At 42.3% G+C, this 72,089-nt stretch overlaps 4 protein-coding genes across 4 annotated transcripts in view; 2 read left to right on the top strand and 2 right to left on the bottom strand.

Annotated features, from left to right (window-relative positions):
* HEPACAM2 (HEPACAM family member 2) overlaps window positions 1-27,474 on the bottom strand; it is a 75,067-nt gene extending 47,593 nt beyond the window's left edge. The window contains exon 1 of the mRNA XM_072154322.1: window positions 27,093-27,474. Coding sequence (XP_072010423.1) covers window positions 27,093-27,153 — 61 coding nt within the window. The 5' untranslated portion in view covers window positions 27,154-27,474. The remainder of the gene's footprint in view (window positions 1-27,092) is intronic.
* Window positions 27,475-42,572: 15,098 nt separating this feature from the next.
* LOC140134288 (uncharacterized) lies at window positions 42,573-46,959 on the top strand. The gene is made up of 5 exons (XM_072154876.1): window positions 42,573-42,832; window positions 44,728-44,845; window positions 44,923-45,057; window positions 45,201-45,300; window positions 45,785-46,959. The coding sequence occupies exons 2-5, from the start codon at window positions 44,768-44,770 to the stop codon at window positions 46,903-46,905; spliced, it is 1,434 nt and encodes a 477-aa protein (XP_072010977.1). The 5' UTR covers window positions 42,573-42,832; window positions 44,728-44,767; the 3' UTR covers window positions 46,906-46,959.
* Window positions 46,960-52,449: 5,490 nt separating this feature from the next.
* Window positions 52,450-53,993, top strand: LOC140134166 (uncharacterized). The gene is made up of 4 exons (XM_072154801.1): window positions 52,450-52,581; window positions 52,659-52,793; window positions 52,931-53,030; window positions 53,581-53,993. The coding sequence occupies exons 1-4, from the start codon at window positions 52,504-52,506 to the stop codon at window positions 53,991-53,993; spliced, it is 726 nt and encodes a 241-aa protein (XP_072010902.1). The 5' UTR covers window positions 52,450-52,503.
* A 2,716-nt stretch (window positions 53,994-56,709) lies between these two features.
* Window positions 56,710-67,373, bottom strand: LOC140133746 (protein lifeguard 1-like). The gene is made up of 10 exons (XM_072154318.1): window positions 67,316-67,373; window positions 64,151-64,452; window positions 62,882-62,960; window positions 61,848-61,901; window positions 61,524-61,614; window positions 61,080-61,117; window positions 59,002-59,089; window positions 58,322-58,411; window positions 58,020-58,067; window positions 56,710-56,993 (listed from the first exon to the last, which is right to left on the bottom strand). Exons 2-10 carry the CDS (start codon window positions 64,431-64,433, stop codon window positions 56,844-56,846), a joined length of 921 nt encoding a protein of 306 aa, XP_072010419.1. The 5' UTR covers window positions 64,434-64,452; window positions 67,316-67,373; the 3' UTR covers window positions 56,710-56,843.
* Between the last annotated feature and the right edge of the window lie 4,716 nt (window positions 67,374-72,089).

Raw genomic sequence — 72,089 nt, 5'->3', positions numbered from 1 at the left:
GAGGTTCCCTGTAACCTCTCCTCTACCGGTGGACAGATTTTTTGGCTTCTTGGGTGGAAAGTGCCAAAAAAACCCTTATCCCGGCCCTGACACTGGACACTGGTGACATCACAGCTTCCTATAGTCCTATACAGAACACATCATTTGGGCAGCACAAGTCTCATCTCATGTATCCAGGTCCATCACAAGCCTCACACTGATAAATCAGGACCTGGTGGTCATGACATGGGTAGCGGGTCCTGGCGCCTGCTCCAGGTTTCCATTGACCCGTAATACAGACAGGTCCTTTTATGATAATATGTCACCATCTGATTCATTTATTGTAGTTCCTCTTCTGTAAATCATCGGAAAAATCCACAATTTATTAAAGGGAGTTTCCACCTTGACACAACGTGTCCACAAATTATCTTCTACTAAGTCCATGACGTTACAACATCTGCTAGTTACACCGAGTTACTTCCATGTCTAAAGTTCTTGGATGTGGACCAAGAAGAACTGAAAAGATGGTGGTTCTGATAGATTACTAACTATTTTTCAGGAAGGAGCCCATATCTTTCTAAGAAGTGAGCTGTGACACAGCCAATGTAATCCTGCTGCTACTAACAACATACACAAAGGTCTGATGACACATCTCACCAGGGACAATACATAACACTGGCTGTAGAGTGCAGAGAGCACAGCAGTGTGAGGAGCCTTCACCCAGTGCACTTGGAGGAGCTACAATCCTGGAATATAAATCCATATATCACAGTCCTGCTGCTACTAACAACATACACAAAGGTCTGATTACACATCTCACCAGGGACAATACACAACACTGGCTGTAGAGTGCACAGAGCACAGCAGTGTAAGGACCCTTCCCCCAGTGCACTTGGAGGAGATACAATCCTGGAATATAAATGCATATATCACAGTCCTGCTGCTACTAAGAACATACACAAAGGTCTGATGACACATCTCACCAGGGACAATACACAACACTGGCTGTAGAGTGCACAGAGCACAGCAGTGTAAGGACCCTTCCCCCAGTGCACTTGGAGGAGCTACAATCCTGGAATATAAACCCATATATCACAGTCCTGCTTCTACTAACAACATACACAAAGGGCTGATTACACATCTCACCAGGGTCAATACACAACACTGGCTGTAGAAGGCAGAGAGCACAGCAGTGTGAGGACACCCTACAGTGCACTTGGAGAAGCTACAATCCTGGAATATAATTCCATATATCACAGTCCTGCTGCTACTAACAACATACACAAAGGTCTGATGACACGTCTCACCAGGGACAATACCAAACACTAGCTGCAGTCTAGATGGGCACATGTGCTGACAGGTTCAGAGTCTTGGATGCTCTGTGAGTGTTATAAAAGAGTCTTAAAGGACAGGTGCAGCACTAGAGAAAACCCTAATTCATACATGACAAGGGATTTGGTATAGGCAGGAGTTTACTACTGAAATAGTAGTAAGGGCTCTGGAGGCGATTAGCAGAGCCTCTCTGTGTTGTGGCTTCCAGGCTGTTACAGGCTGGGGGAAAAGTTACCCTGCACAGTGTAAGAGCCTGTAAACCTACATCACAGAGTGACTCTGGTAACACCCCCAGAGCCCTTCTGGCTCATTAGAATAATTTTAAAAGTTACATAATTAACAGTTTATACGGTTGAAAAAATACACATGTCCATCAAGTTCAACCATGGAAGGGAAGGGATTGGATGAGGAAGGGATTTAGGGGAAACATTTCTATATAACAAAACCATCAATGTTATTTAGGTGTAAAAAGGCATCTAGACCCTTCTTGAAGCTCTCTGCTGTCCCTGCTATGACCAGCGCCTGAGCTCAGCTATTCCACAGATTTACAGTTCTCATAGTAAAAAATCCCTGTAGCCTCCGGTGATTAAACCTTGTTTTCTCCAGACGGAGACAGTGCCCCCTCGTCTTTTGATTTGCTTTAACTTGGAACAACTTTGCTCCAAATTTCTGTACGGACCATTCATATATTTATATAAATTAATCATGTCCCCTCGTAGTCGTCTCTTTTCCAGACTAAATAAATCAAGTTGTTTTAATCTTTCCTCATAACTGAGACCCTCCATACCTCTTATCATTTTTGGGGCTCTTTATTGAACCCTCTCCAGCTCCAGGACCTCCTTTTCATGGACCGATGCCCAGAACTGGACAGCATATTCCAGGTGAGGCCGAACCAATGCCTTGTACAGTGGTAATATTACATCCCTATCCCGAGAGTCCAGACCTGTACTGATACATGACAAGTTCCTGCTGGCTTTAGAGGCAGCTGACTGACATTGTGCTGTCATTTAATCACCCAGGTCCTTCTCAACGAGAGATTCTCCCAGATTTACTCCACAAAGTAATATGTTGCCTATGGATTATTAGATGGAAGGAGGCGGCAATCACGGTGCCTGGATCTATGAGTAAGTTTCCCTGGTTTATCATAATGGAATTTAGATTTCCTTATACCCCCAGGGGCAGATTTAGTTTTCTGCAGTCCCAAGCAAAGTTATGTTTAGATGCCTCTTATTGCTAGCTTCACTCTGTATTGGCATCCTAAGGAAGTCTTTGTTAGGCCACCATCCCTATAAATGGGTCTCCTCTTGCTATGGCCTACTTTATAAACAGCCCTCGATTAACCTTTGGATTACCAGCAGCACATCGCATCCTCATGTGACATTGCCAGTATTATCTGCAAAGCTGCCAACTAAAGTAAATACACGAAAAAAAGGAAGTGTTCTGGTCAGAGACTGAGTAATAGAGAACACTTCCCTGTCTGATGGATAACTATCTACTTCCAGATAACTCCCTGGAAGCTACCATCACACCCGGCATGATCCCTATGCAAAAACCCCACCGGGCCTAACTGTGTATGGGGGCAGTGTATATAGACCAGGACTATAGAGGAGGATGTCTAGAGATCACATTGAAAAGTTGAGTGATACTCTAGAAAAGCTGGGTTCCCTGATCAGGCCTACATAGTCCACTACAACAGGATTAGCAGACAGAAGTTTAGTATTGGCCCCAACTCCAGGTCATTACATCTATGCTAACGTTACCCCCTTAAGGACCAGGCCCTTTTTCGATTTAGCGTTTTTATTTTTCACTCCCCACCTTCAAAAATCTATATTTTTTATTTTTCCATGTACAGAGCTGTGTGATGGCTTATTTTTTTGCATAACAAATTGCACTTCGTAGTGATGGTATTTAATATTCCATGCCGTGTACTGGGAAGCGGGAAAAAAATTCTAAATGCAGTGAAAATGATGAAAAAACACATTTGCGCCACTTCTTGTGGGCTTGGTTTTTACAGCTTTCACTGTGCGCCCCAAATGACAGGTCTATTTCATTCATTGGGTCAGTACGATCACGGGGATACCAAATTTGTATAGGCTTTAAAATGTTTTCATACATTTACAAAAATTAAAACCTCCTGTACAGAAAAAAAATTCTTCATTTTGCCGTGTTCTTGCGCTAATAACTTTTTCATACTTTAGTGTACGGAGCTGTGAGTGGTGTCATTTTCTGCGACTTCTGATGACGTTTTCAATGCTTCTATTTTTTGGACTGTGCGACCTTTTGATCACTTTTTATAGAATTTGTTCTATTTTTCAAAATGGCAAAAAAATGCCATTTGCGACTTCAGTGCTATTTTCCGTTATGAGGTTAAACGCAGTGAAAAACGATTATTATATTTTGATAGATCGGGCATTTTCGGAAGCGGCGATACCTAATTTGTTTATGATTTTTACTGTTTATTTATATTTATATCAGTTCTAGGCAAAGGAGGTGATTTGAATTTTTATGTTTTTTTAATATAGTTTTTTTTTTTTTACTTTTTTTTATTTTATTTTTTTACTATTTTTCAGACTCCCTAGGGTACTTTAACCCTAGGTTGTCTGATTGATCCTACCATATACTGCCATACTACAGTATGGCAATATATGAGGATTTTGCATACCATCTATTACAATGTGCAGATCGCACATTGTAATAGATAGCCTCGAACATGATAGCCTTGGATCTTTGTGTGATCCGAGGCTGTCATGACAACGGATTGCCGCTCCCCGGGAGCGACGATCAAAGCTAAGATGGGGGCGCCCACAAGCGATCAAAGGGTTAACACCCGCGATCGGTGCAAGCACCGATCGTGGGTGTTGGCGTGGGTGAAGCAAACGCCCGGTGAGTATGTAGAGGGGTCAGCCCGTGAGCCCTCTTCATACTCCCCCATGCGCAGCAAGACGTAAGGGTACGTCTTATTGCACTATGGGGTTAAAGGACAGTGATGATCCTGGTTAGAATTGCAACAAAAATTATGTAATCTACTAATATGAGATTGCCGGTCTTAAAGGGAACCTACCACCACAATTCTACCTATAAAGGTAGAACGGGTGGTACGGGACATGAGGATAGCCCTTTTTAGAGCTAATCCTCACATCCCCTAATATGTAAATTTTGTGGCTACTGGGGGTGGAGTAGCCGGAGCTGAGGCTACACGTTGCAGCTACTCCACGCCCCAGTAGCCTCTTTGCTCCTCTTACCCTGAGATCTTTGGCGTGCAGCTCCTCATAGCTGTGCGCACTCATCCAAGAAGCTGGCATTCTGCGCAGAACGCAGGCCTGCGACTTTGTGGCCACTGCTCCGAAGCCAGAGCTACTGTGCATACGCAGAACTCCGGCTTCTCGGACGAGGGCGCGCAGTTACGAGGAGCTGTGTGACGAAGATCTCAGGGTAGGAGGGGCAAAGAGGCTACTGGAGCGTGGAGTAGCCGCGACGTGTAGCCTCAGCTCCGGCTACTCCGCGCCCCAGTAGCCGCAAAATTTACATATTAGGGCAATAAAAATGTATTAAAGATAGTGGGGATGTGAGGATTAGCTCTAAAAAGGGCTATCCTCACGTCCCATACATGCACCTACCACCCGTTCTACCTTTATAGGTAGAATTGTGGTGGTAGGTTCCCTTTAAGTGGAGCCCATAGGACACAGGAATCTCTCCTCTAGGTAACTGTAGAATTTTAAATCTGCTAGAGACCTCTCTATAATGGAGTAATTGCCGTAATAAAATGGTTCCATTATCATATTCTAAGGATAGAAGAACATCTGTGATTTTATTGAGAATGCTGCCATTTTTGTAGGCAAAAAATAAAGAAAGTCTCAAAGACAAAATCTTGGCCTAATCCACAATAAATGTAGGTGGCTTTTGAACATAATCCAGAGATTTGGGGAAGAGTCTGGCACTGGGTTTTTATTTATGGAGTTCCCATCCTAAATGTTATCCAGTGTCATGTAAATTCATTTTGAAGAATTATTTACAATTTGTGCTTATTTTTTTTTCCAGATCCTATGTACAAAACTATAACTACTATAATACTGCCCCCTATGTACAAGAATATAACTACTATAATACTGCTCCTATGTACAAGAATATAACTACTATAATACTGCCCCTTATGTACAAGAATATAACTACTATAATACTGCCCCCTATGTACAAGAATATAACTACTATAATACTGCTCCTATGTACAAGAATATAACTACTATAATACTGCCCCTTATGTACAAGAATATAACTACTATAATACTGCTCCTATGAACAAGAATATAACTACTATAATACTGCTCCTATGAACAAGAATATAACTACTATAATACTGCCCCCCTATGTACATGAATATAACTACTATAATACTGCCCCCCTATGTACAGGAATATAACTACTATAATACTGCCCCCTATGTACAGGAATATAACTACTATAATACTGCCCCCTATGTACAAGAATATAACTACTATAATACTGCTCCTATGTATAAGAATATAACTACTATAATACTGCCTCCTATGTACAAGAATATAACTACTATAATACTGCCCCCTATGTACAAGAATATAACTACTATAATACTGCTCCTATGTACAAGAATATAACTTCTATAATACTGCCCCCTATGTACAAGAATATAACTACTATAATACTGCCCCCTATGTACAGGAATATAACTACTATAACACTGCCCCCTATGTACAAGAATATAACTACTATAATACTGTCCCCTATGTACAAGAATATAACTACTATAATACTGCCCCCTATGTACAGGAATATAACTACTATAATACTGCCCCCTATGTACAAGAATATAACTACTATAATACTGCCCCCTATGTACAAGAATATAACTACTATAATACTGCTCCTATGTACAAGAATATAACTACTATAATACTGCCCCTTATGTACAAGAATATAACTACTATAATACTGCCCCCTATGTACAAGAATATAACTACTATAATACTGCCCCCTATGTACAAGAATATAACTACTATAATACTGCTCCTATGTACAAGAATATAACTACTATAATACTGCCCCTTATGTACAAGAATATAACTACTATAATACTGCCCCCTATGTACAAGAATATAACTACTATAATACTGCTCCTATGTACAAGAATATAACTACTATAATACTGCCCCTTATGTACAAGAATATAACTACTATAATACTGCCCCCCTATGTACAAGAATATAACTACTATAATACTGCCCCCTATGTACAGGAATATAACTACTATAATACTGCCCCCTATGTACAGGAATATAACTTCTATAATACTGCCCCCTATGTACAAGAATATAACTACTATAATACTGCCTCCTATGTACAAGAATATAACTACTATAATACTGCCCCCTATGTACAAGAATATAACTACTATAATACTGCCCCCTATGTACAAGAATATAACTACTATAATACTGCTCCTATGTACAAGAATATAACTACTATAATACTGCCCCTTATGTACAAGAATATAACTACTATAATACTGCCCCCCTATGTACAAGAATATAACTACTATAATACTGCCCCCTATGTACAGGAATATAACTACTATAATACTGCCCCCTATGTACAGGAATATAACTTCTATAATACTGCCCCCTATGTACAAGAATATAACTACTATAATACTGCCTCCTATGTACAAGAATATAACTACTATAATACTGCCCCCTATGTACAAGAATATAACTTCTATAATACTGCCCCCTATGTACAAGAATATAACTACTATAATACTGCCCCCTATGTACAAGAATATAACTACTATAATACTGCCCCCTATGTACTAGAATATATCTACTATAATACTGCCCCCAATGTACAAGAATATAACTACTATAATACTGCCCCCTATGTACAAGAATATAACTACTATAATACTGCCCCCTATGTACAAGAATATAACTACTATAATACTGCCCCCTATGTACAGGATTCAGCTACAAAAATACTAACATGAGAACACAATAAAGGTAATAACTTGCTAATTGTAAATGACTGTGTCCTTCTGTCCTTGTAATTACAAACAATTTTCAGTTTCTCAGTAGTAATTCTTTTCTTGTCACCTGTCCATGAACTTACTCCTCTGGTGCCAGGAGCAGGAGGTTCCTTGTGACTTCAGCAAACACAGAAACGTTTCCTGGAGGGATGGCTTATGTGTGTAAATACGAAAAAGTGAATATGACATTATGAATAAATAAACAAAATACACAGTTACTAAGGCATCCACATGGTGATACTACGAGGAGGCATCGAAATACAATTTGTTAAAATGTTATGAAAAATTCATCATTGGACATTTTTCAAGATCAGCGTTTTTTCGCCCTGATCTTGTTAGCCCCTTACCTCAGTGTAACATGCGACCTATATATGACGAGTCACACATGTGGCCACATATTAGGCACATGTATTGCTACACTTGATTCTAGAAGGGGATTGGTGCATATTAGGTAAAAACTGCTGAAAATAACATAAATATTAATGGATTCCATCGAGTTTTCACCACTTCTATCTACTTCCTGCTCCCGTTTCAACATACAGGAAGTGCCTGTAAAGGCCCAGCCGGCCAATCACTGGCTTTGGCAACCTTTTAATGTGTGGAAATCTCTGGATTTATAGTTCCCTTTTGCATCTGGTAATTTGGAGTTCCAGTGATGGCCTAAGTCTAGTCCGTAGATCATATTCACTAGAATGTTGGCTAAGATCCAGGAATATAAAAATTTGAATGGACATGTAAATTTTTGTAACAAATTTTGGTTCATCCAAAGTATCTTACAAAATCTTAGTTGTGAATTTGGGGGGGAGGGGGGTTCATAAGGCTTTCAAGATGAGTGACCCTAAGTTTCCAGATAATGAGGTGATGACTTGGCTGTGTCAATCATGTAATACCTCATTCTCCCTGCGGAGGTGCTATAGGGAAAGTGAATAGATGCCAGCAGCCCCTCCTACAGATTACAAATCATTGTTTCTGGTCTTGGTAATTGGTGACACTGTGATCCATTGACTTTGCAAGTTGCTTTCCAGCAATGAGAGATTATTATAATGATAAACCTAGTGATAAACTTTGAGCAATCAAACAACTTTCTAAGCGATAAGTAAAATATCACTTATGACTGAATCATTAGGACAACATGTTCCTCATTAGCACTTTCTAGCCTGCGCTAATTAAGAAGACAAGTGTGTCCACAGAACGTAACATCGCCCTTACTCTTCATCTGCTGTTGGGGGTTTATGACATAAACATGGCTGCTGAGCGACAGAGAGAACCTCATCATCCCAGGAGCGTCAGAGGAGGTATTTATGGGATCTTTATTGTTCCTATGTCAAATGTTGTGATAAAGTTCATATATTATCTAAGGGCACATCATACAGTCATGTTAAAGTATAATGTCACTGGTGGGAGGAACACTAAGAATCTCTACTATAATACGCCCCCATGTACAAGAATATAACTACTATAATACCCCCCCCCCATGTACAGGAATATAACTACTATAATACTGCCCCCTATGTACAAGAATATAACTACTATAATACTGCCCCCTATGTACAAGAATATAACTACTATAATACTGCCCCCTATGTACAGGAATATAACTACTATAATACTGCCCCCTTGCTGAGAGGTTGTGTGCAGTGTGAGCTCCTGAGGTCTCCTCATGTCTGGAGCTAGCCCAGGGCGGGGCCACCCTGGGTGGGGAACTTCCCCATGCAAGGCCCAGGCTCCAAGGCCTTCTCTGGGAAATAACTCCCAGACACCAAAACTAATGGATGAGAATCCTAAAATCTCCGGTTCAGTAAGTCATGTCAGCGGCTCCAGTTCTGCCAGAAGCAGTGAAGTAAAGAATGAAGATGTTGTGAAGAAAGAAGCAGCAGTAAGTTCCAGTTTGGTGAAGTCACCTACCAGTGTGAATGTGCAGCAGAAGCCAGTGAGTGGGAACACAATGTCGGGTCATCCAGGACAGAGGAGCGAGCAGGTTGTGCAGGAGCAGAGGAAGCCTCCAGCCCCGGCCTCACCTGTGCCGTGTACACCGCCATCATCCAGGCAGAGGAGGACATCTCTGGAGAAGCAGACCTTGCTGGAGAACCTGCACCAGCCTGTACTGATCCGCTCTGAGCGCACAAGGTATGGGAGTGGAGGCAGCAAGGCCGAGACCAAACTAGCAGGGAGGCCTCAGGCTGCCACAAGTGCTGCTACTGGACAGTGTCACCCCCCAGCAGTAAGAGCCGCAGCGCGTCAGAACCCAACAGTGGCGCAGAGACCCGGACCCAACAGAGTGCCATCACCTACCACCTGTAAGAAACCTGCAGCAACTCCATGTGCAGCGGCTGAGCGTGCACCTGCAGCAACTCCCTATGCAGCGGCTGAGCGTGCACCTGAGCTCCTCCTGGCTGATCAGATTCCAGCACTGGTAAAGAGACTGGGAAACCTGAAGGAACAAAAACTGCTGCTACAAAAAAACATTGACTGTGCCTACAAGCTCAAGGCAGCAAACCCGGAGAGACATGAGCTGTTAGACAAGAAGCTGACCACCCTGGCCAAGCAGCTCGCTGACAATGTCGCCCAGACTGAGGCTGTCCTGGAGCAGATGGGTCCCCTGGCAGAGACCTACAGGAACCAGGAGCGCTTCCAGGCCCAGAGACATCATGGAGGGGCATCTAATCCGGCAACTGAGACCAAGGGGAAACCTATACTCCAGCCTGCGACTTTCCCATACCAGCAAGGGGATCTCTACAAGAAAGATAAAGCCATGAAACAGCAACCACCCACAGAACAGAGGCACCACAAGTCCCAGTAACCTGCAATCAGCAGAAGGATCACAGCCGTCCCTCTGAAGTTACCAGAGCAGAGCAAACACCACATGTCCCAGCATTCGGCGTGCAACGTGGACATCTGCCTGATGTTAGCGGAGAACAAGCACCACAAGTCCCAGCATTCAGCGTGCAACGTGGACATCTGCCTGATGGTAGCGGAGAACAAGCACCACAAGTCCCAGTTGACGGCTCACTGCAGCAGGACTGTGCACCTGATCCTGAAGGTAACACTGTGGCATCTGAGCAGGATCATCAGGACTCTGCTGGGACTGATTGTACTGACATTGATGGGACTTCAGTGGGTGATACTGCTCATACACCAGTGCCTAATGCTGTTTCTAATATCTGTGACACTGCTGCCCCCAATGTTGGTGATAATGCTGATGCATCTGTATCTCCTCCTGATAATACCATTGTGTGTGATAATGTTCCAGCAGGGGAAGCGCAGTCTGTGTGGGATGTTGCCATAGAGCAGGTAGAGCAGTGTATGGAGGCTGATGGTGGGGAGGGGGTAGTACAGTCTGATGCTCAGGACTTCCCCCCTCTAGTTGCTGAGGTAGCAGACCCTCAGAGTGCAGGAGCCCAGCAGCCCCCGCAGCGCCCCCAGACACAGCAGGGTACGGGCCCTCACCAGTCTTCTTCTGGCAACGCCTGGAGCCGGGGTGCACCATCTTTTTCATCCGGCTCTCATTACACCGGTCAGGCATTTAAGAGGAGGAATGTGGTGAGATTTAGGCACAAAGGGGCCAAGGAGGACCTACCTGACAGGCGGTTTGTGGTCAGGTCGCTATTGTGTGAACAAATGGGTTTCTCGCCAAGTGACATTTTGGCAGTAATTAACCTCCCCGATCGCCAGGGATATGATGTGAGCTTTAAGCTGATGGGCAACCTGGACCGCTTTTGGGCCATCTTCCCCAGGTTTAGAGATGCAGAGGGGTGGAATAATTTCAGCTTCATCCCCATCTCTAAACTTGGTACAGTCACTGTCACAGTCATCTTCTGGAATGAGTCTGTCCCCCAGCAGGATATTGTCATCTGGCTCAAGAGGCACTGTGACCTCATGTCAGAGCTCACCAAGACCCGGGATGAGGACGGGATCTGGACAGGAGGGTGGAAGGTCCTGGTGAAATTAAGACAATATAACAACATAACCCAGCATCTGCCCAACTCCTTCTTCATTGGCCGGGAGAAGGGGGTATGTTTCTATCCAGGTCAGCCCCGTAGATGCTTCAAATGCGGTAGAGTCGGTCACATCGCCAGTAATTGCTCTGTGGTCAAGTGCAGCCTGTGTGGGGATATCGGCCATGTGAGTGCGGACTGCCAGAACATCAGGTGTAACCTGTGCGGTGAGATCGGGCATGCCCACAGGGATTGTCCCAATGCCTGGCACAACATATGTAAGAGCTTCCCTGATGAAGACCTATTGGCAGGGGCAGATGACCTGGGGGAGGAGGAGGCTTTGTTATTAGGGTCAGATCAGGCTACGCCAGAACCTCAGCAGGTCCTAGAATCAAGTGATGCTATGCCATCACCAGACCAGCCTCAGACCCAAACCACAGAGGGAGATATGGAAGTTGTCCAGCAGGTTGCACCACCCTCAGTGCTCATTCCCTCTCCAGCCACAACATCTGCTAATAAGAGGAGGAAAAAAGATAGGTCCACCCGGAAGCCTGAGGGTGAGTGGACCACAGTTCACAAGTCATCTAAGATCAGAGTGGACAGTGGAACAGACATGACCATGACAGTGAATAGATTCAGTGTCCTCTCAGAGTCAGACGCAGAGGAGGAGCTAGAGAAGGAACTGCAGAGGATGGTGGCAGAGTATGATGAGGATCCCGATGGTGACCCCCCCTCAAAACGGAGACCCCATAGGGTGGGGCCAGAGTCTGAATCAGACATGGAGACGGGTGGTGAAGAGGAGGGATCTGATCCAGATTTATGATGATGGGGACACTCTCTCTGCTTCTTGTTATGGCTCTAATGGCGAACTTTAATCTGAAAATAATATCTAGCAATGTCAACAGCATTAGGGCAAGAAGGACAAGACATGCGGTGTATGAACATCTACATTATCTCGATGCCGATGTCTTTTTCCTACAGGAGACTCATCTTAATAGTCTTAGTTTGTTAAAAGAAGCAGAGAGAGAATGGCGCTCCGGGCCGTCCATCTGGTCACTGTCTGTGGAGCCGTGTGCCGGGGTCTCCATACTGTTTAATACCCACGATGTCACCATTCACAGACTAACCGAGGTGTCGATGGGAAGATGTTTGGTGCTGGAGGTTACTATCCGAGGTAGAAGGCTCCGGCTTATCAATATCTATGGTCCACAGACAGTGACTGACAGAGTCAATCTATTTAATGATGTGAAGCCATATTTATTTACATCTCTCCCAGTCATCATGGCGGGTGATTTCAACGCCACTAGGACAGTGAGTGACAGACCCACTGGTAGGCCTCTTGCTAGGGACTCTAAGGTCTTAAATGATATTATAGCACAGTCAGGTTTGTCTGATGTCTTTGTGCAGGGTGGTAGGAAACCCAAATTTACCTACTCCTGTGCTGGGAGGCATAGCAGAATAGACCTAGCGCTGGTGACTCCCTCGGAGGTCATTGGGGATAGAAGTGAGAAGTCTGTCCCATACTCGGATCACCTGGCCCTTTACTTCTACTTAGGTAATACAGAACGGCCAGATATAGGAAGAGGCTTGTGGAGACTAAATTCTACCCTATTAGAAGATGTGTTTGTCCAGGAGCAAGTCCACTCTCTTATACAGGGTGAATCGGAGAGAGTGTATTTCTATAACCACATATCCGACTGGTGGGAGGACGTCAAGGAGGAGATCCGGTCCCTCTTGAAGAGACTGTCAGTGAAGAAGGGTAAGAATAAGTACAGCCAGTATCTCAAGCTGCGGAAAGAATTGGAGTCACTCTATTCGGCGGGTGGGGATGACAAACAAAAGATTGACCGACTGAAATCTGAAATAAAGCAGTATCAGTACAGCCGCTACACGTCCCTGGTTGTGGAGCGTGACTATGGAAACTTAGTTACGCCAGATCCATATGAGAGTTGCCGGGAACGTGTGGCTAAGAAATCGATCACAGGTCTCACTGACTCCCAGGGAGTTTTGCAGGAATCTCGGGAGGGTATCCTGGGGGTGGTGAGATCCTACTATGCTGAGTTATTTCAGAAGAAGGTTTTGGATAAAGACAAAATGGCTCAATTCTTGGAGGCAACTCCAGGCCCTGACACTAGAGATTTGGACTTTTCTCCTTTGACAGCAGAAATAACAGAGGAGGAGGTTAAAGAGGCCATTGATAAGTTACATCTGAAGAAGGCACCAGGTCCTGACGGTATTACAGCAGAATTCTATAAGAAGTTCAGGGACCTCTTAGCCCCGATCCTTGTGGATGTGTTTACCAATTGTCTAAAAAATCACCTGATGCCTCCATCCATGAGAGTGTCCTCCCTTATTCTGCTGTCTAAAGGTAAGGAGCCTAGTGACATCAAGAACTGGAGGCCGATCGCCCTCTTGAATGTTGATAGGAAAATTCTGGCAAAAATCCTCTTCTCTAGATTAGTCTGTTTGTCCCCGGCACTGTTGGCAGGCTCTCAGTACGGCACAGTAAAAGGGCGGAACATCTCTGGAGCAGTCATCTCGATTAGAGAGATGTTTGAGAGATGTAAAGCTCTGAGGTGTGGGAGATATGTTGTAGGTCTGGACCAGGCTAAAGCCTTTGACAGGGTTGATCACGATTATCTATGGGCAACTTTGTCAAAGTACGGTATTCCGGGACAATTTATAGATTGGCTGAGAACTTTGTATAGAGAGGCTGAGAGCTTTCCTCTGATCAATGGTTGGCAGGGGGACACTTTCGGGGTAGAGGCTGGGGTGCGACAAGGTTGTCCTCTGAGTCCACTGCTGTATGTGTTTGCTATCGACCCGTTCCTGAGATCACTGCAGCGGTGTGATTTTCAGGGGGTGCCTGTCCCCCATTGCTTGCCTTTGAAGGTAGTCGCCTACGCGGATGATGTGACTGTGGTGATATCTGAACCTCGTGAGGTGGAGATGCTGTCCACAGCCATCAGAAGTTACTCAGAGGCCTCCGGGTCTCTGGTCAACCTTGAGAAGAGTCAAGCTTTCTGGACATTGGATGCTGCTCCTGGCTTTGATCTGCCACAATTCGCCAAGGCCTCCACCCATATTAAGATCCTTGGGGTTAAATTCGGGAGGGAAGATAATTCCAAACTAAATTGGGAAGAGAAGTTGGATACCGGAAATGTAAAGGTTCAGCGATGGAAGAACTGGAGGCTGACTTATAGAGAAAGGGTTACTCTGCTGAAGACTTACCTGGTCCCTGTCTTCCTCTACGTCTCTGTCGTCTTTCCTTTGCCAGAATGTTTCTCCGCTAGGCTCTTTAGCCTGTTCTTCCAGCTTTTATGGGGGAACAGGTTGAACCCAGTAAAAAGAGGGATCACCTACCTGCAGAGGAGAGAGGGTGGACTGGATATGTTAAATCCAAGGGTTTTCTTTGACTCCATGTTTCTGAAAGTCAATTTTGGTTGCCTGGACTCAAACAATGGTCTCCTGTGGGTAAGTAGTGTCAGGGACTGGATATTGCCTTTTGCAGAGTCTTGGGTGCGAGGCGGCAGTCTCAAGAGGGGCCGGTGGACTCCTGGCTTCCTCCCCCAGTATCTGGTATATGGTCTGAAGTGTGTCAGGATGTGGAAGCTGGAGAAGTCCTACATTGTCAGTAACACCAGGAGGGACCTCTATACTAGGATATGTCGGGCTTTCTACCACTCACCACTCGCTCTCAGAGACTGTGTGACCACCACCTTACAGAAGAGTCTCAGGTTCCTCAATGGGAAGCGACTTCCCCCCAAGTTGTTTGATATTTCTTGGTTGTCACTACATGGGAAGTTATTTGTGAGAGGGAACCTAAAGTTTGTGAGTGTGGCAGATAGGAAGTGTCCCCTGGGGTGTCAGCAGGAGGAGACGATGGAGCATTTCATCTCTGAGTGCTGGGGAGGGAGGAAGATCTGGAAGGAAGTATCTGACCTGCTGAACATCCCGAGGCTGCAATTCCTCCAGTACCCGGACATCATCTATGGCGTCCCATCTCCAGACGGTATAATAGATCCGGGAACCATGTATCTCATAATAACAGTGATAAAGTATTACCAATGGCATGCCAGAACCCGGGTGTCCCTGCATAGTGAGGACTATAACTACACGGCTGTGGTATCCCAAATATTGTCTGAGCTCCGGTGGATAAAATCACTGGAAATCAGGAAAGACCAGAGAAATAGGGAATTATGGAGGAATATATCTAGTGTTTAATTTCTGTATTTATTGATTTAGTTTTCTTCTTTTTCCTTTCCAGCAGCAGCAGCTATGGACTCTAAGTTACATTTACTCTGAGTTTATATTTGTTTGATTCCTAATTGTGTATACAGAAGAATGTATTTATGATTTTGTTTAATTGTATTTTGTTGGTTTTTACAATAAAAATTGCCCCCTATGTACAAGAATATAACTACTATAATACTGCCCCCTATATACAAGAATATAACTACTATAATACTGTCCCCTATGTACAAGAATATAACTACTATAATACTGCCCCCTATGTACAAGATTATAACTACTATAATACTGCCCCCTATGTACAGGAATATAACTACTATAATACTACCTCCTATGTACAAGAATATAACTACTATAATACTGCCCCCTATGTACAGGAATATAACTACTATAATACTGCCCCCTATGTACAAGAATATAACTACTATAATACTGCCCCCTATGTACAAGAATATAACTACTATAATACTGCCCCCAATGTACAAGAATATAACTACTATAATCCTGCTCCCTATGTACAAGAATATAACTACTATAATACTGCCCCCTATGTACAAGAATATAACTACTATAATACAACCCCCTATGTACAAGAATATAACTACTATAATACTGCCCCTATGTAGAGGAATATAACTACTATAATACTGCCCCTATGTACAAGAATATAACTACTATAATACTGCCCCTATTTACAAGCATATAACTAATATAATACTGCCCCCTATGTACAGGAATATAACTACTATAATACTGCCCCCTATGTACAGGAATATAACTACTATAATACTGCTCCCTATGTACAAGAATATAACTACTATAATACTGCCCCCTATGTACAAGAATATAACTACTATAATACTGCCCCCTATGTACAGGAATATAACTACTATAATAATGTCCCCTATGTACAAGACTATAACTACTATAATAATGTCCCCTATGTACAAGACTATAACTACTATAATACTGTTCCTATGTACAAGAATATAACTACTATAATACTGCCCCCTATGTACAAGAATATAACTACTATAATACTGCCCCCTATGTACAAGAATATAACTACTATAATACTGCCCCCTATGTACAAGAATATAACTACTATAATACTGCCCCCTATGTACAAGAATATAACTACTATAATACTGCCCCCTATGTACAAGAATATAACTACTATAATACTGCCCCCTATGTACAGGAATATAACTACTATAATAATGTCCCCTATGTACAAGACTATAACTACTATAATACTGTTCCTATGTACAAGAATATAACTACTATAATACTGCCCCCTATGTACAAGAATATAACTACTATAATACTGCCCCCTATGTACAAGAATATAACTACTATAAAACTGCCCCCTATGTACAGGAATATAACTACTATAATACTGCCCCCTATGTACAAGAATATAACTACTATAATACTGCCCCTATGTACAAGAATATAACTACTATAATACTGCCCCCTATGTGCAAGAATATAACTACTATAATACTGCCCCCTATGTACAAGAATATAACTACTATAATACTGCCCCCTATGTACAGGAATTTAACTGCTATAATACTGCCTCCTATGTACAAGAATATAACTACTATAATACTACCCCCTATGTACAAGAATATAACTACTATAATACTGCCCCCTATGTACAAGAATATAACTACTATAATACAACCCCCTATGTACAAGAATATAACTACTATAATACTGCCCCCTATGTACAGGAATATAACTACTGTAATACTGCCCCCTATGTACAGAGATATAACTACTATAATACAACCCCCTATGTACAAGAATATAACTACTATAATACTGCCCCCTATGTGCAAGAATATAACTACTATAATACAACCCCCTATGTACAAGAATATAACTACTATAATACTGCCCCCTATGTACAGGAATATAACTACTGTAATACTGCCCCCTATGTACAGAGATATAACTACTATAATACAACCCCCAATGTACAAGAATATAACTACTATAATACTGCCCCCTATGTACAGAAATATAACTACTATAATACTGCCCCCTATGTACAAGAATATAACTACTATAATACTACCACCTATGTACAAGAATATAACTACTATAATACTGCCCCCTATGTACAGGAATATAACTACTATAATACTGCCCCCTATGTACAAGAATATAACTACTATAATACTGCCCCCTATGTACAGGAATATAACTACTATAATACTGCCCCTATGTACAAGAATATAACTACTATAATACTGCCCCCTATGTACAAGAATATAACTACTATAATACTGCCCCCTATGTACAGGAATATAACTACTATAGTACTGCCCCTATGTGCAAGAATATAACTACTATAATACTGCTCCCTATGTACAGGAATATAACTACTATAATACTGCCCCCTATGTACAGGAATATAACTACTATAATACTGCCCCATATGTACAAGAATATAACTACTATAATACTGCTCCCTATGTACAGGAATATAACTACTATAGTACTGCCCCTATGTGCAAGAATATAACTACTATAATACTGCTCCTTATGTACAGGAATATAACTACTATAATACTGCCCCCTATGTACAGGAATATAACTACTATAGTACTGCCCCTATGTGCAAGAATATAACTACTATAATACTGCTCCCTATGTACAGGAATATAACTACTATAATACTGCCCCCTATGTACAGGAATATAACTACTATAATACTGCCTCCTATGTACAGGAATATAACTACTATAATACTGCTCCCTATGTACAGGAATATAACTACTATAGTACTGCCCCTATGTGCAAGAATATAACTACTATAATACTGCTCCCTATGTACAGGAATATAACTACTATAGTACTGCCCCTATGTGCAAGAATATAACTACTATAATACTGCCCCCTAAGTACAAGAATATAACTACTATAATACTGCCCCCTATGTACAGGAATATAACTACTATAATACTGCCCCCTATGTACAAGAATATAACTACTATAATACTGCCCCTATGTACAAGAATATAACTACTATAATACTGCCCCCTATGTACAGGAATATAACTACTATAATACTGCCCCCTATGTTCAAGAATATAACTACTATAATACTGCCCCCTATGTACAAGAATATAACTACTATAATACTGCCCCCTATGTACAAGAATATAACTACTATAATACTGCCTCCTATGTACAGGAATATAACTACTATAATACTGCCCCCTATGTACAGGAATATAACTACTATAATACTGCCTCCTATGTACAGGAATATAACTACTATAATACTGCCCCCTATGTACAGGAATATAACTACTATAATACTGCCCCCTATGTACAAGAATATAACTACTATAATACTGCCCCCTATGTACAGGAATATAACTACTATAATACTGCCTCCTATGTACAGGAATATAACTACTATAATACTGCCCCCTATGTACAAGAATATAACTACTATAATACTGCCCCCTATGTACAGGAATATAACTACTATAATACTGCCCCCTCTTATCTGTGATTGTCAGCTCTCCATTTATAAATGTGCACAGGGAGATGGCTGCCAATCACTGATGAGGTCCTGACTATAGTCCTGGAATACACCTGTGAATGGAGGTTAGTAAATAACATGGGGCGAGGTTCCTCATTACACGGCAGAGTCCCGGGACTTCTCCCATACACGGAGTATTGAGTAATATTTACAGAGATGATGCAGTAATTCTGTTGCCATTACAGTTAGGGGAGTAATATGACGGTTATGACAAGTAACGAACCAGGTGGGATTATAATGTAATCCATCATGTAGGGGATTATGTCCGCATATAAGACTATGTGAGTGCTGCATCAGGATCTCTTACTTGTCTTCACATATTTATATCGGAATAACTGATGAACCGCACAATTCTCAGCCCAAACCTTAAAGGGAGTTTGCTTTCATCTTAAATACATGTTTCGAAACATAAAACATTCCATCCCTATGGCTTATATATTTTTTTCCTACAGATTTCTATGAATGTATTTCTTTCTTTCTTAGAATCAATTTCTTAGAAGATCTGGGAATATGGATGCCACAGCCATGTGGTGACTTGAGCCTCTTGCCTCAGGCAGCTCTAGCTGTCGCAAGATGGGGGGGCGGCATCAGGGGCACAGACACCGGCTACAAAGCAGGACCTCAGTTTTAAATAATGGCCCACATTTATGTGCAGTTGCCTGTGGCGGCAGATTCAGGGGGCGGCAGATTCATAAAAACCGGTGCAGGGTCTTCATGTGCTGTTCAGGAAGTGGGCACCATTTTTTGTGTCAAACATTGTCCTTCAGTCATATTCTAGATTAGGGTGGGCAGCAGGGGCTTAAAGTCAGGACTAGAAGCAAAGTTCAGGAACAAGACACAAAGACGGAGTCATGAGACTGGGTGGGAGCTGTGATTGGGAACAGTAGAAACAATCAGCAAGCAGGGGCCAGGAAATGGGATTCCCTTCCAGGACACCAGCAGGACCTACCTTTGTGCTCAGGCACCTTCTTCTTGAGGAAGGTGCCTTTAAAATACAGGGTTTGTTGCAACTGACCTGAGGAGATTGGTAGGAGTCTATTTAGGTTATTCAGGCAAACCTCCCAACATGTGAGCAGGACAGTCTCAGATTTTTGGGTGTATCCAACCATCCTGGGCGGAAGGAGGTAGGTACTGAGCATCCTCCAGACGCAGTTAGAGTTGAATACAATGGTGAAGTCGGGAGCTGTCAGCTCCCCGCTCCACCATTGTGCCTCCGCTGCTGTGTGCAGTAGAGGCCGGCATACATGCAGTTTGCTGATTTTAGGGTTTGAGCGCACAGATTTTTGTTTTGTTTTGTTGTTTTGTTGTTTTGTTTCTGTTTTCACAACAAAGAGAAAAGAAGAGGACGAGCGGGAATAATGCAGAAAAGTCAACAATTTAAATATATGGGGTATTTAAATGGAGGTGGCACAGGAAAGGGGGCAACAGCCAAGTGGGGTCTCCAGAAAGGGGCGTGGGGACAGTGAGGGGGGGCAACAGAAAAGAGGGCATAATACAGTGTGATGGCTACACATAGGGCCAATATATAATGGGGGGGCTTTAGCGTTAGGTCAAATCGGGGCTTATGAACTGCAAATTTTGGGTGGTGCTCTATTTGTGTCCTTCTTTAGCGTAACTTATGTGGTAGGAGATATATATATAGGGGCCCTATAATGGAGGTCCTATGGAGAAGGTGTGTGATGCGTATAGAAAGCACGTTATGAAGGAAAGGAGGCGCTAGAGCCGGTCACCATGAAACCAGTGAATGGACGGCCTCCCCTAGTGTTTCCTGCGGTGTTGGGATCCACCCAGGAAGTGGAGTGCGTTGGGGATCGGGAGCAGTGGGAGCCATATGTACCTTTCAATATGTAATAGACCCTAAGAAGACCCCTTTTAGCCATAATTTTACCCTCCTGGAAAACCCCATGTAATAAGAATCCTTATCTATATGAGAGAGATGAGCCTGCGCAGGACTCCCGAAATATCTGTAGACCGCGCCTCCACTGGATATGAAGATCCATGATCTCTGAATTATGTGACGTTTGGTCATAAAATCTTCTCTTTCTGGATTGACCTCTTTGTGGAATTCACAAACAATGTATGATGGGAGTTTTAATCGTTCCAGTTTGGGTAAGACCAAAACACGGCAGCTCCTGTTGACAGACAACAAAAGCTGCAGGTTCAGAGTCGAGAAAAAATCCTTCTGTGTCGTGAACACGGAGCAAAAGCTGAAAACACTGAAATCTTCAATATTCTTAATTGGGGTGTCTGGCTGCTTTCTTCTAAAAACAACTCCTCTGCTGACCATGGGTGGTCCATGGTATTGGGACTTGGCTTCTTTCATTTATATACAGCTGAGCTGTAATACCAGCACGGACCACGGGTGGGTGTGGCGCTGTTTTTGGAAGAAAACTGCTATGTTTTTTAACAGCTAATTCCGAGCAATGTATGAAAATCAGTTGTGACGGTCCAAATATCCTAAAACCTTCACTTTCATAAAGTCCAGCTGATATTTGAGTTGTTGATTGGTGAGTTCCCTCTTAAAGGGATTTTCCAGTAATCCTGTAAAACACCCCTGGGGCCATGGTGGGGGTGACCAAAAAAAATGTAGTTACCCTGCACTGGCTCCTAGTTCCAGCTCTGTGGCAATCACCGGGTCATCAGAATTTAAGGGGGTCACGGAACCCGCTTTGACCTATCAGTGGCCTGAATGGTCGTCACTTCCTCAACATCACAAGTGATATCCTAGGGTCAGCTAAGTCCACTACATTAATCCTCTTCACTTCTGGCCAGGCCATCAGTGCCAAAGACAATGAGACCCCCTTAACATTTCAACCCCCTTGCTTCACCATCTCCTTGCCAGAAAACTGTAGGAACAGATTGTATCCCTTCTGGCTCCTCATCTACTGCACCCTCCAAGGTGTGCTGAAAGGGAATCTGTCAGCAGTTTTGTCCATACAAAGCTACAGCCAGTGTTAGGTGTTGTCCCTGGAGATCTAAGTAATCATACCTTTGTATGTTGTTAGTAGCTGCTGGACTGTGAAAAGTGAAGTTATAATCTAGTTCTACAGCTCTGTATGCATCTTTCAGCCTGAAGAGCTTTCTGCTCTCTGCACTGTGCAGCTCCAAACCCTCTGCTACATGTCAGAGCTGTACCATGATTTTGATTGGATACTTAGAGCGGCCACTCGAAACAGAGGGGAGGAGCTGTGGAATGCAAATAGAAGAAAGCTCTTCAGGTTGAAAGGACCCATCCAGAGCACTTTCAGAGCTGCAAACCTGGAGTAAACCAAAAGTACAAAAGTGCTATTTTATATCTTCCCAGGACCTATACCTATTAATGTTTATCATAGTCAAAACTGATGGCACATTCCCTTTAACTTTTAATAACAGATTTATAACCTAAGTAATTTCCCTAAACATTTTCATTTCACAAGATAGTGAAGGAAGTGAAGTAGATGTTTTTCAAAAAGGTGTCAAATAACTAGGATGGGCACGGGCGGGGCCGTCGGACTTCACCAAATTTATCATTTCTATGTATCTTGTATTTGTCTCTGTATTTTATCTTTTTGTATGTGGGGTATTTAAATGCAGGTGATACAGGAAAGGGAGTCAAGTGGGGATTACAGAAAGGGTGATATTGTCAAAGGGGGGCATCATAGGAACATTGGGGTTACTAGGGGCTGTGCACCAGTTTTCTTCTAGTTCTTTCTAGTGGAAACTGCTTGCAATATTTAAGAAGTGTCCGCGCCACATTTGTGTCGCATGCCACCGTTTTGAGGGATGTGTATGCCCCTGTGCAACACGTCATGAGGGAAAGGAGGTGCTACAACCGGTCACCACTTTAACCAGTGATTGGCTGAGCGGCCTCCCCTAGTGCTTCCTGTGATGTTGGGAACCACCCAGGAAGTAGATTGAATCGGGGATCGGGAGCAGTGGGAGAGTTATTTAGTGATTTTTCATGCCAATTTATTGGCTTGAAAGATCATAACTCCATTGGAGGCCAGTGGCCCCGTCCATTCCTCGCCGTGTCTCTTTGAGAGTGTAAAATCCTCCTTTGGCACAAAACTTTTATTATATAATAATATAATTATATTTTATTTTATACCATTTTACCATATATACTCGAGTATAAGCCTAGTTTTTCAGCACAGAAAAATGTACTGAAAACCCAAACTCGGCTTATACTTGAGTAAAAGAAAATATATCAAAACCCACCTTTCTGGCTTCCCCCGCTGCTGGCTATATACTGGGGCAGGGGGCTGGCTATATACTGGGGCAGGGGGCTGGCTATATACTGGGGGATATGGGCTGGCAGGCTATATACTGGGGGTGCAGGTGCTGGCTATATACTATGGGGCAGGGTCCGGCAGGCTATATACTGGGGAGGCTGTGACCAATGCATTTCCCACCCTCGGCTTATACTCAAGGCAATAGGTTTTCCCAGGTTTTTGTGAAAAAATTAGGGGTCTCGGCTTATACTTGGGTCGGCTTATACTCGAGTATATACGGGGTAAATTATATCTATTCTTTATTGTTATTATTACTTTTAGTGTATCATTCTTTATTATTTTATGTATCATTATTATAATTGTATATTTTTATTAGTACCTTTTATACTATATTATAAGTTTTGTATGTTGTATTATAGAATATTATTATTGTCTCATATTATATAAGAAAATTCGGGAGTTCCTAGAGAAGGATCATGAATTCATAACTCATCTATAATGGAGGAAAAACTAATAAAAACTAACAAACAACTTTGCCGTTTTGAAAATGTTTTTCTAAAAATATTTACATGTGCACATATCTTATTACAAAAGTTTTTTAGGTTTTTGGCATTTCCACATTTTTGCCCCAAAATGTAAAAAAAAAAAAAACTCTCCCCACATCTCTGTCCCGGACACTGGAGACTTATATAACTGCACATCGACCCATTATCACAATTGTATCTTGGTCAGACATCTGGGACGTACATCTGACAAGTGGTCGCAATCAGCAGCTGTCACGTAACTACTACTAACCCCATCATTCCCTGCATGGTCACACTGACCGACCCAAATCTAATTTTACCTGCCTAAATAGGTAAAAAAGGGAAAAGGGAAACTAAAAGTGTAACCTAATGCAGCGGAGTGAAAGGGAGGACCCGTAGCTGATCCATTATTGAAGGCAGTGGTTAATAATGTATGGGGGATTAGTGAAGTGCGTCCTAACAATAGGATCATTTGTAAACTGTAACTCATTGTTATACGGGTGACAGATGCGGTCAGTATAGGGGAGGCTTTGTGTAGACAATCCCTTGTAAATTGCTGCGTAATGTTCCCCTGTAGAATGACATCATAGACCCCTGCGGTGACATCACGCACCTCTAGTATCAGTATATGGGGTCACACACATGAATATTATGACTATGGAGCAGTATATGGCGGTAATATGAAGTTTATTCCATCCATAAACACAAAAAATTCATTTTTTACTGTATTCATTGAGCCGAAAACACAATTTTGTACAAAAAATGGTTGGATCATAGACGGTTAAGCATCCTAGGAGTATAATGGGGAAATAAAAATAAAAAAATCAGTCTTTTAGGGAGGAGGTCTTCTTAAAGGGGTGGTCTTCTGGAGAGGTTGCACTGTATTTGCACACATACATTTACTGTGGATGTTAATTCTCCCTATAAATGTTACAAACGTTATCGATGTCTTTGGCTTCTCCTGATTTTCGGTCCTAAACTAAGTAATATAGAGGTGCGTCGTACAGACCTTGTATAGAACAACATAGGAATATCTGTACAGAATCTAGAAAATATACTCCGACACAGGTAGAACCAGTGAATCCAGACAGATCGGTGATTATTTTATATGGCAATAGACATAGAGCCCAATACTGACCATAAGAGACCAACAAGTTTACAATAGTATAAAATGTATCTCCAGTCTGCGGGATCTTATATTCATCAAGGAGAAATATATATTACCGTATAATAGAAACCGCACCAAACCCCAAAAACTTCTCATAAATAAGAGACCGTCTGATTACATAAATAAGTACCAGGATGTTGACCCAAAATCTATCCTACAACTTAGATGGTGGATATCACAGGTGTAAGTAGTTAAAATAATAACATCAGAAGTAAGATATAATAATAGAATATTCCATTATAATACAGGTCATAATTGTGATAGATAGATAGATAGATATGAGATAGATAGATATGAGATAGATAGAAGATAGAGATGAGATAGATATGAGATATATAGATAGATAGATAGATAGATAGATAGATAGATATGAGATAGATAGATAGATATGAGATAGATAGATATGAGATAGATAGAAGATAGAGATGAGATAGATATGAGATATATAGATAGATAGATAGATAGATAGATAGATATGAGATAGATAGATAGATATGAGATAGATAGATAGATATGAGATAGATAGATATGAGATAGATAGATAGATATGAGATAGATAGATATGAGATAGATAGAAGATAGAGATGAGATAGATATGAGATATATAGATAGATAGATAGATAGATATGAGATAGATAGATAGATATGAGATAGATAGATAGATAGATAGATATGAGATAGATAGATAATGAGATAGATAGAAAGATATGAGATATATAGATAGATAGATATGGGATAGATAGATATGAGATAGATAGATAGATAGAAGATAGATAGATAGAAAGATATGAGATAGATATGAGATAGATAGAAGATAGATATGAGATAGATAGATAGATAGATATGAGATAGATAGATAGATAGATAGATAGATATGAGATAGATAGATATGAGATAGATAGACATAGATAGATAGATATGATATAGATAGATAGATAGATAGATAGATATGAGATAGATAGATAGATAGATAGATATGAGATAGATAGATAGATAGATAGATATGGGATAGATAGATATGAGATAGATAGATATGAGATAGATAGATAGATAATGAGATAGATAGATAGATAGAAAGATATGAGATAGATAATGAGATAGATAGATAGATAGATATGAGATAGATAGAAGATAGATATGAGATAGATAGATAGATATGAGATAGATAGATAGATAGATATGAGATAGATAGATATGAGATAGATAGACATAGATAGATAGATAGATAGATATGATATGATATAGATATGAGATAGATAGATAGATATGAGATAGATAGATATGAGATAGATAGACATAGATAGATAGATAGATATGATATAGATATGAGATAGATAGATAGATATGAGATAGATAGATATACAGATAGATAGATAGATAGATAGATATGAGATAGATATGAGATAGATTGATATGAGATAGATAGATAGATAGATAGATAGAGTAGAAGAGATATAGATAGGAAATAGATAGATGGATAGATAGATATATGACAGATCAATATGATATAGATAGATGATTGATTGATTGATTGATTGATATAAAACAGTTTATACATAGATTTGAGATATACAGATGATTGATAGATGCTAAGATAAAGAAAAGATGGATAAAAGTATATAGAAATCAGTAAGATAGATACATAGATAGAAGCATATACATATCAGTTAGATATATAAAAGTAGATAGTTGATAGGTGATAGATGGATACATATATAACAAGCATATAAAAGTATATTACAGAAATCTATAAAAATGTAAATGAATACAAGAGATAGATAAATAGAAGAAATATATGATAGATAGATAGATATGAACTAGATGGATACAAATAGATACCTAGTAAAGTATACTTTTCAAATCATTAATAACTTTCTATAATAATACATAAAAAAATTAAATTAGATTATAAAAATGCTTTCACTATTCTGCAGCTGTAGAACCACAACTCCCAGCAGGTCATGTCAGCTGTGTGCCTGAAGCCTCGCTGGGTCTTGTAGTCCCCCCAGTAGTAAGGTCTATGTAATTCCTCCTCTCTCCATGACTATATCAGGACACTCAGGACCTCTTACCTAGCAGCAGGGAGATGCAGATGCTCTTCAGCGAGGAGTTTGGGCCGGAGCGCGGGTCCATGGAAGCATCCTGTCCCTGACACTAGTCCCTGGGCTGTGAGTGACTCCTGCACACGACAGCTGCTGCTTCTGTATTTGTCAGTCAAATCAGCCTCTCCTGCCTCTTTATTTGCATTAGATCCTGGGAGAAGGAGGAACACCTGCTGGCGGAGCGGTGTTTACACTCCTGTGCCCGTCCTGCTCATCAGCTGGATGCCTTTAATAGAGGGTCCCGGTATAAACCAGCCCACTGTGGCCATGTGCTGACGAGACCGAGCCCAGCAGGGATTGCCTCGAATACTTGTCACTCCGCCATGTGCAGAATGTCATCCTCCGACACAATCCAAATAACTATTTGTTGTGTATACTAACAACACAAGCAAATAGCGTATACGTATGCGGAGCGCCTCATGCAGACAGGAGGGGGCATTACCATATGACTAGGGGGTCCGCATACGCATAGGGAGCACAAGCCTCACCCAAAATAAACCTGTCACCTTCTGTCAGCATTGGCAGATGTATAAAGTGGGTGTCTAGCTTGGGAAATTTACATATCCACAGGACAGATGGGGGGGTCCCACCTCCAGGTCTCTAGAGAATGGGGGTCCGCCGCTCACTACTGTGGTCAGGATGAGTAGAGAGTTTACCGCAGACATCACCACAAGTTATTCAAACCTAACAAAGTTACATAAATTGTGTATTCCTGTGCTGGTACCAGTGTCGGACTGGCCCACCGGAGGACCAGAGGATCCTCCGGAGGGCCCAGGCTCTAACCTTATACTAGACCCCGGACAACCTGATTTGGAGGCTTGTAGGGTCTATTTCCAAGGAGATGATGAAGGGTGAGTCCAACACTTTGCTGACCCAAAGAATAAAGTGGATGTGTCATGTGGATTCCACAACCAAAGTGCAACTTTTTCAGCATTTTGTCCCAGAATTTGGATTTTTTTTTCCAGCTTCACAGCAGATTGGATGGTCATAGATTAAAACTTTTCTACTTTACCTATTTATGAATATCTCATCCTGTCCCCAACTCCCTGAAGAATCTATCCTGAATTCATCTTGGTCTCCCAAGACAGACTGTTAACTGACTGAAGTATCAGCTTACATAGAAGTCTATGGAGAGGGTAGGGAAGGAGGTAGCAATAGCTGAGAGAGTAGAGACGAGGCACAGACATTATGGGGGATATTTATCATACGCTGGTGTATGATAGACCCACCGAGCCTCTAGACACAGGCTCCGGCCACTTGATGTATCCATGAGGGCCTATGTGAAAAGTCACAGGCTGCAGTGAGTGCGCTGCCGTGGGACAGGAATGCCCTGCACCGGCCCAGTCACGCCCCCTTTATGCCAGTGTGTCTAGGCACAGAAGCCCTTGTAACTTTCCCCCTATGTATCTGTCTTACCCCCAAGTACATCTCTATAATGTTCTACATGAATCTTCTGTTATTACCTAGTGGGAAAGAAGAGACACAAGAACGGTCAGAGGCTGCGGGTGAGAATAATAGGTTTCTATCTCACCCCAAGTGCTTTATTCCCATCAGTACATCTCTATAATGTCCTACATGATGCTGCTGATGTTACTCAGTGGGAAAGAAGAGATTCCCGGAATAGACATAGGTTGCTGGAGATAATAGCAGGCTTCTATCTCACCCCAAGTGCTTTATTCCCACCAGTACATCTCTATAATGTCCTACATGATGCTGCTGATGTTACTTAATGGGAAAGAAGTGACACAAGAACGGACATAGGTTGCTGGAGATAATAGTAGGCTTCTATCTCACCCCAAGTGCTTTATTCCCACCAGTACATCTCTATAATGTCCTACATGATGCTGCTGATGTTACTTAGTGGGAAAGAAGTGACACAAGAACGGACATAGGTTGCTGGAGATAATAGCAGGCTTCTATCCCACCCCAAGTGCTTTACTCCCATTAGTACAAGTCTGAACTTTTCCTTAATGTCCTATATGTTTCTGCTGATGAGTGGGAGATCTATGGGGCATATTCTCCTCTAATGTCTATGTGCAGTGTATGGGAGTCATCATAGCAGCGAGTCTCCAGCCTCTAGCTCTTAGGTTGCACGCTCATAGAGCGTGCAGAGGGGAAAACTGATAAGCATATAGAGCTCAGTATGGTGCTCAGCTATCGCGATCAGCACCATAGAGATGAATAGAGCAGCTGGCACATGGGTGAGTAGATGCTCAGTTCATGTGGGATACAACGGACTCATGATCCGTGGGGGGTCCCATCACTGAGTCCCCCATTGATCAGCAAATTAGTCCCTAGCTTATGGATAGGGGCAAATTTTTGTCACTGGAGAACTCCTTTAATTTTATAGAACTGATGGCCCATTATAGAGGGGGAGATGTGTAGCGAGGTCTGGGTGACATTAAAGGGGAGGGGACGACCGCCCAGAATTGTGCTCCGCTTCTGGCATTAAGATGTTGTTAGCGCGCAGAGCAATGTGCGGGAATAAGTCAGAGCACGGAAGGTGTCCCTCCAATAACTGCGTTAGAAAAGCTTTTTACACATCATAATTATTATTGTTACTTCTGGCTTTATTCTTTAACATCTGTCAAAATAGATTTACATAATTTTTGACCTTTTTGTGCTCAGCAGGTCCTTTCTGGTTGCAAATACAAAGTCCTTTAGGAATAACATCTCTAGTTACTTAAAGTCTAACTCACTTTCTACAAACTTTCCGTCAGTCAGTAGCCCAGTGTGTATACATGAAGAGTAACATTGTATTGTATTGTATACATTGGGGCAGATTTACTTACCCGGTCCGTTCGCGATCCAGCGGCGCGTTCTCTCCGGTGGATTTGGGTCCGGCCGGGATTCATCAAGGTAGTTCCTCCGCCGTCCACCAGGTGGCGCTGCTGCGCTGAAAAGCATCTGAACGCACTCAACTTCACCGAGCCGGACCAAGTGAAGGTAAGCGCGTCCCAAGCAACACTTTTATTGTTTTAAATGCGGCGGTTTTTCCGAATCCATCGGGTTTTCGTCGGCCACGCCCCCCGATTTCCGTCGCGTACATGCCGGCGCAGATGCCACACAATCAGATCCCAAAATCCCGGGGCAATTCAGGGAAAATCAGCGCAAATCGGAAATATTCGGGTAACACGTCGGGAAAGCGCGAATCGGGCCCTTAGTAAATGACCCCATTATGTAACTTGTATTTCTCTCTGTCTGAAGTCTCTGTCTGTGAATTTGAAGTTGTCCTGAATCTATTGGGTGGAGATCTAGCTGCTGTGACTCACTGTCCCCCTCCTCTCTCCATAGACTCCATAGTGAGCTTTTGTTCATCTTTCTAGCAAGATGGAATGTGATTCAGAGATCTGGGATATATACCGTATACCGAGTATAAGCCGACCCGAGTATAAGCCGAGATACCTAATTTTAACACAAAAAACTGGGGAAACCTATTGACTTGAGTATAAGCCTAGGGTGGAAAATGCATTGGTCACAGCCTCCAGCAAGTATATAGCTGACCAGTCCCCTGCCCCGCGGTATACAGTCAGCTCCCTGCTCCCCACTATACAGCTAGTCCCCTGTCCCCCAGTATATAGCCTGCCAGCTCCTGCCCTCCAGCATACAGCCAGCCCCTGCCCCCCCCAGTATACAGCTTGCCCCTGTCCCCCCAGTTATACAGCTAGCCCCTGCCCACCCAGTTATACAGATAGCCCCTGTCCCCCAGTATACAGCCAGCCCCCTGCCCCCCACTACACAGCCAGTCCCCTGTCCCCCATTATACAGCTAGCCCCTGCCCCCCGGTATACAGCCAACCCCCTGCCCCCCAGTATACAGCTAGCTCCCTGCCCCCCAGTATACAGCCAGCCCCTGCCCCCCAGTATACACCTAAAAAAAAAATAACTCTGTACTCACCTTTCCAACGCCCATGCAGGTCCTCTTCTAGACGGACCTGGAGCACCCAAAGCAAGAAGAGAACCTGCGGGGGGCGTCGGAAAGGTGAGTACAGTGTTAAAAATTTTTTAGACTTGAGTATAAGCCGAGTTAGGGTTTTTCAGAACACTTTTTGTGCTGAAAAACTCGGCTTATACTCGAGTATATATGGTATATATTTATGACTGATGTATATATAACAAATGTCATATATTGACTCACTGTCCACCTCTCCCTGTCATTTACTATATCAGATATCATGGCTCTCTAATACATGCACCATGCTCCTGTCCATGCACAGTATGATGTCCTATCTCTGCCCGCCGCCCCCTCACTGCCCCCCCCCCCCACACACACACATACACCCCCACAGGTAGGTTCTTGAGCTTTATGGTACCATTATGGTACCTAGAAAAGCTATCCTGACTGTATGTTCCTAATTCCATAGGGGGAATTCATGTCTCTTAGAAGACACCACCTCCTTCTCCAGCATGGACGAGGCGTGACATCATGTACGTCGCTCTGGGCTGCTTATTATACCACCGGGATCGAGGAGAAGACAGCTAGAGGTAAGTGCGACCGTCACCGCATGATAAATCTCGCCAAATAGGGGAGATTTATCAGAAGTGTCTGAGGTAAAACTGTACCAGTTGCCCATGGAAACCAATCAGAGCTCAGCTGTCATTTTAGAAACAGCTGTGAGAAAATGAAAGCTGAGCTCTGATTGGTTCTAGAACAGTTCTGCTCTCAGATACCTGTGATAAATCTCTCCCTATGAGTTTATTCCCTGACCTACAGCCTGTTCCTTTTAACTCCTTAAATTCCACCTTAAAGTCCATCTGACTAAAAATTTTTGGTTGTCTGGTAGATTCGGTACAATTTGAAACGAAATTGGCGATTTTCAGGCACAGAATTCAAAGTGAATCATTTCTGATGCGCTTTGTACAAATCTTGTATATACACTCATAACACAAGTCCAAAGGATCCCTTAAAATGGCCATTGATTTATTGGTTTTTATTATTGTTTTGGTGAAAACTGAAAATTAAAAAATTTGTCAAAAAAATTTACAAAACGAAAAAGGTTTTAAAAAAACCCTGTGTTTTAGAGGACTAGAGGGGTCAGTAAAGTAACATCAGTTCAGACTAGATCAGGTCACTGCCATCTTGACTAAGAACGTCGCTCCCTGTGACGTCATCAGGCGATCCATTGCTATGGCAGCCTTGGGTCACACAAACACCCGAGGCTGTCTCATTATACACCATATATTACAATATGTGATTTGCACGTTGTAATATATGATGTGTAAAATCCCCATATACTGCCATACTGTGATATGACAGTATATGGTAGAATCAGACAACCTAGGGTTATAGTACCCTAGGGGGTCTGAAAAAAAAATTAACTGAAAAAAACCTAAATATTCAAATCACCCCCCTTTCCCTAGAACTGATATAAAAATAAACAGTAAAAATTATAAACATGTTAGGTATAGGCACGTTCAAAATATAATAACGGTTATTCCTGGCGTTTAACCCCGTAACGGAAAATAGTGCCCAATGTCGAAAATGCCACTTTTTTGTAATTATGAAAAATATAAAAAGTGATCAAAAGGCCTAAAAATGGTAGCATCAAAAGGCACAAAAACTCCATACACCAAAGTATAAAAAAGTTATTAGCATCAGTAGATGGCAAAATGAGGATTTTTTTTTTTGTACAGAAGGTTTTAATTTTTGTAAATGCATGAAAACTTTATAAAACCTATACAAATGTGGTATCCCTGTGATAGTACTGACCCAAAGAATGAAGGAGACATGTCATTTGGGGCGCTCAGTGAAAGCTGTAAAATCCAAGCCCACTTTCACTGTATTTGGAATTTCTTTCCCGCTTCCCAGTACACTGCATGGAATATTAAATATCATGGAATTTTCATTTCACTATGAAGTGCAATTTGTTGCGCAGAAAACAAGCCTCATACAGTTCCTTACATGGAAAAATAAAAAAGTTATAGATTTTTGAAGGTAGGTAGTGAAAAATGGAAATGCAAAAACAAAAAAGGGACAGGTCGTTAAGGGGTGAATGGGAATTGCCTAAAGGTTTATGGGGATAACCTGGCACAGTGGGTCCACCTCCTGCTGGGTCACTTGCGTTCTAAAATATTGGGGCAGATTTACTTACCCGGTCCATTCGCGATCCAGCAGCGCGTTCTCTGCGGTGGATTCGGGTCCGACCGGGATTCACTATGGTAGTTCCTCCGCCGTCCACCAGGTGGCGCTGCTGCGCTGAAGTTCCCCGGAATGCACTGATCTTCACCAAGCCGGACCGAGTGAAGGTAAGCGCGAGTCCCGCGACAACACTTATTTTTTTTTAAATGCAGCGGTTTTTCCGAATCCATCGGGTTTTCGTTCGGCCACGCCCCCCGATTTCCGTCGCGTGCATGCCAGCGCCGATGCGCCACAATCCGATCGCGTGCGCCAAAATCCCGGGGCAATACAGGGAAAATCAGCGCAAATCGGAAATATTCGGGTAACACTTCGGGAAAACGCGAATCGGGCCCTTAGTAAATGACCCCCATTGTCTCTTTATAAATGTGAGTATTTATCTCTGAAGTCAGTGTCGGACTGGGGTTCCGTGGGCCCACCAGATAAATTGTGCTGGGGGCCCACCCACCATCAACTTCTAGAAAACAAACTCTAGAGCCTGGGCCCACCGGAGGATCCTCTGGTACTCTGGTGGGCCAGTCCCACACTGTCTGAAGTGAACAGTAAAAAAGTGTTATTATTTAGCAAGATACCTTTACCTATCCCAAAAAAGACTCTGCAAAATAAATCTCTCTAAAAGCCATATAACAAGGGTCACATTGAACATGCTTTAACAATTCAGCATTGTGTTTTCCTGAAAACCGATGGTGCAAATCCCGCCCCATTTCAGAAATGGACAAAGCGGCGGCTTGTGATGAAAGCCCCGCCCCCTCCACCACGGCCCTTACTGTTACCAGCCATCGTCTAGGCCTGAACACTTGCAGGTATAGCGAGTGCGCAGGTGAGGGGCGAAAACGCCCACTCTGCGGTTGGTGGCGCCTAATTGGTAGCCCATTTTCTGGCAGTTCGCAAGAAATTGTGAATATTTCAGAACTTTTACGCCAGCGTGAACATCCCGACCTGCCAATATACTTAGTTCTTTCTCTCTTTTACCACCTAAATGACAGAGAGACAGATGGCGCCTGTATAATATGGCTGACATCTTGCAGTAATTCTGTGCCGCCATCATTGCAACACAGAACTACTATGTGTCTGGGGGAGGGTTAAAGAGTTAATTTTTAGAAGTTGCAGATTTTTATTTGACCATTTCATAAGGTCAAGTCAGAAATAGAATCTGCAATAATTTCCTGAGCGCTTTCTAAGTGAGAAGAAGATGAAAATATCTCCTCTGACGTTATTTCTGATATCTGAAATATCCTGGATACATGCAGTTATTTTTTCCCTTTAATTGAATGAATCTGTCAGTTTGGCACAGTTAGCTATACTATATATATTATATTATATATATCCCCCAGTCCAGCACATTTGAGAATAGATGTATGCTGCACAGACGCACAGTCACAGCACCATACTCATTTACAGCCTCCCCTCATTTATAAAATGTCCAGCAGCATCCCCTCATTTATAAAATTTCCAGCAGCATCCCCTCATTTATAAAATTTCCGGCAGCATCCCCTCATTTATGAAATGTTCAGAAGCAGCTTCCCCTCACAAATTAAATGTCTAGCAGCCTCCCCTTAATTATGAAATTCCAGCAGCAGCCTCCCCTCATTTATGAAATGTCCAGCAGCAGCCTCCCCTCACAAATAAAGTGTCCAGCAGTGGCCTCCCCTCATTTATGAAATTTCCAGCCGCTTCCCCTCACAAATAAAATGTCCAGCAGCTTCCCTCTAATGTCTTACACACATACAGTTGATTATTCCCCTTTATGGACCCGCAGTCTTCTGTTTTCCTGATGACAGATGCGGGCCCACTCCATCCCCAGGCCTGGTTGTGGTCACACCCCCTGTGACGGTGATCGTTACACCCCTGTGCTTGAGGTTCTACTCTGTTAGTGACCTGTGAAATTCTCTCATCTGCTGCTGCCTGATTTCCATAGAGGGTTAATTTTTCAATCAGTGCGCTGGGGTTCGCTGTCTAGCAGTTTTCTGGTTTGCGCTTAATTTGTCTTTGGATTCCTCCTTCTTCCTGATGTTCCTGAGTTTCCAAAAAAAAAAACAACCACTAGAGGCACAAAAAGACCCCAAGGAAGGGGACAAAACATGCATGACCCCTCTATCTCTGAGGTGCACTTCTATTCTGATGACTTCTGATGATGGCCTCAGCTTTATCTGACTCTGCCTGCCCTGGCCATGGTCTGTTTGTGACAATTCCTATCCTGGTAATGTGCTCTAGTATCTATTGAGGGATCTGGGTCACATTTACTTCAAAAATATATGGGAAGCCCAGATCCCTGTATACAGGTTAATGGGTTAAAATCAGCAGGGTCATTTGTGGAGCAGCCTAAAGTAGAACTATGTATGATGGAAACCTCTATAATATTGTATACTAGTTGTACAAAGTGAGAAGAGATTATGATCCAGTTATATACATTGATGTGTTGATGTAGTGAGAGTGGGGTAGAAGGAGAATACTGTAGCCCTGGCAGCTTCATATTGCTCTCTAGCCTCAGTTATATATATGTTATAGCTATATACTCACATAATGCTACTTCTAACCTTAAAAGCTTACGGATCTCCTGAGGGGACAGGAGCACATCTGGCAGCTTGTGTCATAAATCTCAGTGCACAAGGTAAGGTTTAAGGATTTACAATGCTTAAATTGACAGTCATCAAATGATATGTAAGTGTTGTGGGCCCTGTTACGCCACTGCTTTTTATTTTGGACATGGATACTACTGCAGTATTTATACCCCTCTTTATAGGCAGATTACTTTCCACATAGTTTCCAAGAGTTACAAGCAGAGGCTTAACTAGAGGGTGCAGATAGTGTGGTTGTAACTGGGCCCTGAAACGTTAGGGGGCCCGTAAGCTGTCACTTCCATATACAAGGAAACCAGTACTAACATAATCATACTGAGGGCAGGTATAGATTTATTATTGGGGTCCAGAAACTTTACTTTACGGTTCTGGAGAAGAGTCATCACGGAGCCATCGCAGGGGATATGGCAGGACATTGCTTGAGGTTTAAGGTCCTGAGATAAAATAAGATCTACACCTACAGCCTGACATGTGCTCACAGCAACACGGAGCGTGTAGTTGGCATCCATGCCGGTAAGTGGCAGCTGGTACAATTCCATGGCAGATGGGCCGTGTTCAATATCTGTATCATATGATACAATATATAATATATGGATTTAGTATATTTGATACTTAGAATTTATCTTTTACTGATTATTATTTGTCATTTATTTTTAATTTTTTTTAAAACGGCATAAACGGTTGCTTCTCTTAATTTTTTTTCCCAAAATGGTGACGAAATATGTAACAATTTATGGAGATGGATAATTCCACCTACGTGAAAACCTAAAGAAGAATTAGCATTCTCTGATTCTCCGATTTTCTGATGAGATTTATGTAATTATGTGTAAATTATGTCACATTCAGTATGTGGGCAACTCTCAAGTATATGAAAACATCTGCCGGGTGTAAATATCAGACACGATGCCAAGCAACCCACCCGGCGCTGCGCGCTCTATCACACAGGTACTGTATACCACGGCAATGCCTCATCTGTTACATTTTCGGTATTAATAAGCCAAGTGCTACCTAAAAATCACAGAAAAGTTCTCCATGAATGTATTCTGTAGTCCTGTTATCCGCACGGTATGGACACAGTGGGGCTTATTTACTAAGGGTCCTCGGAAGCACTTTCGTCGGATTTTCCGACGTTTTCGGGTTTTGCGCAGAGGATTGTGTCGCACTCGAATGGATTGTGGCGCATCTGCGCTGCTTTCATGCGTCAGAAATCGGGGGCGGGCCGTCGGACAATCCGATTGATTCAGACTGAGCGCGGGATTTAACATTCAAATTGTGTCGCAAGACAATGCACTTACATGCACCGGGAAGAAGAAGGTGAACTCCGGGGACCTGAGCGGGGAAGCGACACATGCAGGATCTCGGGCGCACAATCTCAGTGAATCGCTGCACAGTGCATGATCGTTGGACAATGCACTTTCTGTGAACTCCAAGGAACCGATAAGTAAATGAGCCCCAACATGTCTAGGCTCTAGGCACAGGCATCCCATATTCTGTAGGACCTACCCAGACTTTGGGGTCTGTCCCTACTGCCCCGGTTTGACCCGATTTCACATCAGGGAGATAAGTCCTGGATGAACACAATGGTAAAGCAAAATGCCATCAGGGCTATAGAAAAGTGGGCGTTATGGATTAGGACATGGAAAATTTTCTCGTAGCACACAATAAATGCGGTTCCTCTTTTAGCATTCAGAAGGTTGTACAGTGTGATACAAAACACCTCAGATTACCACCTGCCTGTTCACTACCCCCCGACACCAACTTTGGCATGACGGTGGCGTAATTTGGGAAATAATCACAATTTCTAGCCTTGCGGATACGGTTAGTTGTAATGTACCTGGTAGTCCAGGGGTGAGAAGTAAGTAATATGGTTTAGGAATATGAGAGGGATAACTTGTGGAAAATTCTGCAGTGCTGCTTTCCTTTATCCCTATGAGTTCCCACACATTGAGGGTCGGACTGGCCCACCATAGAATCCGTGGAATCTCCGGTGGGCTCCAAGCTCCAAAATAATGGGCCCCAGAGTTTCAATGTGGAGCAACCAGATTTGGGGACAACTATCGTCTTTTTTTCTAAGTGTTGATGAAGGGTGGTCCCCTTACTATTCTCTCTCTCTCAGCTGATTGTGTGTATAAAAAAAATGTAAAAACTAAATAAAATAAAGTAACACTCACCTTATGGTTCCCACGCTGCTCTGCTCCCTACTGATTGTCACTGCCTTATAGAGACCTCTAGTGACAGTATTGTGCACTACACTTATTCATCTGCTCCAGTTAATGCTCTGTATGAAAGTGACCTGAATTGATCAATAATAAATAATACATAAATGGTGTAAAAGGGAACCTGTCAGTAACTTTTGGGACCACTTAGTTGGCAGCACTCATTTATATGACAGTTGTGTAGAGCCCCAGACCTTTTTTATTCACCACCACTAGAAGCCATTACACCTGGAGAGCCTGCAGTCAGTGCACCTTAGCTTAGTGCACACACTCTTAGTGCACAGGGGGTGGAGATACTTGCCTCAGGCGGTGCCTCCTACAGGAGAACGGGGGCTGGTACTGATTTCATTGCGTTTACGTTGCAATTCACAATGGGGGAACCATGAAGAGGAGTGTGAGGAGAGGGGGCAAATATGAAGGGGGGCTGACTGTGAGGAGAGGGGGCAACTATAAGGGGGGATTACTGTGAGGAGAGGGGGCAATTATGAAGGGGGGCTGACTGTGAGGAGAGGGGGCAATTATGAAGGGGGGACTGACTGTGAGGAAAGGGGGGGAAATATAGAGGGGGCAGACTGTGAGGAGCGGGGACAGAATTGTTCAGTGGACCCCCAGCACCTTTCCATTCATTCCACTGTTGAATCCTAATATGTGAATTTTTTATTTAGTTTATTTATTTATTTTTGGTTTCTATGCAATGGAAGGGATGGATTTTAATTTTTATGTATTTATATTTTTTTTACTTTTTTGAAGGAAAATTGAACCCTGGGAGGTTATATTGCTGATACAATACACTGTAGGGTGTAATAGACTGGTCCGGTGAGCTTTGGGTAGGATTAAGGCCAGTGTCGGCTCCAGGTTTCAGTAGGCCCCTGGGCGGCAGAACCTCAGTAGGCCCCTTTGCAGTGAACTTGCGTGGCGGCATTAAAAATTCAGAAGCTAAAACAGTCTCCTGTTCCCTAAAATATTCCCTTGTTTATCATCCCAAACAGCCGCCTCATGGGTATTTAACATAAAGTCACCCTCACCCCCTATGGATTCCTTATGTGGGCTGTTACTGGATTTTATTGGATTTTTACATGATAACTTTTGCTGGGTTTTACTATTCAGCATAAATAACAAGATATTTTTATTCTCGGGGTTAATATGATTACAACAATATCAAATACTTTGATTTTTTCATTAGTTTTTTGCATTTGTTGCAGTGTCTTCCCTTTCCAAGACCCATAACATTTTTATTTTGTCAGCGATAGAGCGGTTGGAGGGCTTTTTTTTGGTGGGGTGAGTTACTGCTTTCATTGGTTGCTACATATGTGTCACGGATGCCCCCGCGAACCATGTCTCGGATCGCATGCACATCCGTGTCCTCCGATGTGGTGCCATCCCCCCGGGCCCGTACTCACCTCTCCTGGCTCAGGATGCCGCCTTGGTCCCATCCAGGTCCCACACCGGCTTCCTCAGTAGGCCACGCTCCTGCTGCTTGCCGAGGCCGCTCGCTCCCACTGCTAGTGCGCGCGTGCGCCGACTCTTCTGCATTTAAAGGGCTAGCATCCTCCTAATTGGCGCTGGCATTCCTGGTTTTGCTATATAATCTGGCAGCTCCCAGCATTCCTTGCTGGATCTTCAAGTCCTTCCATTGAAGAGAAAGCCTCCTGAGCGTTTCCAGACGCGTCCGTGGTTCCTGTGTTCCTATGTCTCTGTGGCGTTCCTGAGTCTTTGTGGTGTTCCTGTGGCGGTCCTGTGTTCCTGTGGCGGTCCTGTGTTCCTGTGGCGGTCTTGTGTTCCTGTGGCGGTCCTGTATCCCGGTGGCCATCCTGAGATCCTGGTTTCTATATGTACTGCCTTCCCGAGGTCCTACTTTCCTGAGGTCCTGCCTACCCAAGGTCCTGCCTTCCCTGTGTCCCTACCTTGGCTGCCATCGCAGGCCTAGTCGGGCACGTGGATAGACCTGGTGACTCCCCGTCGCAGCAAGACCATCCCACTTTGCGGCGGGCTCTGGCGAAGACCAGGGATTCTGGTCCCAGGTTTCGGCTAGTACCATCATCCCCCGTGGTGGCCCAGGGAGTCCACAGACTCTCCAAGAGACTCTCCCACACCCCCCTGTGTGACAATATGATTTTTTGATTGCTTTTTAGGTGTTATAGATATAATGATGTATGTATTTTGTAAATTGATTTTATTTTCTATTTTTATTGGAATTTTTTTTTTTACTACATTGTTTACCTTCTCTACGATCATTTAATCTGTTATATAATACACTCAAATACTTCTACATACAGACTATTTCAAACCTTTATCTGAAGTGGGGCCTTATAGGATTTCTTACACAGAAGATCCGGAGGGAATTACTTCGAAGCTGGCATTGTGAAGACCGGTGGGATAACAGAGGGAGCCCCTATACGCTGAAAGAATTTGATGGCTGTGAGATTTAATGGGTTTAACAGATTGGATCTTTCCAAAAAAAAAATCTAAATAAAAAAAAAATTGGATTGAATGGGTTAATCCATTGTCAAAAGTATAATATGTTGTGGTAACAGATGCGAACAGAGGAGGAGGAGTGTCAGGCTCCAGGGGTAGTGGACCCCCTGGACCACCGCAGACGATGACGTAAGCCGACACCTAGGACCGGAATGTAAGTGGCACCCGGATCTCACCAGAACCCGCCGCAAAGCGTGGTAGCACTAGGTCGTTCCACGAATGCAACTTTGTCCATGGTGGCAGCCAAGGTGAGATACATAGATGTTGAGCAGAATCATAGTCGGGGACAGGCAGAAGGTCAGGACGGGCAGCACGGGATCAGAGTCGGGACGTAGCAATAGGTCAAGGCAGCGGAACAGGATTAAAGTCAATAGCAGAACCGGGTCACAACTGGAATACAGAACAATAGCACAAGGCATCCAACAAGCTTTTTCTAAGGCTGTGAGGCCCAAAGATCCGGGGGGGGGGGGCGGTGTAGGGAGAGGCTGGTTTATAACGGATTTTGGGTACGGCCAGCGCTACTCAATGACGGCACGAGCGCACCCTAGGAGACGGGGATGCTTGCGCACTGCCGCTGGACCGGAAACAGGATGCAAGTACAGGTGAGTTGGAGCTGCGGGGCGCTGGGGCACACAGAGGAACACGGGTGAGCCCACAACCCAAGACATGGGTCGTGGGAGCACCCGTGCCAAGGAGGAGTCTCAAATATAATGATATTGGTTGGGGTAGATTCCGATTGTGCCCGTTTAACCCCTTAAACTATCCGGTGAGTTCTGTCCGCAGCATCTAAGGCCTTCTATAATGCCGTACCCTTGGCATCGGCCCCCAGGCCTATCATTCTTAACCCGTAATAGGTCCTTCCAGATACTGACAGCCAGAATACACTGCAATACCATAGTACTACAGTGCACTGAAGCTGCACTAAAAAAATTCTAGAACCCTTCTGGGACAAGCAAAACATTTTAAAGTTTTAAAAAATATATACAAAGTAAAACAACACATTCCCCTGTTCTCTATCCAAACCAGTATATTAAAAATTAAATAAAGAATAAAAGATGAATAATAAATCATTCAAAAAATGAAATAATAAATAAATACATTAAATAATAATTTAAAAAATTTAAAATTTGCTAAAATCTCCCCACATTTGGTATTGTTGCGTTTGCAATTCTTCAATCTATTATTTAACCCAAAAATCGCTAACAACTTGTGTAAAAATTCTGTGTTTAATAATAATAATAATAATTCCTTTATGTATATAGTGCACACAGATGACACAGCGCTGCACAGAGCTTGTCACATCGGTCCCTGTCCCCAATGGGGCTCACAATCTAATCCACCTACCAGTATGTTTTGGAGTGTGGGAGGAAACCGGAGTACCCGGAGGAAACCCACGCAAACACGGAGAGAACATACAAACTCTTTGCAGATGTTGACCTGGGTGGGACTAGAACCCAGGACCCCAGCGCTGCAAGGCAGAAGTGCTACCCACTCAGTTACCTGAGTAAAAAAGTGTCACAAAAAGTGATCAAAAAGTTGCCGTCACCAATGAATGTGATATCTCATCACACATGAAAAAAGCCCTCAAAGAGACAAAAAGAATGATTATTTTGTCAGAATAATGTCTTCATTGTATAACAATCACATAGATATATAAAGAAGCGTCGCCAGAATTGTAGCAACACGGAATAAAGGGAACAAGTTATTTATTCAATGTGGGAAATGTAAAAGTAAAAACGAAATGCTGATATTAGTACGGGCGTCTCATGCTCTACTGAAAGAGTTAATCAGATTCCATCAATACATCACATGGACACCACCAAAAAGTACAAACCCTCAAACAGTTACTTTCATGGAAAAATAAAAAGTTATGGCTTGTAGAAAAGGTAGAAAGTTGTCCACGTCCTGTGGGGTGACATAAATCGGGCTCCTTCTCGCAGTGACAGAGCCGCAGGTGTGAACCAGGTCCTATGATGACACCGTCCACTAGGGGCCGCCCTCCGGCTGTGGCTGATCACGTGGTACAGATGACATCATCTAATACCGATCCAGGCATTGATCACGTGATCGTGATGTCACGGCAGGTCCTGGAGGAGAGCTCCTTAAAATTTTCTCACAAATCCTCTCCCTGGTGAATTGTATGGACCCCGTGACGTCAGAGGAGGGTGACGTCACCACTGCTGCTCCTCGATATGTAACTCTCCAGCCCTGCACCGCTATATACACGGGCACCTGACATGTACATGTAATATCCACCTGCCAGGACCTGTGCGCCATCCCCAGCACCAGAGGAGGAGACCGAGAGGTGTGTGCTCATATCTACTGCACAGTACTACTACTCCTATCCCGTATCTACTGGCACAGTACTACTACTCCTATCCTGTATCTACTGGCACAGTACTACTACTCCTATCCTGTATCTACTGGCACAGTACTACTACTCCTATCCTGTATCTACTGGCACAGTACTACTACTCCTATCCTGTATCTACTGGCACAGTACTACTACTCCTATCCTGTATCTACTGCACAGTACTACTACTCCTATCCTGTATCTACTGGCACAGTACTACTACTCCTATCCTGTATCTACTGCACAGTACTACCACTCCTATCCTGTATCTACTGGCACAGTACTACTACTCCTATCCTGTACATACTGGCACTGTACTACTACTCCTATCCTGTATCTACTGCACAGTACTACTACTCCTATCCTGTATCTACTGGCAGAGTACTACTACTCCTATCCTGTATATATGGGTACAGCACAGTACTACTACTCCTATCCTGTATATATGGGCACTGCACAGTACTACTACTCCTATCCTGTATATATGGGCACAGCACAGTACTACTACTCCTATCCTGTATATATGGGCACTGCACAGTACTACTACTCCTATCCTGTATATATGAGCACAGCACAGTACTACTACTCCTATCCTGTATATATGGGTACAGTACTACTACTCCTATCCTGTATATATGGACACAGCAGAGTACTACTACTCCTATCCTGTATATATGGGCACAGCACAGTACTACTACTCCTATCCTGTATATATGGACACAGCAGAGTACTACTACTCCTATCCTGTATATATGGGCACAGCACAGTACTACTACTCCTATCCTGTATATATGGACACAGCAGAGTACTACTACTCCTATCCTGTATATATGGGCACAGCACAGTACTACTCCTCCTATCCTGTATATATGGGCACAACACAGTACTACTGCTCCTATCCTGTATATATGGGCACAGCACAGTACTACTGCTCCTATCCTGTATATATGAGCACAGCACAGTACTACTACTCCTATCCTGTATATGTAGGCACAACACAGTACTACTACTCCTATCCTGTATATATGGGCACAGTACTACTATTCCTATCCTGTATATATGGGCACAGCACAGTACTACTACTCCTATCCTGTATATATGGGTACAGTACAGTACTACTACTCCTATCCTGTATGTAGACACAGCACAGTACTACTACTCCTATTCTGTATATATGGGCACAGCACAGTACTACTCCTCCTATCCTGTATATATGGGCACAACACAGTACTACTCCTCCTATCCTGTATATATGGGCACAACACAGTACTACTACTCCTATCCTGTATATATGGACACAGCACACTACTACTCCTATCCTGTATATATGAGCACAACACAGTACTACTACTCCTATCCTGTATATATGAGCACAGCACAGTACTACTACTCCTATCCTGTATATATGAGCACAGCACAGTACTACTACTCCTATCCTGTATATATGAGCACAGCACAGTACTACTACTCCTATCCTGTATATATGGACACAGCACACTACTACTCCTATCCTGTATATATGAGCACAGCACAGTACTACTACTCCTATCCTGTATATATAATCACAGCACAGTACTACTACTCCTATCCTGTATATATGGACACAGCACAGTACTACTACTCCTATCCTGTATATATGGACACAGCACACTACTACTCCTATCCTGTATATATGAGCACAGCACAGTACTACTACTCCTATCCTGTATATATGGGCACAGCACAGTACTACTACTCCTATCCTGTATATATGAGCAGGATGTTCCATAGTGGACAACCCCTTAAAGGAACACGTCCTATTTCATATATTATTTCCATTATAACAATCGGTCAATTTCTTTCAACAGATTTCTATAAATACTGGTGACCTTTCCATGAGAACTCAGGATGGATGATGACTGCAGTCACCTCTCCCAGAAGATCCTACGACTTACCCTGGAGATCATCTACCTGCTGACTGGAGAGGTGAGGAAGCCGCATACATGTCATACACCAATGTCTTCTAGCTCATATATACTGTATTGTCTCCTCCTGATGTACAGGACTGCACCGTAGTGAGGAAAACCTCAGGAGAAGCCGCCATGTTCCCTCAACCTACCGCACTCCTACAACAGGGAGATTATAGTAAGGAGATCCTACAACTCACCAGCCAAATCCTTCAGCTGCTCTCTGGAGAGGTAAGAGGAGCCACGTTCTGAAAGATGGGAAGAAAGTTTCCAAATTTCCAAGACTCATTCTCTTTGGAGACAATATGGTGGTAGATATAGACCGAGTCCTCTCCATGTGACCTCTATGATACTAATCTATTGTTATCTTGTAGGTTCCTCTACGATGTGAGGATGTCACCGTTCATTTCTCCATGGAGGAGTGGGACTATGTAGAAGAACACGAGAGTCTCTACAAGGACCTCATCAGACACGGTGGGCAACTCTTATCATTAGGACATGTGGGCCGATAACACAGTCATGGGAGTTGAGGTTCCTAAACCTGTTCTTCATCAAGTTGCTGTTGTATTTGGTCTTTGGAGATGCATCAAGGTAGAAGATATACAAAGTATTGTTGTGGATCCTTAATTTTTAAGGTGCTCTGTAAAGAGGTCCCATGTCCTGCCCAGTTGTGAGTAACAGTGGGTAACGCTTATCATTGGGTAATGTAGAACGTCATCCAGAGATGTTCCTTGATCCCTGTCCCCGGTGGGATCTTCCCATCCACAGATTCCGCCCATCGTCATCCACAACCTCCCAGTTCCTTGCAAAAAGTCCTTCATGAAGCTGGTTCCTGGACCTTAACTAACATTTATGAAGGTCTTCATAACGCTGCACCTAAAAGTCAAATTTTTGGATGGAGCAAGCTAACAACGATCACTATCTTTTTGGGGTTTTTTTTCATTTATTTATATTTCAGGTCGACCCCTTAGCAGGAACTCAACGGAGGAGCCGGAGGACTGTAGATGTGCAGACTTTATAGATATTATTGAAGTCAAAGAAGAAAATCTCAGCATCCCGTCTCCCACCACTGATCTTATTGACCCAGATTTGCCATTGGACTCTCCAGAACTCTGTGGACACGCCTTGGACACCCTAGGCAGTGATGAAGCGCTCACACATCCCGAGCCCAGTGATCCATTCCGGAATCCACATGTTATTTCAGAGGATGCTTCTCCTTTAAATACTTCCTTTCCGTGTCCTGAATGCGACCAAAGTTTTAAAAGGAAGGATAGCCTCGTTTTACATTATAAACTCCACACGGGCGAGAGGCCGCTAGTCTGCTCCGAGTGCGGGAGGAACTTCATGCATAAGCAGACCTTTATAGATCACCAGAGAATTCACACCGGGGAGAAGCCCTACTCTTGTTCTGAGTGTGGGAAATGTTACAGACACAAAGTAGCTCTTCTCAGACATCACAGAACCCACACGGGGGAGAGGCCGGCAAAGTGCTCCGAATGCGGGAAAGGTTTTCTAGATAAGCGGAGTCTGGTTGACCATCAGAGAATCCACACTGGGGAGAAGCCGTTTCTGTGTACCGATTGTGGAAAATGTTTTAGACATAGAGTATCTCTCCGAAGACACCAGATCCACCACACGGGCGAGAGCCTGGCCATGTGCCCCGAATGTGGGAAAAACTTTTCCAGTAAGCAGAGTCTCCGCGAGCACCAGAGAATTCACACCGGTGATAAGCCATTTCCTTGCTCGGAGTGTGGAAAATCCTACAAACAAAGAGTAGATCTCCTGAGACACCAGAGAAACCACACGGGGGAGAAGCCCTATGGGTGTCCGGAGTGTGGGAAATATTTTTCCATGAAAAACACTCTTAATCGTCACCTGCGAGTGCATTGTAAAGAGAAGCTTTTCCCGTGTCCCGACTGCAACGCGACTTTCAGACTCAAACAATATCTCAAGGAACATCAGAAACTTCACATGGGCGAAAGGCCGTTTTCATGTTCTATATGTGGGAAGAGTTTCACCAAAAAAAACATACGGAACCGGCATCAGCGTGTGTGCCACGCAAAACAAATCCTCCGGTGAAAAGGTAGAAACTTTTGTAGGCTGACAATAGGTTATTAAAAACATTGTCTCACATACTTTTCATGGGTTTTAATTTAATTTTAACAATTTTTTTCTTCTTCCACTTTAACTGCTCAAACCAAATAGTGGCAAAGTAAAAATAAAGTTGGTTAATTCTGCTTTCCAAAATTTTTCCAAACTTATACCATGGTATATGTTCCTGCCAGTGGTCAAGGTTCTCCAAATAAGGCAAGCTTGATATAACATGGCGCGCTTGGGATTTGCATAATTTTAAAACCCTGTTTTGGAAAAAAAACAAGAGTGTAAGGAGCTAAAGGAAGAGTGGATCATGCCATACTAGCCATACTAGTGCTCCTTGATTTTAGGGTAGTAAAAGGGCCATTTGGTAAATCCCCATGTGCTGTCTGTATTGTATTGTACCGTTTTAATACAGGTAGCACGTGGCCACATTCACTTCAAGGGGCAATACGTTCATCCGTTTGAATGGCCTTATTGCCCCCGATACCATGTCATAGTCATGTGTCCTTCCTATGGAGAGAGAAGGGGTGAGGAGCACTGCCCCCCTGCACCCGGCCGTGTGCAGGAGACCTAACCCTGTATGTACAGTACCACCGTAATAGCACCCTCTGATCTGGAACATGTTGGTGCCACATACAGTAAATTTAAAAAAAAACATATACAGTATTTTCCGGTTTATAAGGCGCACCGGAGTATAAGGCACACCATCAATAAATACCTGCTAAAACGTCTAGGTTCATATATAAGGCGCACCTGATTATAATGATGAATGACCAGCAGGTGGCAGACCTGTGCACAGTACAAGGCGTGTTGTCTGTAAGTACCGTTCATATATAAGGCGCACTGGACTATAAGGCGCACCTGATTATAAGGATGAATGACCAGCAGGTGGCAGACCTGTGCACAGTACAAGGCAGCTGTTGTCTGTAAGTACCGTTCATATATAAGGCGCACTGGACTATAAGGCGCACCTTTGATTTCAGAGAAAATCAAAGGATTTTTTGTGCGCCTTACAGTCCGAAAAATACGGTACAAAAAATAATCCAAGGTAAATGTGATCCAGTCTGCCTTCTGAGGGTTTGCCATGATGTATGTAGAAAGCTAACAAGTTACTTGGGAACCAGTACATGCAGCTCCCAAAGGGCCTCTGGTCCCAGGTCCTGCTCTGGGGGAGTGGACGGAGGATGGGGGTAGATGCAGTGCATGATGGTGGAGGTCATACACAGCCTGCAAGGAGACGTCCAGGAGAAGAGTTTAAGTCTGGTACCAATGACCGGGGTCGGTCTGCAAAAAAACAGATCGCTGGTAGACAGATCTCAAGACTGACCATAGTGCGCAGGAAAGGCTTCTCTGCATCATCATATATGATGCAAGGAGTCCCTTATTCCTGCAGAACACCGAAATACAATCAAGATAACATAATCTATCACTATGATGCATCACTATGATTTCTCACAGATCAGACATGGTAACGTGCCACCAGGCTTTTGTTTTAACCAACCCCCCCCCCCAGGTGTTGTTTCGAGGGTCAGTGCCCTTATTTTTCATCTCTTGTATCATAGGGTCCCATCCCCCAACATACTCTCTTCTTAGCAAAAGAAAACGGTGCCAACATTTTTGGATGGGATTTGTGAAAAAATGTATTTCCCTGGTTCCACGTGTCACGATACCTAATTTATATGGTTTTTCGTTAACACCTATAAAAAAAATTCGGAAAGGAGGTTATTTGAACTTTTAGGGGTTTTTTATTCCTTTTTTTTTTTAATTCAATTTTTTTTAGGTTTTTAACCCCCCCCCCCCCCCCCCCCTATTGAGATTTCTCGATTAATGGCATATTCAGTATTTGTACGGCTGGTGGCCCCATAGATAAATTTAAAAAAAAATCTTATTAAAGGGGAACACCAAATATTTTTTTTTACTGTGTTATAATTTTAGCATAATAAATGCTGTCTCTAGGAAAAAAAAATAAATAAAAAAAAATTCTATTACACAAGGTTTTTAAAAATCATCCACTAGGTGTCGCTTTCTAGCCTCAAGAGTCGCGTGGTTGTGATGTCATCCAAAATTGTTAATCATGTGACTGATCCCCTTCTGGTCATGTGATGCGAGGTCTTTGAAGCTCCACGTGAAACGTCCCTTGTATGTATATGGGTGCTGTAAGAGGAGGAGATGTCACTACTGCTGCTGGGTCCTGACTTGTAAGCCCCCCTGCAGACCACCACTAGGGGATTAGTCCAATATAAGAGCAATTATCTGGGGGGGATTACACAGATAGTGATATTGAAGAATCGGTGATGAAAATGCAGGGGATTGACATGCTGCACATTTAACGCCTTAAACCCCACACACACTGAGCGGAATCTCTGCAGCAATTGCAGCTGTAGCAATGTATCATTTCTGGCTGTGATCTAACGGCTTTCACTTTGCGGTCCAAATGATACCTCCCCTTTAATTTTGGGTGAGTACAAGTGTAGAGATAACAAATTTACATACCTCCCAACATTTGTGAAAGAGGGACCCGTAGTGTGCTGCGGCGATCCATCTAAGCCACACCCCCAATCACTCCCTAGCCACGCCCCAAATTTTAGCCATATTATAATAAAAATCATCTCAATAAAATAAAAAAAAATTTATCCTGACTGGGATTTGAACGTAAAACCTGCAGTGTCCATGAACAATAATGACACAGCGCCCCAACCCACTGACCTATGATCTCAGTGATTATCTAGTTCAAGAATTTTGGTAACTAAGAACTGTCACTGCTACTGTGACACAGATTTAATGCCTTGGTATATAGAGAGGGCTCTTCTCAGAGATTATTGTAATTATTGAGACTATTATTATTATTATTATTATTATTGAGATGATTATTATTATTTTTACTATTATTAAGAATCGTCTCCATAATAATAAAAATAATAAAATTTATAATAATAATAATAGTCTCAATAATTACAATAATAATCTCTGAGAAGATCCCTCTCTCTATATCAGTGCATTAGTCTGTGTCGCAGTATTACAGTAGCAGTTAACACTTCTTAGTTACCGTATATACGGTATATACTCGTGTATAAGTCTTCCGTCTTCCGTCTTCTTTAAGAATTGTGCTGGGCGCCGCCATGTTCTTCTCCCGGGCGGCACCTAGTATGACGTCAGCAGGGGCACGTCATACTAGGCGCCGCCCGGGAGAGAACAATGGCGGCGCCCAGCACAATGTTAAAGAAATCAGAAGACGGGCGCTGAAGCAAGAAGAGGAGCCGGGAATCCAGAAGAGGAGCCGCGATGACATCGGGGGAGCAGCGCTGCACATCGGGGAGGGCGAGTATATAAGTTGTTTTTTTTTTTATTCTGGCCTGACTGTATACTACTGGGGGCAGTGCTGTTTACTACTGGGGGCACGCTGTATACTACTGGGGGCTGTGCTGTATACTACTGGGGGCAGTGCTGTATACTACTGGGGGCACGCTGTATACTACTGGGGGCTCTGCTGTATACTACCGGGGGCAGGCTGTATACTACTGGGGGCAGGCTGTATACTATAGGGGTCTGGCAGGCTATATACTGGGGGGGTCTGTGACCAATGCATTTCAACTAGGTTTTCCCAGTTTTTGGTGGTAAAATTAGGGGTCTCGGCTTATACTCGGGTCCTTAGATATGTATCACTGGGCTTATAGCTCAGTTAGTTAAGGCTCCTGTCTCTAGTGCAGAGGGTCTAGGGTTCGTTTTCAGCCTGGGCAAAAATGTATTTAATTTAATAAAGAGCTTGTGACAATTTTAATAATTTTAATAAATCCGTGACAATCTGACAGCTGCCCGTGACGCGGAGCAGAGGTAAACGTGAAAAACGTGACTTTCACAGCAAAATCGGGACGGTTGGGAGCTATGAATTTATATTGCTTTGTTCCTTTTTAATAACTGAAAAAATTTTTGTTAAAAAAAGATTTTAAAACTTTTTTTATATACGGAGCTGGTTAAAGGGAACATACCATTTGATGTGATGCAGTATGAAGCACACATACCCTGAGACTGCTGTAGCTACACTGATGCAGGATCATATCTTGGGTAATGCCTGAGTTGAGTGGTTTTGCTGAAAAAACTATTATAACATTCAGGAACTTGGGAAAGCTGGGTGAGGCTGGCTGCCTACATAAACACATTACACAATTACACAAGGAGCTTTTCATTAGACATGGAGGTTAGTCAATACAAGACTAAGCAACCTGAGCTGGATCAATCATACACAGCAGCTGGGGGATGGTGCAGCAATTGATTATTCTGCCTTCAGGCACAACCCAGGGATCACATCATCCTCTCCTGCAGAGAATAACTCACGTGCTAGGAGAAGCGCTGAACCAGCCATAGAAGGGACAGAGCTTCATTATCATAATGTTATAACTGTTTTATCAGCAGAACCACTCAGCACAGGGATTAACCAAGATATGTTTCTGCATCAGTGTAGCTACAGCAGTCTTAAGGTATGTTTGCTTCATAATGCATCAAATCAAATGGTAGGTTAACTTTAAGGTGTTGTTTGCTTTTGGGCGGGTTGATGTTCCCATCGATCCCGTTTTGGGAACTGTACAATCTATTGTTTACATTCCACTTTGGGTTCAGGCTTCGCTTTGGGCCATGTGCTCCAGACGTATTGATGGATTGGTGGCCGAACAGCCAAATTGATGATTATAGCAACTAGCCAGGGGTATGATCCGTGATTTTGTTTGTTTCTTATGTGCATTCTAGAAAAAGGGAGATGATTTGGATTTTTATGTTCCTCTGTTATTCGTCTTAGAAATGTATTAAAGGGAATCTACCATGAAAATCCATACTGATAATCCAGGGACATTACTCAGAGATCCAGGCACTGTAACTGTGATATCTTCTTATATTTGTTATCCATGGCCTCCTTCCTTCTAAAATCAACTTTTACATTTATGCTAATGGCCTTGAAGGTCAATGGGTGTGTTACAGAAGCCCCTCTGTGCTCTGACTTCACAAGATGTTACACTGTGCAGCAGCACGTCTCAGTCTCCCCCTCCGTCTACACATCTTGTAATTTCGTCAGCAGTGGGAGGGGGGGATTGCTCCTGCAAACTGTAACAGCCTGTCTAGCTACAGCACAGAGGGGCTCTGGTAATGCCCACTGGTTCATTAGCATAATTTTAAAAGTTGATGTTAGAAGGGAGGAGGCCATGGATAACACATATGAGGAGATTACCACAGTCTCAGTGCCTGGATCTATGAGTAATGTCCCTGGTTTATCAGGATGGATTCTGATGGTAGATTTCCTTTTAACTAATTACTTATCGTCATAATTTGGGGTAATTGGAGGCATAACTTGAAGCCGCTGGGGCCTGATGCTAAACCTATAGCAGGCCACCAACTATGCTGTATTGATTATAGTCCTGGTCTCTTTATTTGGTGAATAGACAATTTATTGGCCCCTTAAGGTGTCTGGACCAGGGTGCTACAAGTCTTTTAACATAATTACTTCCAATATAGTAAATAAATAACAATTTACAGGTCATTATTTACCATCAATACAACCCATGTACAACAGTGACCCCTGCCTAAGAACTCAGGATGGATGATGACTGCAGTCACCTCTCCCAGAAGATCCTACGACTTACCCTGGAGATCATCTACCTGCTGACCGGAGAGGTGAGGAAGCCGCATACATGTCATACACCAGTATCTTCTAGCTCATATATACTGTATTGTCTCCTCCTGATGTACAGGACTGCACCGTAGTGAGGAAAACCTCAGGAGAAGCCGCCATGTTCCCTCAACCTACCGCACTCCTACAACAGGGAGATTATAGTAAGGAGATCCTACAACTCACCAACCAAATCCTTCAGCTGCTCTCTGGAGAGGTGAGAAGAGCCACGTTCTGGAAGATGGGAAGAAAGTTTCCAAATTTCCAAGACTTTTTGGAGACAATATGGTGGTAGATCTAGACCGAGTCATCTCCATGTGACCTCTATGATACTAATCTATTGTTATCTTGTAGGTTCCTCTACGATGTGAGGATGTCACCGTTCATTTCTCCATGGAGGAGTGGGACTATGTAGAAGAACACGAGAGTCTCTACAAGGACCTCATCAGACACGGTGGGCAACTCTTATCATTAGGACATGTGGGCCGATAACACAATCATGGGAATTGAGGTTCTTAATCCTCTTGTTCATCCAGTTGCTGTTATATTTGGTCTTTGTAGATGCGTCAAGGTAGAAGATATACAACGTAGTATTGAGGATCCTTTATTTTTAAGGTCCTGTATGTAGAGGTCCCATGTTCTGCCCAGTTTATGAAGTTCGTACTGCCCACTTTATTGCACGGCCATGAAATGATGAGCCATAACACTACAAATAATGTAGAAAGTTTAGTGGACAGTCCAAGCTGGTGTGTGGGACACGGGAGAAAACAAGTAAGTGAAAGGATCTCAAAGCTCTTATATCTTTAGTTTTACTGTGAGTATAACATTTACTTGCATAGTAGAGCGCCACCTGGTGGCCACAGTGTTGGCCGGTGTATTTGTCCACTTGGTAGAGTCATATGCTCAGTCATTCTTGCCCTGCTTGTCAGGACAGGAGCAGAATATTTACATAATGTGGTGGTGTAGTTGTACAACTACCTGTTAATTTTTTAAAAAAATTTTAGATCAACATTACAGAAGTAAAGCCACGGAGGAGAAGTCTAGTGATCAAATCATGGAAGGTACAGAAATAAAAGAAGAAGATCAAGAAGACCACCTCGATTTCCTGCTTCCCACCACTGATATGACTCCAGATTTGTCCTCGCGGTCTCCTAAACACTCGAGAGCTTCACATGGTACATCAGAGAGTATTCCAAGATTACTCCGTGATGCCAAGTCGAATAAAAGTGTCATCATGAAGCCAACTTTGATATCTCCTAATTCTTCAGATTTGCCTTCAGATTCCCATCGGAAGTCTGGATCTCCACCCGATACTCTGACGAGTTCCAATTTGCCCTTGAATCCAAAATCAAATGAACTTTCCATGGAGAATCCACTTATCATTTCAGAAGGCACAGATTTCCCATGTACTGAATGAGATCTATGCTTTAAATCCAAGAAGAGTCTTCATATACAAACAAAAACCCAAACAGGCGAGAGACCGCTTGTGTGACCCCCGAATGCGGGAAGAGCTTCATCCATCATCGGAGTCTTCGGGATCACCTGAGAATTCACACTGGGGAGAAGCCATTTCTTTGTACTGAATGTGGGAAATGTTTTGGATATGAAGTAGCTCTCCTGAGACACCAGAGAACTCACACGGGGGTCCGGCCGTATGAATGTCCAGAGTGCCGGAAATCGTTCACGACAAAAATGTCTCTTACTCGACATCGACCAATACACGCAAAAGAAAAGTTTCCGTGTTCCGGTTGCAATGCAGTTTTTAACCGGTGAGAATTTCTAATAGCACGTGAGAGAACACATACGGGTGACGCGCCATGTTGTGAGAGCTTCACCCAGACATCTAATTGGACACGATTTTCTCACCCAGCCCAGAAATCTGCCTTTGTCCTGTATTCAAATCAAAACCTGTATCAGCCAATTGGTGGAGAGGAATCACGAATAAGGAGGTGTCTTGAATAGATATGAGTGGACCTAATGTTTGCGCTAAGGGTTCAGATTTTGTCTGCCCGGCAATCATAGCCATGACTAGTATCTAGAAGCATTAATTTGCTAAATTCAACACAAACATTGGGTCTGCTCATTTCTCGTCTTGGATAACGAAGTGTCTTCGGGAGACATCTGGAGGTTACAGCTCCTCCTATTGTTTTAGGACATCACCAGACCTGAGTGAAGTTGCCCCCCCCCCTTGTTCAAATCGAACAAAATTGGTGACAAACGTTTGTATTACGTATGTGTTACGTTTTTGCAGCATAAATTTTGTTTGTGCTGCTATCGTTTTTTTAAATATTAATAAAAGTTTCCAGAGGTCATCAAACAAAACTGGTGGCAATCAATTGTGCTACATTTGTGCTGCCCCCCCCCCCCAATTAATGAAATCAAACAAAACTGGTGTCAAATGTTTGTTTTACGTTTGTGCAGAAACATTTTTTGTTTGTGCTGCTATCATTTTTAATAATAATGATAATTTTTTCCAGAGGTCAGCAGAGTTTTTTGTAATGATGATAATAATCTTTATTTATATAGAGTCATCAAATTCCGTAGCGCTTTACAAATCATAACTCCTTTCAAAGTACAATGGGGGTCATTTACTAAGGGCCCGATTCGCGTTTTCCCGATGTGTTACCCAAATATTTCCGATTTGCGGCGATTTTCCCTGAATTGCCCCAGGATTTTGGCGCACGCGATCGGATTGTGGCACATCGGCGCCGGCTGAATCGGGGGGCGTAGCCGAACGAAAACCAGACGGATTTGGAAAAAACGCCGCATTTTTTTAAAAAATATGTCGCGAAAATTGCACTTACCTTCACTCAGCCCGGCTCGGTGTATTCCAGTGCGTTCCGATGCTCTTCAGCGCAGCAGCGCCACCTGGTGGAGGTCCGAGGAACTACCTTAATAAATCCCGGCCGGATCCGAATCCACCGCAGAGAACGCGCCGCTGGATCGCGAATGGGCCGGGTAAGTAAAATGTGTTTGCAAGAACCCCTGGTGATAAAACCAGAGAAGTGTTTGTTTATTTACCAGTTTATCCTAAACACCTTAACTTATGTAAACACCTAAACATACCTTAAAAATGATAGCAGCACAAATGAAAATGTATGCTGTACAAACCAGCACATACTCCTGACACCAGTTTTGTTTGATTCGGTTAATGTGGGGGGGGGGGCTGGTTAAACTTTTGGCCTTTACAATTTCATTAATATCTTCAATACAAATGCAGCACAAACATACATTTGAGCGGCACAAACATAGCACGATTGATTGGCGCCAGTTTTGTTATTTTAAAAACGATAGCGGCACAAATTTCTGCACAAACGTTTGACACCAATTTTTTTTAGATTTGAACAAGGTGTGGGGAGCAACTTCAGTCAGGTCTTTACCAGAGAAGTTTTATTTTTTGCAATATTACCAGTTTTTAAAGGAAATCAACCACATGTGTTTAGTGCTTTTAACCCAGGCATACTTACACGCCAGCATGTGCCTCCAAAACAGGATCCATTCTTCATTTAGCTGTTAATTTCCTTTTTTTTTTTTAATAATAAATTTTTTTTTGCTTTTTTTAAATGTTTTTCTTGTATTTTTTTTGCACAGAAAGTTCATAGTCTACAATCGCTGAATAAAAGCAATCACAGGATGGTCACCCAGCGACATACATATCTTGCACATTAAAAATAAAGATGTGCTCATTATATGGTGGGAAAAAAAAATGTATTGAATTGCCGATTAAAAATCTCCCTTTCATTGTAGTGTTTATAATGAGCTGATTATTTTGAGGCACAGATAGTGCACACAGATTATTCAGCGCTGCACAGATCTTGCTATATCAGTCCCTGTCCCCAATGGGGCTCACAATCTAATCATCCTACCAGTATGTTTTGGAGTGTGGGAGGAAACCGGAGGACCCAGAGGAAACCCACACAAACACAGAGAGAACATACAAACTCTTTACAGATCATTTCATATTTTTAACCTGGTCTCATAGAAACAAACATAATAATACAGTCCTACAATCATATAAAACAAAGGTAGGTTTTCTTTTACACGGGTCAATATTTATTTCAAAAAACAGCTACAAATTGACGCTCAATAAAAAATAAATATAAATACAAGGAACAGAAAATATGATCAACAGATTAATACTAGGAATAAACATTTTACACCTTTTTTTTTTGGATTTGTGATATTGGAGACTGCAGGGTACAGTAACGGGCACGGCACACACCCCTATGTCTTTAACCAGCAGCGGAGGGTAAACCTTGGAAAGTAATTAACGACACAGCCCAAAGAGCTGCAGCAGCAGCAGGAAGAGATTGATGATGTCCAGATAAATATTCAGAGCAGCAAAGATATATTCCTCGGGGCTCACTGAGTATCGGTGCTTTCCGCCTGTGATTAACTGCGTGTCTACAACCAAGTACTGGAAAGAAAGGAAAAGTATGAAAAGGAAGAACCTACCAGTAATATATACTGGTAATAATATCATAATAATATTGTAAGCCTATAGAGGTTTTTCACTGTTTTAAAAAATAGAAGTGTTGCGAAGGACGGGGAATAATGGGGCACATTTACTTACCCGGCCCATTCGCGATCCAGCGGCGCGTTCTCTGCGGTGGATTCGGGTCTTCCGGTGATTCACTAAAGCAGTTCCTCCGCCGTCCACCAGGTGGTGCTGCTGCGCTGAAGTCCGCCGAGGTCCGCCAGAGTGCATGAGCCTATACTTGGTGAAGGTAAGCGTGAGTCCAGCGACACTTTTTTTTTTTATAAATGCGGTGGTTTCTCCGAATCCGTCGGGTGCATGCCAGCGCCGATGCGCCACAATCCGATCGCATGCGCCAAAAACCCGGGGCAATACAGGGAAAATCAGCGCAAATCGGAAATATTCGGGTAACACGTCGGGAAAATGCGAATCGGGCCCTTAGTAAATGACCCCCAATGGGTCTGAGGCAGAGCTATCGGGGGTCATTTACTAAGGGCCCGAATCACGTTTTTCCATCAGGTTTCCCGAATATTACGGATTTGCGACAGTTTTTCCTGAATTGCTCCGGGTTACTGGCGTACGCGATCGGATTGTGGCACATCGGCGCCAGCATGCACGCGACGGAAATCGGGGGACGTGGCCGTCAGAAAAAACCCGACGGATTCGGAAAAACCGCCGTATTTTTTTTTTAAAATGTGTCGCTCGACACGCACTTACCTGCAACCAGGCTAGCTTGGTGAACTCCAGTAAACTCCGACGGATTTCAGCGCAGCAGCAACACCTGGTGGACATCGGGCGCACTACCCGACGGAAGACCCGAATCCTCGTCAGAGAACGCGCTGCTGGATCGCAAATGGACCGGGTAAGTAAATCTGCCCCATCGTCTTTAATGGTGTAGATGGGTGCGTGTGATTATCTCTATTGTCGACATTTAGACCATTGAAATATTGGAAGAACTTTACTCACCATTCCGAAAATGAAGGTCCCGATGCATGCATAGACAATATTCAGCCACTGAAAAGGCACAAGCGAGAGTCAGCAGGTGGCACAACTGCTACTTAATAACAAAGTATAATAAAACAATCCGAGAATTTTCAGCTGGAAAGTCTGTGCTAATATCTCTTCCTATAGACTGTATTGGGAACCCATTACAGCACCATAATGCTGATACTTCTGGTGCAGTATAAGACTTCCTAGTCTAACTCTGCACTGTCTATCTTATAGGTTGAATTAGTTTATTTCCCCCTATTTTTTATTATAATACCTACCATTGATCTGAAGATGGCAGCAAGTATACCAAAAGACAGCAGTACCAAAAGAGCAACCAATAGCCCCCCAGACATCATGGTGAAATCCCACTAAAGAAAAAAAAAGGTATAAGTCAGACATAAAAGAAAAAAAAAACATAAAAGTAAACATAGTAAACAAAGTAAAGATGGTCATCAAGAATTTATCTTGGCCAAATGGACCAGTCAGAATTAGATACTGGGGCACGTTTACTTATCCATCCAGGGGAGTCCCCCTTCCCCCCCAATTTCTGTTACATGGAAGCCAGCGCAGCTGCTCCAAAATCCGATTGTATGCGACACAATCCCCTGGTAAATACCTGACACAGCGCAAAACCCGAAAACATTGGAAAGTGCGACGAAAGTGCGTCCACGGACCCTTAGTAAATAAGCCCCACTGTGATAAATCCAGCCTACAACGATGTGGTCTGAGATTGTAGACTCTGTAAGTAAATCTGATCTAGCAGTATGAAATACCTTATATACTCGAGTATAAGCCTAGTTTTTCAGCACAAAAAATGTGCTGAAAACCCAAACTCGGCTTATACTCGAGTAAAAAATATATAGGTTTTACAAGGTTTTTGTGGTAAAATTAGGGGCCTCGGCTTATACTTGGGTCGGCTTATACTCGAGTATATACGGTAATATAAATGATAACCTACCTTTGTTTGCAAAGCAAAAATGGTGAGACCGAGAGTGACAAGTATGGTGGCTCCAGTGGCCCACATCACAGCATCCGCATCAAAAAGCCTGGGGAAGGGGAAGGATCCCATAAAGAAGGACACATATACTTTATATAACCACACTGTATAAAACTTCACCAGCTTCGCACGTTTGCTTAAAGTTTGTAACATTCCTCACACTTAAATTGTTCTCATTATTAAGAATTAGTTATTAATAATAATAATTCATTTATTTCTATAGCGCACACAGATTACGCAGCGCTGCACAGAGCTTTCCAAATCAGTTCTTGCCCTCAATGGGGCTCACAATCTAATCAATTGAATTATTATTATTATTATTATATTATTATAATTATTATTATTATTTGTGTCAATGGAGTTGGGATATTTGAAAACTGCAGGGTACCGTAATGGGCACCGCACACACCCCTTTGTCTTTACTCAGTAACATCAGTAAACTTGTAGAGTTCAAGAAACACTGCCGCATAAAAATTGCCGCCATTAGCATTACAGGGAGTCTGTAAATCCAAAATACCTCCTGAGGCAACTTTATAGGACAGACACACCTTTGTGGAAACACGCTGAAGTATCAGTAGCGAGATAATATTTTAATCCATATGCAAATTTTTTTGCAGTGAACTAAGGACCGGGCCAATTTCCTACATTTCCTTAGAGACAACCACCAGTGCCCTGACTCTCTCATTATCATTGAACTGTGATGGTATTTTTCACCTCATTTTTGCTCACTTCTAGGTCAATTTGAAAATGTATTTAAAGATTATTCATTTAGATTTGTTTTTTTTTAGTGTGTGCATGAAATGATATTGGCTAAAATCATATTATATTTTTTATTTATTTAATGTCTTAAAGGGGTTACCTAGAGGTTCTAGAACATTGTTCCAAACACCTGACCTGGTTTGTGGTACTGTTGCTAGTTAGCTTTATAGAAATGAATTGTGCTTAATTGCAATACCACGCACTACCCAGGGTCAGGAGAGGAGCTGTTTTTGGAGGTGAGGGAGAGACTATGTAACTGTGTAAAAAGAGAGGAGAGCATCACAGCAGGTGAGGGAGAGGAGGGATTACAAGCTATTGCCAAGTGTAAGGGTGGTCACATCACAGACATTTACCACCAGGATGAAAGATTGTAAACCAAGCACACTGACATACTGACATTTCAGCTTCTTATGCCCTGGTTTTTTTTTTTTTTTAAAAAGGCTTTTAAATTATGCAAATGAGCCTGTAGGGCTCTGGGCTCCATAGGTGTTAATGGAGCCTGAAGCCCCTTAGACTCATTTGCATATTTTTTAAAGCCTTTTTAAAAAGGCTTAAAGATAAGGGAACCCTGCCAGACGGGGCACACCTGCATGATGTGTGCTTGGTTTACAATCCTTCATCCTGGTGGTAGATGTCTAAGGAAATCTAATATCAAAATCCATCCTGATAAACCAGAGACATTACTCATAGATCCAGGCACCGGGACTGTGGTATCTTCTTATATTTGTCATCCATGGCCTCCTTCCTCCTAAAATCAATTTTTATAATTATGAAAATGAGCCTGCAGGGCTCTGGTAGGTGTTCCCAGAGCCCAGTCGTGCTGCAGCTTTACAGGCTGTTACACTGTCTCACCCTCCCCCTGCTCCCAAAGTACTTCCTCCCTCCCTCTGCCTGATGTAATCTGACACAGAGAGAGGGGGAAGTGCTCCTGAACAGTGTAACAGCTGGTGAAGCTTCAGCATGGAGGGTCTCTGGTTACACCTCTAGGAGTCCTTCAGACTCATTAGCATAATTATAAAAGTTGATTATAAAAGGAAGGAAGTTATGGATAAGAAGTATAAGAAGATACCACAGTCCCGGTGCCTGGATCTATGAGTAATGCCCCTGGTTTATCAGGATGGGATTTTTATGGTAGATTTACTTAGAAGGATGGATCATAATAGATTAAAACAATGAAGATCGCAGCCACAAATTTTTTTGGGGAATCATTAAGAATCCTACAAACCCTACATACTACTTTATTGATCAAATAATAATAAATTAGATACAGGAACACTTACGCTGCAAGGCATCCTAGTAAACAGCCTTCAAACACTGTCTGTAAAATAAAATAAAAAAGACACAAAATTACTAATACACTCAACACATGACAAACTCTAGCCCTGAGGCCTCGCAATCAAACTTCTCGACTTTCAGGGGGCAATAAAATTTGTGCAGATCAGCTGCCATGGCCACTGGTTGTGCACAGCTTCAGGAGGCAGAAGGAGACAGCGCCATACACTGTGTAGTGGCTGTTCCTGGTTACTGCAGTTTGGCTTCTGTTCACATTAACAGATCTGATCTGCAATCACCTGACATGACCACTAGGCAGTGTGCGGATCTGACAGCTGTGGGGGCAGGTGTTGGATCCCTACGGAGCAGCATAGGCCAGCAATATCTAAGTCCTGGACAATTCCTTTAAGACTTCATAAGATACAACTATCAGATGTCATCACTGAACTTACAAAGATTCCGAGTAGTATGTAGTTCAACGGAACCTTCCGCCGGGCCTGGTTACAGCAGGCAAGAACCAGAACCAGAATGAAGGTGGCAGGTCTGTAAGATATGAAACACACAGAAGACCATAAGATCTATGGATCATCACTACAAGGAAGGAGCCATAGGGTGGCGCTATTAACAAGATATATGGTCTGGACGCAATGGCTTAACCCCAGGCTAAAAGTAGGGCAAACAAGGTCCATAATTAACCCCTTGCTTAATGCATCACAACAAGTAAGAAAAACTTGATTGCATTGATCATCTCTACAATCATTATGAAGATCACTTACATCAGTGCATACGTCAGATAAGGGTTCTCCCATGTCCACATCCTCAGTGTTTGCCTAATGGGATACAAAGTCAAGCAATTAAAGGAAATCTACTATCAAAATCCATCCTGATAAACCAGGGACATTAGATCCAGACACCAGGACTGTGGTAATCTTCTTATATTTGTTATCCATGGCATCTTTCCTTCTAAAATCAACTGTTAAAATCATGCTAATGAGCCCAGGGGGCTTTGGGGGGCGTTACTATAGTCCCTCTGTGATCTGGTTTTACAGACTGTTAAAATGTCTCAGATCAGTGTCACTTTGTTACAGTTTTTTAAACCAGATCACAAAGGGACTATGATAACACCCCCCAAAGCCCATTAGCATAATTGTAAAAGTTGATTTTAAAAGGAAGGAGGCCATGGATTACAAATATAAGAAGATACCACAGTCCCGGTGCCTGGATCTATGAGTAATGTCCCTGGTTTATCAGGATGGATTGTAATGGCAGATTTTCTTTAAGATATTAAAAGAAGATTACAAGAGAGCGGCAATAAGACTTTCCATTACATTTTATTCACGGGGAACCTGAGGGGGAGCATTGGATTTGCTTTACTGTCCACATTCACCTTGATGCCATTTTTTACATCGAGTCTGTATACAGACAGTCCCCAGGTTACATTCAAGATAGGGTCCATAGGTTTGTTCTTAAGTTGAATTTGTATGTAAGTCGAAACTGTATATTTTATCATTGTAAATACAGATTTTAAAAAAATCGCCCCAGTGACAATTGGAGTTTCAAAATTTTTTGCTGTAATGGGACCAAGGATTATCAATAAAGCTTCATTACAGACACCTTACAGCTGATCATTGCAGCCTGGGACTATAGTAACATCCAGAGAGGTCACCAGAGGTAACAGGGGGCAGAGGGGTCCGTCTGTAACTAGGGGACGTCTCTAATTGAGGTGTCCTTACAGGAGCCTAAGTGTGGTTAGTGAAGACTCTACATATTCAGGTTCAGAGACTTGGGGGTCCGGTAAAAATCCACTTACCAAAATGTAAACATGAACACGAGTCCAAAAGTTATAATCAGCTGGATGGTCAATGTGATGTAGACCTTCCGGATAAAGGCTGGAAAATGGGAAACTACAGGTTAGTATTCCTTGTAATGGTGGTGAACCCAGAGGTTATGTGGCCTAGAAATAGAACAGTTGTTTTAGAGGCCTCTAGGGGGCAGAACTGCAATTTATTTGCCCCCTGCTATCCCATTCAGAACAACGGATAGGGGGAGGCTTCATATAAACCAGATGATATATATGTTTTTTTATACATTAATATTGGAACATGCTTGGAGCTCCCCCTGGTGGCAGCTGCAATTAACTAGAATTTTACAATTTATCACAATCGATATTTTACAGAGGATCCGGAAGTAAGTTCTCCTTGACCCTAGTCACTAGCCTCTCACACAGCCAAACCAGTTCCCTACACTGTACTGAAGAGACCCAACCAGGTCGAAACAACGCTGTCTACAGTTGGGAGTCTGTTCGACTGGTTTGACTTAATCCCACATCATGTAAGTCTTCATCAGGCTTCTTGTAAGTCATGCTTGATGTCAAGGGGGCTGACTTTCAAGTTAGCAAAAGGAGGTGTGGTTTTCCATTTCCAACCTTGGAAAACATATTTGCATATTTTCCGATATTTTACCGACACATACAAGTTCCCATTACAGTTTTTATAGTTTTTATAGCATAGTTTTTTTATTCTTCACCCTTTTGTGTATCTCTATGTGTTATCTGATATATTACACTTGCATGAAGCATAAAAGTGACGTTTAGATAATAACCTGTGGCATAAAGAGTAAAGTTTAAGTCGTTTGTTAATCATTAGCTTGCGATCCTATGTCTCAGCAGGGTTTACAGAACTGATTCGGATCCCGCTGACTAGTGCTACTAAATCAATCATAGACGCCTTTTCTCCCGTTGTTCACGCATGTAAGCTACAAACCCAAAGGTTATACTGCCATAAGGGAACGGGGCAGAGCTACAGTACCAGATCCGACCCATATCTTTTCTGATGGGAAAAACTTATACAACCTCTTTCAGAACCGTGATGGAAACTTTATGGATGATTCCGCCCCCCCCCCCCCCCCCCACACACCTCTTTCTCCATATTCTGCTCTACTTGGCTGGGCTGAGGGTGCATGTACATGGAAGGATTGGGTGGGATAGCTGTGGCTATGACTGACAGCTGCAGTATATGAGGCCACATGCATCCCAAAAATTTATCTACAAAGTTTTTATAGTGCCAGGGGGGTTCCTTACCTCTTCTGATTGCACGTTCGGAGAATGGGTTGCTCTCCTCCAGCCCGGCTGTGTACTCCGGCGGCATTTCCACATCTGGTTTGGGTCCATCTCCACCAAGGAAGGAGTACTGAGGCTGGTCAGGAGGGGGGTAGGCGCTGTACTCTGTGGCGCCCATCATTGGGGGGTTGGGGTTGTAGGGTGGGGGGTTGGGGTTGTAGGATGGGGGGTTGGGGGGGTAGGCCGGGTTTTGAACTGCATATACATAATTTTCAGGGCTGATGTCAGGATTACCCTTCTGCATTTTTAAAAAAAGATTTGGTCTGAAATAGAAAACAATTGTGTAACATAACTTTTGTATTGTTAATTATGGTTATTTATAAATCATGCAAAAAATTCTCCAGTTCTGCGATCTAACCCTTCATTGAGCTGTGATGGATATATCCGCTGCCAGCAAGTGATCAATTCCCTTAAATATTTTTTTGCAAAATATCCAGAATAATTTGAAGGGGTTGTCTACTTTGAGTAAATAATTGATATTTATTGTGTAATGAAAAGGTCTAAAGTTTTCCAATATACTTTCTGTATCAATTCTTCTTCTTCCGATAGGAAGCTTCATTGTGTACATTGTCACTGTGGATAGAAATCCGTGATGTCACACAGGTGCACGACTCGTTATATCCCTGGTCATGTGATGTCACACAGGTGCACGACTCGTTATATCCCTGGTCATGTGATGTTACACAGGTGAACAGCTCATTATATCCCTGGTCATGTGATGTTACACAGGTGAACAGCTCATTATATCCCTGGTCATGTGATGTCACACAGGTGAACAGTTCGTTATATCCCTGGTCATGTGATGTCACACAGGTGCACGGCTCGTTATATCCCTGGTCATGTGATGTCACACAGGTGCACGGCTCGTTATATATCTCTGGTCATGTGATGTCACACAGGTGCACGGCTTGTTATATATCCCTGGTTATGTGATGTCACACAGGTGCACGGCTTGTTATATCCCTGGTTATGTGATGTCACACAGGTGCACGGCTCGTTATATCCCTGGTCATGTGATGTCACACAGGTGCACGGCTCGTTATCACAGAGAATAATCAGAGCTATTTTATAGTAACGGTTTGTGCACCCGCATGTCGATCACACGTCCATCAGATTTCTATCTACTGGAAGTAGACAATGAAGCTTCCAATAGAATGACAGCAAGCAGAGTTCTAGGAAACCATGAGGAATTCATATAAAAGATATATTGGAATAATGTCTAATAATTTCCTTTTACAAGTCATATCCATTATTTTCTAAAAATGGACAACCCCTTTAAGGAATGATACCTCTATTGTCTAACCAGAAATTGTCAATCTTTCTAAGCACAGAGGTCCCTTCATCCGGAAAGTTTTCATAAAAGTTTTATGTGTGTAAAACTATTTTATATCACAAAATTTTTGGGGGGGACCAAAATGGTACTTTTACCCTATACACACATTAAAACAATGGGTTTTTTTTATTAAAAATATTTGTACATGTATATATGTAATAATAATAATGTTGATGATAAATAGCAAAGGGCATTATTGTTTTATTGTTATTTTTTTTACCCCATATAATTACTGAGATCCATCAAAAAAGCTGCTCCTGCTCTAACCCAAAAAAAATTTCAACTAAACACTAATTTTAAAAAAACTATACAAATCAGGTATTCTAAACATGTTAGTTTTTGAGGGGTTTTTTTACATTTAAAATAAAGTTTCCTCCCCCTCTCCCTGTATGAATAAACGTTTATCAGCAAACTACATGAAACCACAAATAACATCCATAAAAACTACAACTCAAATGGTAAAACAACAATACAAAAAAAAATACATGGTCCTTATGGCGTAAATACATAGACAGATCTGTAAGAGGAAGATAAAAAGTGACTTGTAACACGAGGATAATCTATAATAATACTAATAATAATAACTATAATGTTATATAAATGGTAAAATAATAATAATATATAATATATAATATTTAATATATAAATATAATAATAATAACTATAATGTTATATGGATGGTATAATAATAATAATACTAATAATAATAACTATAATGTTATATAATTGTTATAATAATAATATATAGATCTTTAAGAGGAAGATAAAAAGTAACACAAAGATAATATATAAATAATAACTATAATGTTATAGAAATGGTAAAATAATAATAATATCTAGATCTGTAAGAGGAAGACAAAAAGTAACACAAAGATAATATATAAATATAATAATAGCTATAATGTTATATACATGGTATAATAATAATATATAAATATAATAATAACTATAATGTTATATAGATAGTATAATAATAATAATAATATATAAATATAATAATAACTATAATGTTATATAGATAGTATAATAATAATAATAATATATAAATATAATAATAGCTATAATGTTATATACATGGTATAATAATAATATATAAATATAATAATAACTATAATGTTATATAGATAGTATAATAATAATAATAATATATAAATATAATAATAGCTATAATGTTATATGGATGGTATAATAATAATATATAAATATAATAATAACTATAATGTTATATAGATAGTATAATAATAATAATAATATATAAATATAATAATAGCTATAATGTTATATGGATGGTATAATAATAATATATAAATATAATAATAGCTATAATGTTATATGGATGGTATAATAATAATATATAAATATAATAATAGCTATAATGTTATATAGATGGTATAATAATAATATATAAATATAATAATAGCTATAATGTTATATAGATGGTATAATAATAATAATAATAATATATAAATATAATAATAACTATAATGTTATATAGATGGTATAATAATAATAATATAAATATAATAATAGCTATAATGTTATATAGATGGTATAATAATAATAATAATATATAAATATAATAATAACTATAATGTTATATAGATGGTATAATAATAATAATATAAATATAATAATAGCTATAATGTTATATAGATGGTATAATAATAATAATATAAATATAATAGCTATAATGTTATATAGATGGTATAATAATAATAATAATAATAATATAAATATAATAATAGCTATAATGTTATATAGATGGTATAATAATAATATACAGTGATATTCACCACTTGCTGAGCGTCTCGCGGCCGGTGTCCCCGGTGCCCGGCGGTGCCAGTCCTGATTGTTCTTCTCAGTGTGATCTGTGTTGGTCTCAAAGTCCAGGAGCCTTTATGGAGAAGCAGAAATGTCATTGGCGCAGAGAGATGTTTGCACAAGGACTTGATAAGAGCGTCATGAAGACACCGGTCACAGAATGGATTTCCCCTCCAGTAGCAGGAAATCATAAAAAAAATCTCAATTTTATGGCTGTGATTTTATTTATTTCTACTACTGAATACAAGGTCGGATTAGGTAACTAGTATTGCTTAACTAGCAATCCCCTAATAATATAATACACATTGTGGTTATTGCCTGGTGAATCCATCCGCAGCAGTAGGGACCCTGTATTCTCCATGAAACCTGCCTCGGTATGAGATGTGGACACCCCCTGCCCAGGAGAGTTTATAGTGTTTGGTATCGCTCGGTTATATTGTGTTTCAGGAAAAGAACTTTATTGCTATGTCATATATGCACAGGGCGGGTCATGAGGAAAGAGCGGTCAGGATACTGCTCGTCATCCATATTATTATTATACATGTCTGACCCAACAACTGGACACCCCGGAATTGGCAGAACGGGAGGACACATAGCTCATGGCCTGATCTGACTTATGTAGCCTGTAAAGGCAGTCTCCCAGGGTCGGCTCCAGGTTTAAGTAGGCCCCTGGGTGACAGAGCCACAGTAGGCCCCTTAGCAGTGAACTTACGTGGCGGGTATAAAAATTCTGAAGCTTAAACAGTTTCCTAAGATATTCCCTAGTTTATCATCCTAAACAGCCCCCTCATGGTTATTTATATACAACCATTGCCTTACCTCCTATGGATTCATTATAGAAAGCCTTATGTGGGCCCCCCAGCAGCTCTGGGCCCTTGGCACTTGGCCAGGTATGCTGCAGTCTCTTCAAGGAGATATTTACCAATTCCTGACCCACATCGATGGCCTCGCACCCAGCCAAACCAGTTCCCTACACTACATTGAAGAAAACCAAAAGCGCTGTGTACGTGTGAGAGCGCACAACCTCCCAAACGGTTGATGTAAATGACAGTCGGTATAATAAAAGTCATAAAGTCAGTATAAAGCAAATTTTATTGAACAAACCTCCCAATGATAACAGTAAATTCTTCAAAATTAAAAAAATAAAATTCAAAATGCACGGTACCAAGTTATTCAGAAATTCAAAACACTGGGGGTCATTTACTAAGGGCCCGATTCGCGTTTTCCCGACGTGTTACCCGAATATTTCCGATTTGCGCCGATTTCCCCTGTATTGCCCCGGGTTTTTGGCGCACGCGATCGGATTTTGGCGCATCGGCGCTGGCGTGCATGCGACGGAAATCGGGGGGCGTGGCCGAACGAAAACCCGACGTATTCGGAAAAAAACGCCGCATTTAAAAAACCGAAAGTGTCGCGGAGCTTGCACTTACCTTCATCCAGGATAGGCCGGTGTATTTGAGTGCGTTCCGATTCTCTTCAGCACAGCAGCGCCACCTGGTGGACGTCGGAGGAACTACCTTAATGAATCCCGGCCAGACCCGAATCCAGCGCAGAGAACGCGCCGCTGGATCGCGAACGGACCGGGTAAGTAAATCTGCCCCATTATATAAGTTGTAAAGAAAATGGTCATTTGTAGAATTTGCAGCATTAGGAGGTCACATTCCCTGAAATCAAAATCTATTTCAATCCAAAATATCCTAACAGGACAAGTTACATGTAACAAAAGGACCTTCTGTGATGTCACCTTCTGCTTGAATTTCTTTGCCTGCTGTCAGAGTAGACGCTCAGAGCTGCTGTATGATGTGAACGGCCTCCACCCTCGTGCATCTTTGTCTGAAAAGATGCCATGTGCAACAAATAGGCTTATTTACTAAGGGTCGCGGATCGCCCTTCCGTCAGACTGTTCACGGTTTGCGGGATTTGCGCAGCTATGACAGATATTTAACAGGGGTTTGCGCAGTTTAATGGGGTAAAGTCTGGTGACAGGTTCCCTTTAATACATAAGAGATCTCCCGACTCTCGCCTGATGCTGATGTCTTTGAAGATAAGCGGACAAGTTGAAAGCTAGTTATGTCTTGGGCCATCTCCTTGTAGGTAAAGCTGGCATTGCCATAGTAATATAACGTATATATTCTCAAGTATAAGCCGACCCGAGTATAAGCCGAGGCCCCTAATTTTACCACAAAATACTGGGAAAACCTAGACTCGAGTATAAGCCGAGGGTGGGAAATGCATTGGTCACAGCCTCCCCAGTACATAGCCAGCCAGCCCCTGCCCCAGTGTATATAGCCAGCCAGCCCCTGCCCCAGTGTATATAGCCAGCCAGACCCTGCCCCAGTGTATATAGCCAGCCAGCCCCTGCCCCAGTGTATATAGCCTGCCAGACCCTGCCCCAGTGTATATAGCCAGCCAGCCCCTGCCCCAGTGTATATAGCCAGCCAGCCCCTGCCCCAGTGTATATAGCCAGCCAGCCCCTGCCCCAGTGTATATAGCCAGCCAGCCCCTGCCCCAGTGTATATAGCCAGCCAGCCCCTGCCCCAGTGTATATAGCCAGCCAGCCCCTGCCCCAGTGTATATAGCCAGCCAGCCCCTGCCCCAGTGTATATAGCCTGCCAGACCCTGCCCCAGTGTATATAGCCTGCCAGACCCTGCCCCAGTGTATATAGCCTTCTGGCGCTGCCGGACAGATCGCACAGAAGATATACAGGGGTCGCCGGAAAGGTGAATTTAGATATATTTATTTTTTTGACTCGAGTATAAGCCGAGTTTGGGTTTTTCAGCACATTTTTTGTGCTGAAAAACTAGGCTTATACTCGAGTATATAAGGTACCCAAATTTAAAGAAATAATGAATCACTTTATTACCGGATTTGCCCGCAGAAGCCGCTCTCACACCATTGTTATCAATTTTAACTTTGTTCTGATCTCCACACCTAATGGACGTGGCACATTCATTGATATGTAACAGAACAACGTCATAAGGTCAATTCCAGCATGACTAAGGAGATATCTGCTGATGATTTCTAACACGGGAAAAAAGGGGTTACTCTGTTTTAGAAAAACATGGCCGCCGTTGCTGACAAGGTCACTGTTGAGGCGTGTGATTGGCTATCACATGGAAGCAATCAGAATGGGAAAGTTTTTTGATAAAATCTAAATAAAACTGTTAAAGATCACATTCCCTATACATATAATTGAAAATTTTAAGTGACATCTGGTAAGTTTGGTAGACAGTTTCACGACTTAGATGAGTAAACAAAGGAGATGGCTCCACTAGAAGTGGGCACTGTCGCAATTGTGGACCATGATTTAAAGGGATCTGTTACCCAGATTTTACCCCACTAAAATAGCAGCCCCTTCAGGTTGGGTATAAAAATGTTCTTTCTAGAAATCCCTTTTTAAAGGGAACCTGTCAGCGGAAATTGACCTAATAAACCACTATCAGTAGGCAGCTGAACACCTTCCAGATCATGTTCGTTTCATAACCCAGTGTGGGGGCATCATCCAGAAAATCAACTTCATAGTGAGATGTAAACTAGTTGTATTAAGTCAAGGAGGCGGAGAGTTTAACACTGAAGTCAAGCTCTCTCTTTCTCAGAAAGCCCCTATCACTATAATTGATGGTCCTGCATCCAGAGACATCACTAACCAGATCTCCTGAAGTCCGATATATGATGTCAATCACAGAGAAAAAGATGTTCACAGCTCCCCACCCTGACTTCAGGGTTAAACTCTCCGCCTCCTTGACTTTATAAAACCAATTTACATCTCACTTCAAAGTTGATTTTCTGGATGATGCCACCACACTGGGCCATGAAAGAAACAAAAACTCGAAGGTTTTACACTGTACAACAACATACTGGTAGTAGTTTATGAGGCCAATTGCTGATCACAGTTTTCCTTTAAATTTAAAACTCACCTATTTACCTATGGAATCTACCACCAGGGTGAAGGATTGTAAACCAAGCACTGACATACTGGTGTGTGCCCCCTCTTGTAGCATCCGTTCTTCTTTAAGCTTGTTTTTAAGAATAAAAAGCTTTAAACTGTATGCTAATGAGCCTGAGGGGCTCCAGGCTCCATTAACATCTATGGAGCCCAGAGCCCCTCAGGTTTATTTGCATAAGAAGCTAAAAGAAGAGTAGATCACACACCAGTATATCAGTGTGTTTGGTTTACAATCCTTCATCCTGGTGGATGGTATTTTAAGAAAATACAACTTTGAACGTTATGCAAATGAGCTGAGAGTCACTTTGTTCCTGAGATGAGACTGGAGGGGGGGGGCCACTTCAGATGCCGCTATCTTGGCCTTATCACTAGCGATGGGCGAACCCGATGTTTCAGTTCGGGGTTTGGCCCGCGTGTTCCAGACGCATTGACAGATTGAAGAGCCAATCAAGCAAATCGACGCCCCTAACTATGGCAATGATTGGCCAGGAATTACCCCTGGTCGGCAGGGTCAAACCCAAACCCTGAAATGACACGGGTCCATTCATCACTAATTATCGCCCCATTGAAAACACTTTGCCACCACCCCACATACACAATTTGGGGGAGATTTATCAGTGTTTGAGAGCAAAACTGCTCTAGTTGCTCATGGTAACCAATCACAGCTCAGTTTTAATTGTATAGACTGCTGTGGGGAAATGAAAGCTGGGCTGTGATTGGTTGACTTCTGATAAATCTCCTGTGTAGTATATGGTCTCTGTAGTGTAGTATATGGTCTCTGTAGTATAGGATATGGTCT

Source organism: Engystomops pustulosus, chromosome 5 (genome assembly GCF_040894005.1).
Source record: "Engystomops pustulosus chromosome 5, aEngPut4.maternal, whole genome shotgun sequence".
Lineage (NCBI taxonomy): Eukaryota > Metazoa > Chordata > Amphibia > Anura > Leptodactylidae > Engystomops > Engystomops pustulosus.
Note: the sequence above shows the minus strand (reverse complement) of the source record. Positions and strands in the feature narration are given on the sequence as shown.

Bases quoted from the DNA above. Each gene is read 5' to 3' on its own strand.
- LOC140134166 (XM_072154801.1), top strand. From the start codon at position 52,504: ATGGATGATGACTGCAGTCACCTCTCCCAGAAGATCCTACGACTTACC. The intron at 52,582-52,658 runs GTGAGGAAGCCG...CCTGATGTACAG, and splicing joins TCTACCTGCTGACCGGAGAG to GACTGCACCGTAGTGAGGAA. The intron at 53,031-53,580 runs GTGGGCAACTCT...AAAAAATTTTAG, and splicing joins CAAGGACCTCATCAGACACG to ATCAACATTACAGAAGTAAA.
- LOC140134288 (XM_072154876.1), top strand. From the start codon at position 44,768: ATGGATGATGACTGCAGTCACCTCTCCCAGAAGATCCTACGACTTACC. The intron at 44,846-44,922 runs GTGAGGAAGCCG...CCTGATGTACAG, and splicing joins TCTACCTGCTGACTGGAGAG to GACTGCACCGTAGTGAGGAA. The intron at 45,058-45,200 runs GTAAGAGGAGCC...GTTATCTTGTAG, and splicing joins TTCAGCTGCTCTCTGGAGAG to GTTCCTCTACGATGTGAGGA.
- LOC140133746 (XM_072154318.1), bottom strand. From the start codon at position 64,433: ATGCAGAAGGGTAATCCTGACATCAGCCCTGAAAATTATGTATATGCA. The intron at 62,961-64,150 runs GTAAGGAACCCC...CCCATTTTCCAG, and splicing joins CGAACGTGCAATCAGAAGAG to CCTTTATCCGGAAGGTCTAC. The intron at 58,412-59,001 runs GTAGGTTATCAT...TTTTTTCTTTAG, and splicing joins TTTTTGCTTTGCAAACAAAG to TGGGATTTCACCATGATGTC.